At 40.9% G+C, this 72,089-nt stretch overlaps 2 protein-coding genes across 3 annotated transcripts in view; both read right to left on the bottom strand.

Annotated features, from left to right (window-relative positions):
* Window positions 1-11,572: 11,572 nt before the first annotated feature.
* dpysl2b (dihydropyrimidinase like 2b) lies at window positions 11,573-53,208 on the bottom strand. 2 transcript variants are annotated; one of them, XM_031277459.2, is made up of 14 exons: window positions 52,446-53,208; window positions 37,616-37,704; window positions 36,204-36,388; window positions 32,097-32,261; window positions 31,702-31,763; window positions 28,982-29,062; window positions 28,689-28,757; window positions 26,399-26,519; window positions 25,351-25,507; window positions 25,065-25,206; window positions 24,498-24,668; window positions 19,163-19,342; window positions 18,679-18,850; window positions 11,573-15,207 (listed from the first exon to the last, which is right to left on the bottom strand). In XM_031277459.2, exons 1-14 carry the CDS (start codon window positions 52,710-52,712, stop codon window positions 15,116-15,118), a joined length of 1,953 nt encoding a protein of 650 aa, XP_031133319.1. In that variant the 5' UTR covers window positions 52,713-53,208; the 3' UTR covers window positions 11,573-15,115. The 2 variants fall into 2 exon arrangements, with proteins under 2 accessions (XP_031133319.1, XP_031133321.1); XM_031277461.2 differs by lacking the exon at window positions 52,446-53,208 and adding an exon at window positions 48,724-49,041.
* Window positions 53,209-62,962: 9,754 nt separating this feature from the next.
* Window positions 62,963-72,089, bottom strand: part of bnip3lb (BCL2 interacting protein 3 like b) — a 16,540-nt gene continuing 7,413 nt past the window's right edge. Inside the window, exons 3-6 of the mRNA XM_031277392.2 lie at window positions 70,341-70,419; window positions 69,364-69,467; window positions 68,262-68,411; window positions 62,963-65,735 (exon numbers count right to left, since the gene is read on the bottom strand). Of these exons, the coding sequence (XP_031133252.1) occupies window positions 65,687-65,735; window positions 68,262-68,411; window positions 69,364-69,467; window positions 70,341-70,419 (382 nt within the window). The 3' untranslated portion in view covers window positions 62,963-65,686. The remainder of the gene's footprint in view (window positions 65,736-68,261; window positions 68,412-69,363; window positions 69,468-70,340; window positions 70,420-72,089) is intronic.

Below are 72,089 nucleotides of genomic sequence, written 5' to 3' on the forward strand. Positions count from 1 at the left end.
AATTCTATTGCTAAAGTGCCTGAATTTGAACTGGGCCCAAATGGCCGAATATGGCTCCCCGTTGAATTTTACAACTGATTCACATACTACAGATACTACACTTCCCATTGATGCCCAGCCTGTCCATATCTACCCTGGAGTTATGGAGAAAACCCAGCTCCAACCAAATCACGATTATTGACAATTCTATTGCTCTTATACAAGCCATCTTATACAAATTCCGATTTTGGACAATTCTGTTGGTAAAACTCCTGAATTTGCGCTGCACCCAAATGGCCAAATATGGATTCCCATTGAATTTGAAACCTGATTTGCATGCTACAGCTCCTCACCTTTCTAGGGATGCCCAACATGTCCATATCTACTGTGGAATTATTGAGAAAAGCCCGCTTATACAAATCCCAATTTTCAACAATTCTGTTGCTGAAACTCCTGACTTTGCGCTGCCCCCAAACGGCCAAATATGGTTTCCCGTTGAGTTTGAAACCTGATTCGCATACTACAGCTCCTTCCCGTTCTAGGGATGCCCAGCATGTCCACATCTCCTATGGAATTATGGAGAAAAGCCAGCTCAAACCAATCAATCATTTCGACAATTCTGCCGCTAAACACCCTGACTTTGCACTGGCCCCAAACGGCCAAATATGGTTTCCCGTTGAGTCTGAAAACTGACTTGCATACTACAGCTCCTCCCCGCTTCAGGGATGCCCAGCATGTCCACATCTACTGTGGAATTATGGAGAAAAGCCAGCTCAATCCAATCAATCATTTCCACAATTCTGCCATTAAACTCCCTGACTTTGCATTGGCCCCAAACAGCCAAATATGGTTTCCCGTTGAGTTTGAAACCTGATTCGCATACTAGAGCTCCTTCCCGTTCCAGGGATGCCCAGCATGTCCACATCTAGGTAGCACTTCAAATTACGGCCCGGTAATAGTGGGGTAACGGTGTGATAATAAAGAGGTAATAACATGTAACTCCTTCCCAAGTGTAGGACCAACAGACTCCTTTGTCCCTCATGCCATCATACTCTACAAGTGGAAATACCAGGAGGAAATAGGGTAAAGAGGACAGAACAGAACAGGAAGGAAGGGATGGAGTGGTAGCCACTCACTCATTCACTGTGCAATTTAATTAATAATCTACTCATATACATAACTGGACACTAACTGCTCTTAACTGCTAATTTATGCTGAATGTCATTTATTCACTGTATAATAACAATGCCATACACAGTCCTATATATTTATCTTTATTTATCTATAGTTTTTGTTTTACTGTTTGTTTATTTACTTTTTGTTTACTTCCTATTTTTACCTAAAAGTTTATTGTTATTCTTATAATTGTATTTTCTATACTGTATTTTTATACCTCTTTATTTTCTATACAAGTGTTTGTAAGCTGGAAATCCAATTTCCTTGCGGGAGTCATCCCAAAAGGATCAATAAAGAGAAATCTAAGTCTAATTACCAAAGTAATAACTGGGTAATATATCACAGTAATAAGATGTAATACTGGGGTAATAAGCAAATGCAATTACCAATGTAATAAGTAGGAAAGGGTTCGATAATAACCATATGTATATCTGGGTAATGGTAATATAGAGGTCTGTGAAGGTGGACAGTCCGACCAGCAAGGCAGCAATCCCGGCAGGCTGTCAGACTGTAGAGCTTCTGAACTGCGACACAGTCGGATCAAATCTGCAATTAGCCATCAAATTTCGTAAAACGGCCCATAGTTGATTTGTCGCATTAAAAAAGTCTCAGAAGTGAATTTAGTAATGACATAGCAGACAAACAATGTATAAAATTTCTGTGCAGTGTGTGTGACATGATGTGCACGGAGCGGCACGGAGGAGAGGGGCTGTGTGTGTGTGTGTGTGTGTGTGTGTGTGTGTGTGTGTGTGTGTGTGTGTGTGTGTCAACCAACCAATCAGTGCGCAGCTCATCTACATACTCATGAGCATACCTTAAAAGGGAGAAAACCTCTTTCATTCTAGGCCTTTTTCACAGGGCTGCATTAGGGCCCATAGAACAGCACCCGGGCCATTTTCAGCCCAACCAATGTTACATACCCTATTCGGAGACCTTAAGAAACAGTGTGAAATACCCTAAATAATCAGTCTATCACCCCTTTAAATACATTTAAAACCTTCTGAATTCCCTTATCACTTAAATGTCTTAACATGCTATAGCAAATTTCATCTTTACCAGGAGCAGAATTCTTACACTTATCCAATGCATTTCTTAACTCCCTCAGTGTGAATGGAACATTATATTTATCCTCTAATCTTTCTTTCTTTCTTTCTTTCTTTCTTTCTTTCTTTCTAATAACCTTGGCATATAGATTCCTTGTTTCTTCCCTACCTCTTCTTTACCTTACTCAGTGTGTTCACCATCATTTCTGCTTTCTCTAGATTTGATATAGCCAACTGTTCTCTATCTGAAAGGATTGGATAATTCCACTCTCTTCTATTACCTTCCATTTTCTTGATCATTCCCCATACAGCATTTATATTAACGCTAGATGGGAGAAATTCCCACACATTGGACCTTTAATGTCAAAGGGGACAGTCACAGTGATGAACTCGTAGAGACATATCATGTCACAAACCCACTGTGCAATATCCGCCCAGCACCAAACAGACAAAGTTAGCTGGTGTAGAAAGGGGAACACTAAGCAGCTAAAGGGCAATATATTTTTCTCAGTAGTGAAGACTAAAACTGAGCTAACATGATAATAAATATTGGACTTACATTATCAGGTGGACACAAACAGTCCAGTCCAAACTGCTGAATTTGTAATCCTGATGATAAGACGGTGTCCGTTAGCTTGGTTTGGACTTCTTCTATTAGCCATAAACCTCATGCAGCCTTGAAAGTAGCCTACAGGGAAATTAATGGGCATCAAGAAAAACAAATCCAAGACATACATCTGGCACATTCTGACTAGAATAAGATTAAAAACACGTTTTTTTCCCCAACACGTTTCGAGTTCTGCCTTCTTTAGGAAGTTGCAGGAAAGGTAGGCTATCCACCAGGGGTACGTTCAGCCCCAACAAAACGTAGCAACACTTTTATTCAAACTAAAACGGGGATGCGTTGAACACCTTGGCGCAAGGGCTCTGCCTTTTTATTACTAAGACATACAGACACGTCTCTGCTGATTAACACTAACACCCGTTTTATACAGTCTATGGGTATCACCTATGACAAGGCCACTAAACGATAGACACACCCATCACACGAGAGAAAACATATATCTCAAAGCCTGTTGCACAACGTTTCACATAGCTAAGCGGAAACCTGTCAGTTAACACGGAAACTGTAGCAAAACGTTTCGAGGTCGAACGTTCCCCTGTTGCACACCGTTTTACACTGCTCCGAGGAAAACATGTCCTTCAACACACCGTTTTGCTGTTGAACGTGCCCCTGGTGTGAGCAAATCAGCAGGTGCAGACATTTAGTAATCATGGTGAACCAATCTAAAACAGAGTTCACTTAGTCCATCCCAAATAATGAATGCAGTCAACAGGGGGGCAACCCCCACGAGTAAAAGGGTGACCTCTCAAGACAAAGAAAAATACATTAAAGCAATAGTAAAGAAAAAAAAACACTGCCATCAAGAACTGATCAAAGGGAAAGGCAAATGATTAAGATTTCATTCTAATTTGTAGACAAAATCATTTCAACTAAATTGAGGATTGCATTGAAACTTTGCATATTGACTTGTCAATTGCAAAATGCATATTCAAATTGCATAACATTGCAAATTTAATTGACAATTGCAAAATAGGTCCTTGTGGTTCTTACGGAAGAACAAATCCTGCAGCTGTAGTGAAGCAGACACTGAGTGCTCAGTGCCAGGACCGTAGTGACTGAACAGGAAAGCAAACACGTTTTCAGATCGATGTACTTCAGCGATGAAATTAAGTGATTTTATTGCAGATGTTTGAGAAAATGAAGCTGTTGCTTTCTTACATTTCTGTACTACTTCTGAGCAAATTAAAGCACACGAACAACAACACAAAATACACATTTGAATCAGTCCACACATTCACTGTATAAATGATTCAAATAATTTACCTCTTCCTAACACCTTTTCAGGGCTGCCATTTGGAATGATTGAAGCTCAATATGTGTGTGTGTACCTGGCCTTGAATGATGACAACCATGAATGAAAATGAATTAGAAAAGACTTAAAACCTCTGCATGTGAGAATATGCTAATTCCACGTAGGATGCATTTAATACTCATGTCACTAAACATTTGTTTAAATAGCAGTCAGCTGCCATCTGGTATATTGAGTTCTCTTTTCTTCTCGTTCATTCAAGTTGCTCTTTTACATTTCAGCTATTCACGCATTGTGCCTGGACATAAAATCTCAAATTTTGCAGCTGTCAAATTTTTAATAACATAATTTCACAGTAACTAAGCTGAGTGATGGACTTTTAGGTCTCAAGTTTTTTTCAGCAGAAAAGTAATGGTCCTGCCATAAAAGCTTAAAAAGAATGCTGTGGTCTGTATTGTAGCCGCAGTTTGACTCCGGGCAGCAAACAAGCACAAGCCATTTTTGTTTGGACTCGCTTCTAAAAGCCAGACTGAGCTTGAAAAGGTCAGTAAATTTGTCCGGTCATTGGCCCATCTCGTCTGATAGCACGCACAGAATCAGGACAGCTTAAGTGTTGCGGTTAGCTAAACACTGAGCTAATGGTACGGCAGCAGCTTTGTGTCTAAAGTTCATGGCAACCAGATATTTTCTTTCCTCAAAAAATCAGAGGGAGAAGCAGTAAACATTGTAAAATAACACACACTCGCACATAGTGGGATACTTTATGTAAAGAAAACAATGTTAAGGTTAAGGACTATGTGTAAGGCTTGGATTGATTTGTAGAAACTTTCCTCAGGTACATCTGTTATCAGGTCTTTTAGTATTTTAAAGCTTAACCTTGATTTCTATCAATCCATCCATCCATATCCATCATCTAGCCCAATGGATTGGGGCACCCCTTCTAGCCCCGCACGTGGAAATCCCTACAGCCCTACAGTCATGACAGTGGAAACAAAAGCATTTAGCCATATTTTGTTATGTGTCACTTTAGGAAAGTCTCTCTTTGAAGGGGTTCTTGATGTTGCACTTGGTTGAACTCATAAAGTGACAAAAATAGTTCATGTGAAAAACGAGTTTCTGTATAAAGCATTTCAGAGAGGGCTTTTCAGATGGGCTCAACTTAGACTTTAAACTGAGTTGTCACAACATAGTAGTGAATTTGAGTATGAATGGTTGGCTGTCTAAACGTGTCAGCCCTGTGATAGACCTGTCCTGTCGGACTGAACAGGGAGTATCACCACCTCTCGCCCAAATCTGTGATAGGCTAACACAGGGTAAGTGGGTATAGGAAATAAACGGATGGAAGCTATTCAAATGATAGTGAGATGAGAGAAACAGTCAATGTAAAAGAAAAGCTTTTACTTGCAACTTGTGGGCATCCTACTGTGTCATGGGCTCAATGGTGTTTTAATCCTCCAACGTTGCCTTCCAGGCAGCTAACCCTAACCTTAACCCTGAACATAACCATTGCCGCGTTGCCTGAAAGGCGACGTTGGGGGCTTAAAACACCAAACACCTTGTCATAGATCCCTGACTTGACATGAAGCAGCCACTAGAAGGCTCCGTATTGCGTTACTGTACACAAGAAGGATCACCATGGTGATACACTTCTGTGTAACACAAACGCACCTTTTGAAAATTGACATGTGGGCAGAGACCATGCCTGATGAACATCATAATATGCAGTATGTATTAAATCATTTAATGGATGAGAAATAAGGCTGATCTATCTTAATGAAAATACAGGTGAACTGGACTTTGGTTTTTAACATGTAAGACAGGATTAAACCCAAAGAGAAAAAAGAAAGAAAGCAAGAGAAAACATAAGATATAATTTTCATTTGAATCTCAAACGGTTCATTTATTCAGTGTATATTTTTTATCTCAAATTTTTTTGCCTCTTATGTCAAAAATGCTTTTATCTTGGTTAGAAATAGTTTCAAATCAGTGCAGAATATGGGGGATTTTCACTTTAATGCTCTTGGGAACAGGCCTGGCTGGTGGATAGTTGGTTACCACTTATTCCACATTTTAATTCCGGCTAATTTTGTATCAATCCAGCATGAATGTTACTGTAATTGATTAATATTGTATTATTTAGGCTAGTTAGTGAATGTCCTAACATGAACCCACAGACCATCCAACTACTGATATAATTTTCCAATCATGAGATGGAAAAAAAGGAAACCCACAAGACAGCGGCAGAGTAAGCAAGTGATGAGTGAACAAGATGACAGCACTGCCACCTAGTGTAGAAACATATAATGCATCCTCCTGGTAGTGGTTTACTGCATGCAGTAGGTAGTAACAAAGTTCATGTGATGTTATCAACCTGCTGAAGTGTTTTCAAGGCAGACATAGAGACTTTATTGGTTAGAATTACCTTTTTTTTGTGACCTGGTTGTCCTGTCCAGCTGGAGACTATCCCAGCATGCAGTGAGCAGGGGTAGACCCTGGTCTAGCACAGGACTAACAGACGTAAAGGCAAACACCTACATGCAATTGAGCCTTTCCTAACCTTTATGAGGCTGTCAAAGGAAACACACTTGAACACTGGAGGGACATTTAAACTGCACACAGAAACTGTCATCAGTGCTTATCGTTTCATTCAGTTCATTGCAAAAATAAAAGCCTCAGTATGCTTCAAACAAAGTGCTAAACAGTGTCTGAAAACCCCTCTCTGAATGCTTTACACAGCAATTCAGTCAGGTGTGTGGTGTGAAAAGAACTTTTTTTGAACTTCTCTCAAGTTCTATTTTTCATTTTTCACATTAACTATTTTTGTTTGGTATGTTCAACATCAAGAGTCCCATCAAATATAGAATTTCTTAGAGTGAGCACTGCTTGTAGTTGTTGTTAGCCTACTTGCACTATTTGCCAGTAAACTCGTCCCAAAACTTATTTAACGTAACTACAGTGATTGTGTGTTGGGCTATACTGTGCATGAGAGATTGTCCTCCCCCAAAAAACGGCCACATAAGTCGTTTGTTCAAGCAGCAATTACGACTCATATTTAGGGCCCGAGTGCCGACAGCGGCAAAGGCCCTATTGAAACTGAAGGAATTCTTCCTTTCCTTTCTTTCTTCCAGCAAATTAATCGCCTTTTTGAGGGGCTTGAAATACTCAAAAACTCACCAAAATTGGCAGTCACATCAAGCCTGGTGAAAATGTACGTATTTTAAGGGTTTCGGGAAGAGGCACACAAAAATGGCTCGCTAGCGCCCCCTAAAAAACTGGAAATTAGTGTGATTTTGGCCATTTCCACGTCGTACTTTAACGACCTCCTCCTAGAGATTTCATCTGATCGACTTCAAATTTGGTCTGTGCCATCTTAAGACCTTAGAGATGAAAAGTTATTAAAAGAATTGTAAAAGCACAACATGTTTTATAGAGAACCAACTTCCTGTAGGGGGCCATCGAAACAGGAAGTGGGTGTAACTTGAGTGTACATTGACCAATTGGCTCGAAACTGTTTAGGATTCATAATATATTTAAAAAAAGTCCAACCCTGAGGACATCTACAGGCTGATATTGACTCAAAGTTATAGCAACAAGAAGTAGGCCTAAAAGTAAAAGTGCTATACTTTAACAAACTCCTCCTACTGATTTAATCCGATCAATTTCAAATGTTTTGTGCCATCTCAAGACCTTAACGATGAAAAGTTATTAAAAGCTTGAGTTTTCGTCCAACGTGTGGGCGTGGCGGCCATTTTGAGCATTTATCGATGAACGAAGAAGTTGTTGTAACTTGAGTGTACGTTGTCCAATTTGGCCGAAATTTCTCACGATTGACAAGGGTCCAGGCCTGAGGACATCTATAGGCCAAAATTGCACCTTCCGCTGGCAACAGGAAAACAGTCTAATATGACAAACATCATCCAATTTACATCTAACTTATGTGTGGTCTACATGTCAAGGGGGTAAGCTTCTCCTCACAACGTGTACCTCCTATGGCGCCATTTTGATGCTAACAAGCACTCACCCCCCGTTAGCATCCCATTGACTGCCATTCATTTTGACGTCACTTTGACAGCGAATAACTTCACATCTTTTTTGTCCATTGTTTATTTGTAAAAAAACACAACAATGTATAAAAGGCTCCATTACCTTGTATCTCACGTTATGGCTCCGTAACAGACGTTTTTGTAAAAATAGGCTAACGATTGTGTCATAACCACAGGACTTACTGTCGCATAGTAGAGGAATTACCATACAGTACAGGAGAAGCTCGCAGGCAGTTTCGACCTACATTAGCTGTTTAAGTTTAATTACTAATGTTAACTAGCATTTTAGTTAGCAATAATTAGCCTGTGCCTATGTTATCTCCTTACATATACCTACGCTCTCCGTCTCTGCAATATTCAGAATGATTGAGATTTCTCTTGGCACAGCTACCAGAAGACTTCCAACTTTCAGACAGGTTGCTCACGTCACATTAACGTCGTCTCTCGCAGTTGGAAGCTGCGCAGTAATGCTTGGCGATCACCAGAAAAGTGCTTCTAATGGCCTTCATTGGTCTCCGTCCAGAGCAACGGGATCTGTTCTATATACAGTCTATGGTCATACTGAGCCGCCCCCTGTACTTTAACCACGCCCACTTACTCAGGCTATGCTCCCTTTCATACCATTTGAACCGTTTAAGGTAGAGTCTTGTGTGAGGTGTCATTGAACTCAGCAGAGTTCCTTCTTCATTGGTGATGGTTTGGCCCGCCCCCTATGCTTAAGCCACGCCCCCTTTAGTGTCTTATATGAGGTATCAATGAACTCAGCAGAGACTTCCTTTTTTATTGGTAAAGGTTTGCACTGACCCCTATGCTTTAGCCATGCCCCCCTTAACTAATGACCCATTTGATGTGGACTCTTGTGTGAGGTATCATTGAACTCTGTAGTGAGTTCCCTTTTCATTGGTGACCGTTTGCCCGCCCTCTGTAGTGAGTTCCCTTTTCATTGGTGACCGTTTGCCCACCCTCTCTACTTTGTTAATTTGCAATACATTTCCAACGCCGCACACTCCACTGTGTGCACTGTGTCTGACAGTTGCACAAATGCAGGGTCACGTGGAGCGGCGTCCGCCAGTTACCCCGACGTGCACGGAGGAGCGAAGGCCCGTCCAACGCTGCTTTAATTACATTCATAGTGGCGGCACCATCTATGGCCATAGTAATTATGAGGAGAGCAAAGCAGAAAGTAAGGTGACAAAGTATAAGAATGCTAAGTTCCACAAACCACCATCTTTTTCTAAACATAACCAAGTACTTTTTGTGCCTAAACTTAACCAAACTGCGACCATTTCACAACATTGACGGGTTTTCCTGCCACCACTATAGGGGCGCTAATGTATGAAACGCTCCTGTGGGTCGGATTAGAGAGTAGGAATAAACGACCTATATCATCGTACCGTTTGGAGGACTTGTTGGTGCATGAACAACGCGTCCTGTGTAAACACACTAGTAGGACTGAAGCTGCTGCTGCTCATGCTCTCCTGTATGCGTAGACAGGAGGCGTAGACAGACAGTGAGTGGTCACCACCCACCAACGTCAACGTTCTCTATTTTTAATTGGTGACAGCAGGGCCAAATGCTGCCACAGCGCTTGGCTACGTCCAATCCTACCAGTCTGTATGTCTGATGTTACATCGCAAGCTGCTGCTATCCACCTAATTGTCCTCACGCAGCTAAACCGTATCATAAACTTTATTGTCTCAGACCAGCTAATCTGACTGTGATGCTGATGTTGCTCCCAGACACTTTCTCCTCATTAATATGTCTGCTCTGTGCTGCTGAAGGGTTGTATCCATCAGGGAACTCACATTCCAGTAAAATCAGCTCCTGTTTTGTTTCCCTCTCTGGTTTCTGTTGTTGCCATGGTCACAGAACGAACCGCGGCTGCAGCTAACTGCTTGCTAAAGGCAGGCCTTTTGCCCTGCCTTGGAGTGTGGCCACTCAAAATAAGTTTGCCTTGACACATGGAAGCATACTAAGGCTTTAAAGGGGACCTATTATATAGCATTTTTAGGTTCATACTTTTTTTGTATTTTGTGATTCTACTAAACATGTTTACATGCTTTAATGTTCAAAAAACACTCTGATTCTTTGCTCTGTTGCAGACTGAGTATATAGCAGGACTTTCTACCGTGAAAAATCACCAATAAAGGCTTCTAAATAGGGCTGTCAAACGATTAGTTTCTTTTAATTGCTATAGTTAATTGTGATTAATCGCATGTTTTATCACATGATTAAAAATCTATTATTTTGCATTTCAGAACTGTTTTTAAGTACATATTAATAATGGAAAGCAATTCTTACCAGTGTATCTTGATTGGGAATCAAATAAATGCAAAGAGTGTCACTTTATAAATTTGAACTTGATTTTAAGATTTGTATTTGTTTATTATTTATTTACTGTAAACAAAAGAAAAATGTTTGAATCTAGTCACACATTTGAATCTAGAGTCAATATAGTGTGCAGTAACTTCTAAATAATTTTGATGAAGCTTTAGGTGAAACTAAATATTTAACTAATATGCACATTCAAAATGCATCTCGAAACATTTAGATTTAACATTTAGATTCAACATTTAGATTTAGATTTAACATTTAAATTTAGATTTAACATTTAGATTTAACATTTAAATTTAGATTTAACATTTAGATTTAGATTTAGCATTTAGGTGTAACATTTAATATTTGGATTTAACTATTTAAAATATCTCTAAGTTGACAAATATTGTTGTAAATGTGCAAAAAAGTGACCCTTTAAACATTGTTTGAAGCTAAATGTGACAAAATGTTGCTGTTATTTTCAGTGTGAGCTGCTTTACAAACGGCACCCCATACAGCCAAGAGTAGAAAAAAACTGTTTAAACCGAATGTGTTCAGAACAGTTGGGAATCTGAACGTTTTAGCTCACAGGGATTTCTCTGGAATATGTTTTTTTAAGTACCGTTTATGTTTAGTTTTGCAAACTCCTATGTGCTACAGAGTTATCCTATCATTCTGCATCACAGCTGAGTTGACGATGGCAGTCAATAGAAAGTAGAGCGTCACTACTCTTCTACTGATTCAGTCAGTAAAAATGATGATTCCATACTGAGAGCTTGGTGTTAAAAGATGTGTTTGTACATATACAGAACTCCTCTAAACTCTACTACATGACATTTTCTTCAACAAGAAAGTGGTCCAAACCGGTTATCATGTAACTGGACCCTCCGAAACCTTTGCCAAATGTCCTTTCAGTCTTCTTTGATACCATCTAGGAAAACCAAAATTTTTTTTTGCTTTAGGCAGTTCACTACAAATCCGCTTGCAAGTGTTGTCATGCTTTTATGTTTTGTCTGTGTGCTGGTTTCCTTTTGTCTGTATTTCATGGCTTACACACACCATCTAACATAAAAAGCCCGGAACAAAAGAAACAGAGATTGTATTCCTTTTTTTTCCCTCATTTTTTTAATTCTTTGAAGTCCTTATTTTTTGTTGTTGTTTTTTTTACATCACCATCCGTGGGATTTGACACTTTATCCATAATGAGCAAGCATCCCAGAAACCCCACAGCCACCAAGACAAATACCATCACACAGTTTCACTTTCACAAGGGGGAAAGGCTTACAGAGGGGGGACGAGAGGGTTCAGGGGGGCAAGGAGGTGTTCAACAGCATCAACAACCTCAGAACGGAAGGAAGCTCCTCTCAGCCTGCAGCACGTTGCGTACATACATATCACTCATATATCATTAGCATAATATGGCAGAGAAAAAGCATCCAAGCTGACAAGAGCATTAAAGGAGTACAAGTGTGTGTTTTAGTGTGTGTACATCGAGGAGGCATGGGACACGGTGAGGATGCCAGCGTTGAAAGCTGTTTTTTGTCAATTCTTCAGGCATGGGTGCTGCATCACAGCAACGGCTGTTTGATGCATGTGTGTGAAAGTGTGTGTGTGTGTGTGTGTTTCTTCTATAGTCTGTTGTGTGCGGTCAACTCTAATAATTCTTTTTAAGCAGCAGGGGATTCTGGATTCCACGCAATTTAGCACAGGATTATGTAGAAATGGTGCAGAGCTGTTACAGAATAATTATAAAAGTGTGTGTGTGTGTGTGTGCCAATAGCACCAGGTCAGGACGGGTTGCTATTAGTAACCTCCAATCTGACAAGCGTTGCCATGACAAACAAAAAAGCAGAACCCTGTGAGGGTGGAGAGGTCTGTCGCCTCGGCAACAGCCAGAAACAACAAAAGAGCCAGAGAGGGAGGGAGGGGAAGAATGAAAGAAAGAGAGAGAGGGGAATGAAAGGAAGAGGCAGATAAAGACAAACTGAAAGGAAGGAGTGACATGGAAAATACTAAAATGCAAGGAGCAAACTGTCTCAAGAGAGCTACGCTTGCTGCCAATTAGTATTCGTGTTTAGGACTTCACCTCCCATCTCTTCTACCACATACTTTCCCACCTGATGTAACAGGAGGGAGTCATACAGTGTAGAGTGTGTCTATAAGAAGAGAGGGCTACAAGTATCAATGCAATGTTAATAAGGATGGATAAAAAAAGGAAAAGAGGCAACAGTAGGCCACTGTGAATGGAAGAAACACTCGTCAGACACACAGGGTCAAATTCCTCACTGCTTTGTGTGATGTGCGCAAGTTGCTGTGGAGATGGAGTTTCCATTTCCCATTCCTATCTTGTCTCATCTTTGAATGTTTCAGACACATTTCATTCCCCCTGCTTTTGGATTCTTTAAATACATATACCATTCAGAACGGTGACAGACTTCTACATGCTTCCAGTTAGACCAGAGGAGAGAAAGCCTGAAAAACTGGAGTTTGAAAGCACAAACACAAAAGGTGATGTAGTTTGTATGTATCTACATTATATGTATGTGTGAGGGAGTCAGGGGCCAGTTGAATGAGCTTAAATGTCACAGCTAACTAAAGCTAACGCTAGCTCTTATGTGCTGCTACAGCAACAAGTAGGTAGGTAGGTAGGTGTTAATATGAATGCAGGATGGTCTACATTAGACTAGTCTAAATAATTGAAGACCAGTCTAAAGCATAGACTAGTCTTACTCTACACTTATGTAACTGGTCCTTATGTCAGGGTGAACTTGTTGCTCCGTGTTGAGTCATGGGGAAGGAAAAGGCTGCAGAGAGACGACTGGTGGCCAAGACCTCGTTGACATAACAACTAACACAGGAAATCAGTTGCTTGGCTTAATGAAAACCAGATCATGCAACAAAAAAAAAAAAAGTATGAGTGCTCAGCACAGCCCGGAGCAATGTCACGTCAACAACATTAAGGAGCGCTGTACAGGAGCCTGCTGTGCGTGTCCCATCCATCACATCAACACTGCACACTAGTCAGAAATACATTAGCTCATTTCTACTTTCAAGCGTAAATCAATAGTGCTGAGCCCTTAGGCACCTAGTTACAGAATGACACTAAAAAGCAGTTTGACAAGTTTAAAAACTCTAAAACATTAGAACATTTTTAAGATAATCAAGCATTTTCCGTCTTTACAGGGGCTCTACCGGCAGAATAGGCCCTATGAAAGCGCAAAATCTGGCACCTTTGAAATCGGTTTATCCTGGCTATTTTACATCTTCCTCTTTTTTATCTTACATCCTTCACTTACCTCAATAAGAATAACAAAACAAGAACAAACCAAACTATCAGTACAACTTCTGTGGGTTCAGGCACGTAAAGAGTAGAAAAGAAAGAGGGATTTTGATGAGTATAAAACAGTCACGTTTGGAGGAGGAGAAACATTCTGTATGTAAATGCACTGGTTGTTGATGGGACGGTTATCAGTTAACAGCTGTCAATCGAAAACCTTTATGGACCTTTATGATTCACAGGAATGCAAACAAAACCGGAAAAATATGTAGCTGCAGAGTGAATGGCACCTTCCCCGCACCTCTACAAGTTCTCTAATAGGACGGCATTAAGAGACAATAAGGCAAGGAAAGGGTGAGTTTGAAGTGACAGTGAGTACAACTTTCTCTTTCCTCCCTAAATCTTTCCTTCAACTCTCCCACTTAACAATGGCCTATCGCTCAGAGATGAGGCATTACACTCTATTTACTACCTGCCAAAGCTCCTTCTGCTAAACAAGCTCTAAGGCAGCTGCCAAATATGGAATATGGTTTTCAACTTATGTGCCTTACCAAAGCCACAGGTGGGAAAGCATGAGACAAGTGCCAGTGCAGCCAGAGTCGATAACCCTAATAAAAGATTGTGGCGTTTAATTTTTCAAACCTTAAGGCCGTCCTCATGGCGAATAATCAATTGTATATTGATTACAGCAGTGTGTGACGGATGGCGATGCACTGGAAAGTGAAGCAGTTGAAATGCAACATAATACAAATCACAGAGAGCTTGAAAGAAGTATTCTATTCTTGTCAGCTGAATAAACTGTAACACGGTTCAATTTCAAGCAACCTACAAATTGGCCTTTTTAAGAAAAGCAAGAAAAGAAGGTAACAAATGGTTTTGTACCCATGCGCCATTTAAACTACTCCCCAAAATGAAAAGGAAGAATGGAAATGCAATAGACATCCTGCATGAAAATGTTCCTCTTCTCTTAACTGTTAATTCAATTTAGTCCCACTTGACCGCTCTATTAAAACAGCAAAACAAACATCAAAAAGGATACATAGCAGGGAGAAAGTACGGTATAAAAAAAAATAATGCAGTCAAAAGTGCTCAAATAAGGAGTGTTTTCATTTTTTTTTCATTTTTTTTTTTTTTTTTTTTTTTTTTTAATCATATGAGGCAGACCCTTTTTTTCTTTTCTTTTTTTTCTAACTGTGTCCTCTAGGATGGGGTTTTGGGGAGGAGGAGAGTGGGCAGGTGAAAGGCGGCGAAGGAGGAGGTGAAAGACGGAGGCTGATGGATGGCCCGGTCAGGTGCTGCGAAGGGTTTCGGCTCCCAGTGTCGTGACGTGGTTTCTCCATCCTTCAGCTCCTGTTTGCCGTCCGTCCTCCGATCTTTGTTTCCTCCCTGGCGGCCGAGGGCGGAGCTCTAACCCAGGCTGGTGATGTTGGCCCTGCCGCCTGGCGGCGCCACGATGCGCTGGGTGTTCCGGCGAGGAATGTTGTCGTCAACCTGAGCGCCTGTGAGATCAAAAGGAAAGTTTGCTTTTCAAGGTTGTGTTGATACTTGGGCTGAGTTCCAAGTCGCATACGTTTTCTTTTTACTCTCAGTATGTACTGCAGCTGCCCCTTACAAAGTATGTACTGTTGCATGCAGTATGCATACAATTGGGACATACTACTTCTTCATATCATTCAATTCTCAATGTATGTTCCAAATGTTTAACACTATTCATTATAAAAAAGTGGATATTGTTAATTTGTTCATACAATTGAACTATCATTGGACGACTACTACTACTACTACTACTACTAAAGCTGTATCGTTAAAAAATAATCAATACCGATACCGATACCAATACCGATACCGTGACTTTGATACCGGTTCCTAAACAATGCTTTTTTCAATACCAATTTTATAAAAGAAGAAATTACAACATTAGACATGACGGCACAAATCTTTTATTTATTTTTCAGCTCCTACTACGTGAGCCCCGTCTCTCTGTGTAACGTAGAGTTTTTCCTGCGTGGTCTCTACGGTGTGTAACGTTAGACAGCCAATCACAAGCATTATTAGATCTTGGTAGAAGCATGCTGCCTGCTTATTGGCTCACTGACGATGAGATTTACTCCTTAGGTATTGAAATTGGGTATTGAGTGACGAGGCATTTTTCGATACACTTATGAGGCGGTGCCTAAAATGTATTGAATTCGGTACCCAGCCCTACTTTTAGCTACCTGTTTAAACTTCTGTGTTCAGGTGTTATAGCTGATAAATTTTTTAATAATCATCAATTTCATTTTATTTTTATAAATGAATTAAGCTGCTCCACAATCTTTCCACGTACACCCTGGCAACAGTAGAAGTACCCCCAGGGGGAATCACTGGGATAGACAATGAACATGTTCCAATGACTTCTATCACCAGCAGCTCAGCTTTTACAGATTATTATTACACAAATACCCTAATATATCGTATACCCCGGTGAAGTGACAGAAAAGTATTAAAAAAATAGGTCAAGCCTATGTGAGATGGGGCATGCCTTGGCAGAGGTCTGCGCTCTCCGAGTGCCCTTGTAGTTACTCTTTGTATTAATAATAACTTTCCCAGAGCCTTAAAAAGCATTTTGTTTTGTGTTTGACCTAATCTCAATGTAGTGTCTTGTGACCACACGGGCAGGGAAAGAGACAGTAACACACATGGAGTATGCACTGGGTGAACAGCTTTCATCGGAAAGGTACTGGATGAATATATAAAATCCGTTGTTAAAAACTGTTTGACTTGTGAAGTCACATTGTTGACCACTTGCAAAGTTCACCTAAATTGAACTCTGATTGCATTTCATGTTCAAATGGATTGAATTTGGTGCAAAATTTCACTCAGAAATGCTGGTGTGGCCGAGCCCTTTGGGCACATTTCATGAATGCTGCGCTTTATGTATCTGCGTGCAACTCGAAGACATGCTGAATGGTGACCTTAGCTCAATTTATGGATGTCTATGGCATCGAGAAGCAGCACTACTCAAGCGTGAATGAGGTTTGGTATTCCCTCGTGTTTTTTACAAATACATAAATTGCAACCTGTAGTTTATCAGCCATGTATATCTATAGATGCGTAAAAGTGTATTTGTCTATTTTTGAGAGGACATGTTACGTGATTCCACAAATTATCCAATAATCAACGATAATAAAAAATCCCTGTTCAGCAGACGTTCACACTGCATGCAGAGAGATTAAATAGGCCTTATACCATGGTCTGGGTGAATACTCGATTCTGATTGGCTGCAGGGTGTCCATAAAAAAGTGATATAGGACACCTACTAAAGGAGTTCCGGTGAAACTGACTGTTTACCGTTTGAAATTAATAAATAAATGTGCTGGCTACATCAGCTGTATAGCAGAATTAATTTGTTGTTGTTGTTTGATTAATTGTTGGACTTTGGCGGACTCCGGGCTGCGCGTCGGACGGTTCACGCCTCGATGTCGTCCATTAATACCTGACAATGGACACCTCGTCGGGCATTAATCCTTACATATCTGAGGAGCAATTAACCATAGTCCTCATAAATCCACCGGAGTTTAGAATTCCAACACAAAGAAAGCGGAAGGTAACGGACATCGGTGAAAAGACATGCATCCGGCGGAATTTCCTGCGGCACCAGAGCAATCCCGGAAGTGGAACGTTGAGGATATAGACTACTACTCTTTTAATACTTGATTCTGAAAATACATTAAATTGATTCTCTGCCCTTTATACACATAATTAAATAATCCCATTGAGTAATTAATTAATAGCCTCCGCCGAAGTCCATTAATATCTGACAATGGACACCTCGAAGGGCATTAACCCGCTTATACCATGGTCACTTGCCAAATAACATATTTTTAAAACATTAGTTCATATTTTAATTAGTTTTACAATCAAAATCTAAAGTTTATCCAAACAATAACTCCGTTTCCCTGGTTACGCCTGACGGTTTGACTAATACCTGGAACAATCATTCCCATCCATCAGGTTCTTATGCAATGCAAACGTTGTAGACTCCCCCAGGAATTAGGAAGGACCTTAGATACGACTTGCCTCTCTTAGCAACCGGAGATATTTATATAGTCCGCTCAGCTGATAGAACCCTTCAGTTTAGCTACGAGCCAGAAAGCTAACGTTATGCTAGCAAGATCCAAAGTCAATAACATTGTGTACAGTTGGCAATCAGTAAAAATAATTTGACAGTATGTTGAACAACAAGACAAGCTAGCTTTCCAGCCATGTCATTGTCCCCAAAACAATACCATTATACCATCATACCATTGTTCAAACAGTACGCTGAATGTGAATGCAGCTAGGCTATGTAGGTTATCTTATTTTTTTCATGTAGGCTAGGCTAGCCATGGGCGTCATACATTTACGTTTTATAACCTGTAATTAAAACCCACAGGTAGAGGCATAGTTATTTGTTTTTTTATTACACAGAAAACAATTAATCAAACAACAACAACAAATTAATTCTGCTATACAGCTGATGTAGCCAGCGCATTTATTTATTAATTTCAAACGGTAAACAGTCAGTTTCATCGGAACTCCTTTAGTAGGTGTCCTATATCACTTTTTTACGGACACCCTGCAGCCAATCAGAATCGAGTATTCACCCAGACCATGGTATAACTGCAGGTAAATCCAGACAGCTAGCTAGACTATCTGTCCAATCTGAGTTTTCTGTTGCACGACTAAAACAACCTTTGAACGTACACATGTTCCACCAAAACAAGTTCCTCCCGGGGCTATTTCGCAGCGGCTACGTGCAGAGTTTAGTGCAGCCCATGACGATTGTGATTGGTTTAAAGAAATGCCAATAAACCAGAGCACGTATTTCTCCCATCCCGGAATGCTGTGTGGACTAGCCAGACCCTCCTCTGCTCCGCAGCATGTGGATGGTCTGGCAAAGCGAGACTAAAGAGTAGTAACAATGATTATGGACTAATGTCTTCACTGACCGGATAAGCTGAAACCAGACTGATGCAGGTTACGGACAGGCTGGTTGGGCTGCTTGGCAGGTGAGGTCTTGGCAGAGGAGGCAGGGGTCATGGTTTTCGGGGTGACTGACACCGACACCTCGCAGACCGGGCCGTCATACAGTCCTCTGGGTACACCCCTCAGCTCAGCCAGCTACATTTAAAAAAAGGAAACAGACACAATTGTCATGGCAGTGAAAACGAACAAGGAAATTTACCATCCCCTAAGAGGGAGGCAGGTTTTGAACACATCTGTAACACGTTGCGTCATTCCTCCAGCTTTCCACAAAACAATCAATCATTATATAAAAAGGGCTAGGTGTGTGGAGCCTTCCTAACAACAGCAACAACTTCACTAGATAAAGTTTGTACAAAGTTGACAAGTGGCTGTTTAATGTATTGCCGATATCAAATCAGCTAAAATGCTTAAAACAGAGATACTAGCAGACAAAAAGCGGTATTGTACCCTGCTGCGAGCTTTTATCCTCTTGTAGACGTAGTCCGGGAAAGGTTTGCGGGCCACGTAGCGTCCCGAGCCCTCAGTGGTGTGGAGGGTCCCTTCCTCCAGGACGATCTTGCCCTGGCTGATCACCACCAGAGGCCCGCCGCGCACCTCTGTGCCTTCAAAGATGTTGTACTCCACAGTCTGTAGAGGAGAGCAATGATATAAAAGTAATTGAGAAGGAAGGCTCAGTATGAATAGTATGTCAATAACGTTTCAAGTCCAACATCCAATACATACACAGACAAATACACGTAATTGTTAATATCATTTCATGATGAAAAGGTGAGTAAATTCACTTTACGTGTGTTTATTATTCATCTTAGGTAGAGCTGGGAGATATGGAGAAAATCAAATATCACAATATTTTTGGCCATCTACATCAATGTCGATATTCCGGCGAATAGTAGGGTTGACTATTGGTGCTTTTACAAAATATTTAGAGAGTTTTGATAAATAATCACCAATAACATGGATACAATGACAATGAAAGTGGGTAAAGGCTAATCATAAAACAGCTAGTAAGTCTAGTAAGTTCAGAATATGACCACTTTACTGTAATGTAGCCTTTAAAACGCTCAATGGTGTGTTTTGCCTCCAACGGCGCCTTCCAGGCAGCTAACCCTAACCTTAACCCTAAACATAACCATTGCCATGTTATGTTTTTTGGCAAAAAACACCAAAGACTCTTTAAAACCAGGAAAAAGCAACACTTGTGTCATATCAAGAGATTACGTTATCCAAAATTTAAGACAATATCTAGCCTCCTATATCGATGTCGATATAATATTGATATATTGCCCAGCCCTAATCTCAGGTACACATTTCTGTTTCGGATTGCCATCTCCACCTGTAAACTCACTCAAGTTTAGTGCCTTATTTATTTTATTTCAGGTTTATTTATCAGGGACAATGCACACGAATAATACATACAAGTAAAATGTGCCAGAACTAGCCTGCTATTTTAGATCCGCTGTCCCTGGACTGGTGGAAAGAGGTCACCCTAAAAACAGAGTGACCTCTCATCAATTAGTAATTATTTTAAGCTGCATTTACACTAAATCAGGCGCTGCGGCGATAAGCGCAGGACTGTGTGTGGATGTGACCCTTAAATGATGCATTTGTGTCTTCTATGATGCTAGCATTTAGCCATTCTGCTAGTATGCCGGGTCTTAAAGCATAACTCTCGCCAAAATGCAACCTAGGGTCTTTTTGTGAATGTACCCGAGTCAAACTTTCATTTAAAAGCATATTTAGGACGGAAGCGTCACTTTTAAGATTTACCGTATTATCGTTTTTCGGTCAAATGGCTTTTTGAATGGGAGTCCTAGGGGCACTTTTATGCTAGCCTCAAAATAGCTATTTTTAAAACACTAAGAAGGCTCGACACAACATGAAACTTAGCTCGAAGTATCGCCAGGGGCTCTACACATAAACGCAAGCATTGAGAACATTGTTTGTGTACACAGAGTTTACTAAAAAGAAAGGTTTTGAGCAACTCACGTTAGCAGTTGTTGTTTACGCTATCTGCCATTTTCCCAGTCCTAAATAGGCGATCTCCGAATGCGAATGAACGGACTCCATAGGAGGAAATGTCATTCTTATATGAGGCTCCTTTTTAACTACAAGGTCAATATTGTGTTTCACTAATGACAAAACAACGAATTATCCGTGCATTTATATGGAACTAAGCTTTTGGAGCTTTCCATCTTTACTCTCCTCCCTCAACTATTTTTGACTGGCTCGATAGACGGCGACCGGAAGAACAACAGCTACAGTGAGTTGCTCAAAACCTTTCTTTCTAGTGAACTCCCATTCAAAAGGCCATTTAACCGAAATACGAGAATACGGTAAATCTTAAAAAGGGACGCTTCCGTACTAAATATGCTTTTAAATGAAAGTTTGACTCGGGTACAGTCACAAAAAAGACCCTAGGTTGCATTTTGGCGAGAGTTATGCTTTAACAGCGATTGTCTGTCCGCATCAATAGATTCAAAAAACACATTTACTTTCAATAACTAACCAGGATGCAAGGCCTAATATTACGGTGCGTTTTACACTAGTGAACAAGGCCAAATTGAGTGACAACATGTGAAACATAACATTGTGTTTTGTCTGATCGCCGGTTACATGATTGGCCACCTTCGGACATGACATTGCGTTTCTTCAAAAGTTGATTCTCTTTTAGTTGAACTTTTCGTCGAAGGGCCCCTGCATTTTTTTCCTGGCATCCCCTGCGACCCCCACCGCTGCCTGAGCAAACTACCCACATTTAAATGAATGTAAGGACTGAACCTTTATTTGGTGTGATTGCAGCCTAAGTAAGTCAGTTTTGTGTTCAAACAAATGTCTCACATAGAGAAAATCTCATGTCAAGTGTGTTCACACATCACAATTCATGTAGCTTTCCTGATCGATGTTTTATAGTCACCGTGGATGGCAGCCCTGCTGGATAACAGCAGTGAGTTGGGAGAGGAGGACAACAGAACAGAACAAAAGAGCTCTCTTCTCACACAGACTGCCTAATTATGGTTTTAAAATTCCTTTTGTTATTGAAAGAAAGTTTATTCTCTTAGCTGGATTTTTGGGAGCATGCCAACATTTTTCTCATTCTACTCTATCGGTCCCAGTGGTGGGACTGATAGGGGAGAATGTTAATGCTTAATTGAGGCTTACGTAAACTCATTTGTGGATCCCTGTGGACATATGAATATCTCTGGATCTTACAGGCAAAATCTGTTGTCAAACTTGGTTGTAAGCTCTTATTATTTGTTGTTACAGATGTCCAGGAAACATGAGTATGCATCAGAGTTTGGATGTGTCCCATTCTACTGCACTTAGAGGCTGTAAATACTTAACTAAGTAGTTGCTTTGTTTATTGATTGATGCTTTTGTAAATGACTCACATTCTGGTTCTACTTTATCAATTTCTGCCTGATTTATATATTGGTGACACGGCTGTTTTAAGCATAGTAGCTGCCAGTTCCACCAAAAACCTCACAGATTTCAATCATTAGCTGGATTATTGTTAAAATGCATTTAAGTGAACCTAAAGTCTACATGAATACAACCAAATAGCCCTGGTTATCCTGAAAAAATAAATATGCAACCCATCCATATTTGAAGCTAATAAAATAGTTTGAGAATCAGATAAATGCAAGCAGCATTTTGGGTTGGAGTTTTCCACTCAGTTAATCATATAATTATGTTGCACTCGCTAGGCTTTTCTAGGACATGTCTGAAAGTGATTTTTAGTTTGTGTTTTTAGATTCAAGGCAGGTTGAAGTTCGACAGCGGTGATGTTTTTACTACAGCTGCTTGTACCTCAAACAACCAATGCAGATACATCAAATCCTCCCAGAAATACCTTTAAAAGTAGCAGAGACACAATCTTCTCCAGCTGATTTTCTACCATCATAAAGATAATCTAACCTCATGCTGTATCTGGGAATGCTGCTGCTTTAATTCACACATCTCACTCAGTCTTTCTCTGGAAACTTGCCAAAGCCATGTTGATAAACTTCCAGTTTGTGTTCACACATGATGCCAGCATGTAAAATTGCCAGAATGTTTATGGATTAAAGTGCACTTGTGAAAGGAGCTTAACTGATTTACCTCGCACAGAGTTGAAAGCGTTCCCTCTGGCTTCTAATGCTAATAAAAGAGAGCAAAGTTAATCGTTGGGGTGGAGGGGCAGTGATGTGGCAGAGAGGCCTCAGTTCTCAGGCCAGAGGAGGAAGAAGAAGAAGAAGAAAAAGAAGAAGCGGGATAGTCAGAGTGCTTTGGGTGTTTGGGTGTGTGTGGACGGGGCGCTGGAGGTTGATGTGTGACGGATTTGGAAGCTATATGATTGCTCTCTCCTAAAAGCTACTGGAGCTGAGGTCATGGCAATATGGTGGACTGTTAAAGCCTGAAATGAGATCACCAGTAGGCTGGGCTATCGTGTGACACACACACACACACACACACACATACATACATACATTCCAAATGAGCGGTTTCTCCCATGAACATTAGTCATTTTTCTGACCAAGCGGAATAAAAAGAAACCAAAGAACATGACGGGATTGAGCAAACAGAGTACAAGAACATATACAGCAATAGTCTCTGTCTCTCACACACACACACACACACACACACACACACACACACACACACACACACACACACACACACACACACACACACACACTGTGTCTCACTATCTTTGTGGGGACCCGTCATTGACATAATGCATTCCCTAGCCCCTTACCCTGAACTTAACCATCACAACTAAATGCCTAACCTTAACCCTTACCCTAACCATAACTTAATTCTAACCCTAATCCTAAAACCAAGTCTTAACCCTCAAACAGCCCTTTAAAGTTGTGGGGTCCAGCATTTTGGCCCCACAAAGCTGTCCGGACCCCACAAGTATACTGTATTCCCGGTTTTTGGACCCCACAAATGTAGTTAAACAAGAACACACACACACACACACACACACACACACACACACACACACACACACACACACAGCTAACAATCAGAAACGATGTGTTCCAGTTCTCTGCAGATTTTAAGGATGACATCACTCCCTTGATGCTGCGTGAGGCCCACACCCTGAACTGTTCAACAGTCAGATGGCCATACAACAAGAAGTGGACTAATAAACCAGTTGCTCTGGCTGTCATCAATTACATTAGCTGAATTATTATCATTAATCATTATCACATAGTAGCATATTTTTTTATTAATAAGATTTATACATAGATGTATATCATGTAAAATCACTTGCTTAAATCTAACTTAATTTGGAGTAATGTTACCTTCCATGTTTACACTATATGACAAAAGTATGTGGACACCCCTGTTCACAGACTTTTGTACCTTGTGATCTGGGGCTGTTATTGATGGTTTGGGTCCCTTCGTTTGACACACAATGATTTTTAGAAAATAGTGTGATTCAAACTTCGCGGCAGCTCACAGTTTGAGGAAGACCCTTTCCTGTTTTAACGTAAACAATGCCCCCGTGCACAAAGCCAGGTCCATAAAGACGTTTTTGTCTTTAATTAAGTCCTTTTTTGTAGATTTGCAGTTGATTTCTTAACTTTTTTCAAGAATCAGTTATTTCTGTCAAAAAAATGGTTTCTAATGGGGGGAAACGACACGCAGCATAGGGCCGCAGGTCTGACTCGAACCCGCAGCCGCTGCGTCAAGGAGCGCCTGCTCTACCAACTGAGCTACCTGGGCGCCCGCGAGGCCTAAGTCTTATCAAGATGTAAATATTATCAGTTATGAAGTTGAGTGAAGTTGGTACCGAGTTGTGGCTCTTGGCAGAGATAATCTTCGTGACGTCTGGGTCCCACAGTACCAGGTCGGCGTCTGAACCGACAGCGATGCGACCCTTGCGCGGGTACAGGTTGAAGATCTTGGCGGCATTGGTGCTGGTCACTGCCACAAACTGGTTTTCGTCCATCTTACCGGTCACCTGAAATGAATCAGAGCTAGGATTGAGAATAGTACAGGGGTCACTTTCCTACTTTAGTTTGGACTCACTTGTCCTGGATCTTCTCTGTGCCTTTCCTTTTCTCGTATGTTTAGTCAATCATTCTTGCTCAGTGTGAAATATTGTGTGTTTTACAGTTACAATAATTTGCTTAGTCTATGTGTGTTATGATGGATGTGCATTTTTCTGCGTGCATGGTTTTAGCTACATTTTTTTCCACCCTCTGCCTGTGTTCGGTTAGTGGTGCACGTGTCATGTCAAGTTTCTATACTCCTGTATAAACACTAGCATTTATTCAAAGCTAAATGCTAATGATGAAATGTATCAATATATCCCGTCCCTAGCTCACCTAACGCTTCATTTGATAAATACACATACCACACACTTGTCCCAGATGATAGACATCCTCTCCTCAGTACCGTTGACGCCTTCAGGAATCAAGCTGAAGTCATCTTTGCCCACAGCACGCTGGGAAGTGTTGAAGGGACAATGTGCACTTCCTGTCACCTGCAGGTCCCCACTATATAGATGGTCAAGGTGTAGAAAGAAGAAGAATAGAAAGAAGTGATGTTGTGTTCATTGAAGAGAAAATAAAGTTGTAATATTTTGGCATTGGGATATTTTTCACTGTACATCCAGTTTAAATGTCTGGATCATCTCTTACCAGGAGAGCAGGGAGTTGAGATAGTCTGGTGTGGTTGGGTCGGGGCTCAGAGCAGGGGAGGTGACATAGGCAGCTGCCTTGGCCCAGTTCTTGCTCCAATAGTGAGAACCATCTGTTCCCAGGCTTGCAGTGATTGGCTCTCCGTAGACCACAGTGCCTGAAAGTCCAATCACAATTATAACCCCAGATAACAACGTGGTTCCTTGTGGTTTGGGGCCGTTATTGATGTTTGGGTCCCTACGTTTCACATATAATGATTTTTAGAAAATAGTGTGATTTGAACTTTGCGGCAGTTTGCGAAAGACCCTTTCCTGTTTCAACATAAATAATGTCCCCGTGCACAAAGCCAGGTCCATAAAGACATTTTTGTCTGTAATTGAGTCCTTTTTTGTTCAATAACCAGTCATTTTCTAACCTATTTTCAAGAATCAGACAGTAGTTTCTAATGGTTAAATTGTGTCACATGTTTCAATAAATAAAGTTTTTAGGACTCAAAAATGATTTGACAAGATGGATATTTTTTCATTTGACATTAAGAGGCCGAACTCTTATTGAGATGTAAATATGATCAGTTATGAAGTTATGAGAGAAGTTGGTACCGAGTTGTGGCTCTTGGCAGAGATCATCTTTGTGACGTCTGTGCCTGAAAGTCCAATCCCAATTATAACACCAGATAACTACAGTACGCTGCTGGACTTTGTTTCATGCATTGTCATGTTGCGCATTGCAACGTTTCCTGTTTGTACATGCTTGTGTCTGTTTTACAGTCCGTTTTCTGTTAAACCTACTGCATGAATACACTTGATTGGAACTGAGCATATAAAGTAATGTTCAGTCATTAGGGGTTTTCTAATCCAAAACCTAAATAGAATTGTGGAAACCCACAATTGAAATATATATGTCTGTGTTAGTGGGGTAGACTGAGGTTTTGTTTCAAGTCTCATCTCTGTGGTTTCTAGTTTCGGAAAAGAGACATTTAAATGCTAACAAACTGTGGAGGAAATGTTGATTTAATTAGCGCAAGATGACATGTATATTAGAGACTCACCCTTCTTCCTGGCCTGGGCGATGACATCAGCAGCACTCTTGCTCATCACCTTGGTGACATAGAGAGGGCAGTTGGTCTGATTAGCCACAGTCACCGAGCGGTTTACAGCCTCCGCCTCCACCTGGAGAAGACAAGGGACGATAGAAAGTAAAGGGATGACATTAGTTTGACCCCCCTTATGCTTTTCTCAACACTGACCACCACATGTCCATCATGTTAATTATTTTCCTACTAATATTACCTACACAGCTCTTCATGTTCTATCAGTTGTATATACAAAATAAAATAAAAAAATAAACATCACTTCCAGATTTTATATGATCATAAGATTTAAAACTTTGGGGATGGAGTTTTGAGTGATGACATAGAAGCCAATAGTCTCTCAGACTTTTTATAGATACAATAAATTATACACAGATAAAATGAGAAGATAATCAAAAGACAATCAAAGCGAGATAAACAAAATCAACTTTATCACAGCCCTTGGGAAATACTCTTAATAGAGTAGATTTATACTGAAATGGAATAGTTAAATCATTTTGGACAGTACACTTGTTTTCTTTCTTGCCAAAAATCTAATGAGAAAATTAATACCACTCATCTATTAAATATGAAGCAACCAGCAGCTGGTTAGCTTAGCATGAAAAAGCCTTCCCCACATGTCATTTTACACTTACAAAAAACAAGATATAATGTGTTATTTAATGAGCTTTAGATTCCAGTCTTTGTACTAAGCTAAGCAGCTACAGACAGCTGCTTCATATTTACGATACAGACATGAGTGGTTTCAATCTTCTCATCTACACTCGGCAAGAAAGCGAAGGAGCATATTTCACAAAATGTCAAACTATTCCTTTTGATTCGTTGATGCTTTAATGTCCTTAAGATGTGTTTTCCATCCATAGCAACAAAAACAAGGTAAAACACTTGAGAGAACCTTTGCAGCTTGAGAAGTGAGATGGCAGGATTGGGATATTTTAATGACTAACAATAACAAAATGTTCCAAAAAGAGAGAACACTGTCCATTCTTCATCCCGTCTTCAATTTGATTATTTTGCCTTTTTTCTTCCTTTTTCTCCCTTTCTTTTTGCCTGAGGTTTTTGATAACCATTCCATAAATCACTAAATAATAACAGTTTGGATTAAAATCAAGATTTGATTCATGAGAAATCATTCAGTATTTAACCTCACTGTAACTTATTAGAAGCGTGTAAACACCATAGAGAATGGGGGTCATGTCCCCCTCCAATATATATGAAAAATGGAAATTTGTATCATCATCATCAACTTCCTCCAAAAGCTAAAAGAAATGTAATTTTCTAAATTATTTTTTGTCTGCCCCTGCCTTAGGAAATAGATAAGAGAAACAAAGGCATTTCATAAAAAGGAGAAAAACAGAGGTTTTAGCAATAAATACAGCTGCCATAAGTCATACTTCCAATTTCATTCTCTACTTTGTTCCCACATCTGGATGTTCATGAGTAAGAACAATGATTTATTTAGAGGATGTGCTCTTATCTGTATGCCTCTGGGGTTCCCACATGAAACATATGAAGGTGAATCTGAAGAGGATGTTTATGTATTTGCAAAGGCAACGAGACACCCACAGCTTCAACGGAAAACCAACAGTTGAAAGGGTTGGAGAAGTCTAATCCCCTAAGCACAAAAAGGACTTCTGCAAATACAACTCTGAGATGAACTCACAAGCTGGACCATCTTCCCAAAGGCAGTTTTTGATTTTGGGAAGCTGGTCCAGCTTTTTACCTAAAACCCAAACAGGTCAGTCAGTCACTGTCCACATAGTCTATATCCACGACGTTCCACTTCCGGGATTGCTCCGTTGCCACAGGAAATTCCAGATGTCCCTCTTTTTGGCCGAATGTCCGTTTCCTTCCGCTTTCTTTGTGTTGGAATTTTAAAGTCTGATTGATTTATGAGGACTATGGTTAACTGCTCCTCAGATCTCTGCAGGGTAAATCCAGACAGCTAGCTAGACTATCTGTCCGATCTGAGTTTTCTGTCGCACGACTAAAACAACTTTTGAACATGCACATGTTCCACCAAAACAAGTTCCTTCCCGAGGCTATTTTGCAGCGGCACCGGGGCTCCGTCCGGCACTTAGCACCGCCCAAGACAATTGTGATTAGTTTAAAGAAATGCCAGTAAACCAGAGCACGTTTTGCTCCTATTCCGGAATGCTGTGTGGACTAGCCAGACCCTCCTCTGCAGTGCTGTGGAGGAAGGTCTGGCAATGTGAGATTAGTGTCCACAGTGCTGAAACTGTCTTACCTCCTCAGGACGGCTCAACACGTGTCCCTCAGGACCAGTGATCCCCTGCTCCAGCATCCTGTGCTGCTCCTACACACAGACACACAGACACATACAGACACACACAAACACAGGAGATGTTGAGGAACAGCCCTGGCAGTGAATGTGTGGCGACGATCAGCGCCTTAAGACACTCAAAGCTTAGGGCTTCAATTTACCATTTGATGCCAATTCTAAAAAGGAAACATCCAGCAGAAAATCATGTCTCTATTTCTATCAGATTTCGGCTCTTCTACTGGAGTGAAATGTCGTACCTCAGCTATGATGTCTCCGTTCTCAGCGTGCACCTGGGCGATGGCTCCCAGATCGCGGATCACACTGAACACCTCATACACCTGCAGCAAAAAGGGAGACAGAGACAGGTATAATCTCTGTCTGTCAACACAAATCTTGAATTCTACTCTTTACTGTCCAGTATCGCACTAGACTAAAGAAAACTTTGGATATCTGACATGTTATGAATAAGTGACGTAAGAAAAAAAACAATTTTTTAAGTGTGCTTGTAGTCAGTGGGCACATGAGTATGGCCCTTGGCTATTTCATGAGAAAGCATGTAAGGTGGTTACTTGACGGTGATTGTTTTCTCCCATCTTTTTTTTCTTTGAAAAGAATATTTTTACCAACTCTTTTTCTGAAGGACAAATACAGAATATGTTGACTGTGTCTTCCTTTGGTGCTAAAGCTGTCTTTCATCTAAAAAGGTTAAAAAAAAACATAAATATCATGGGTAAAAAAAATCTGTTTTAATCCCAAGAATCCAGTTAAACAAGTTTTTTAACAGATTTAACAGATGTCTTTGTCAAGCAAAAATGCTGTCACATCACTACACTGATGAATTGTTAAAGCTTATCTTGTTTATCTGCATTTTAAAACCATCCACAGAATTAAACATTACTTTCATAACCATCTCTTGTACACACTCCACTGTTCTTTGTCTCCGATTTAGTTGTCCAACTCTCAGATACGCTATCTAAACATTTCAGAATGTTATCAGCTCCAAGGCTGCAACTAACACTTATTTCTAATTCTTCTTCTCAAAAATACTTCTCATAATTACTTTTTTGATCCTAAAATGTCTAAAAAAAAAAAAAAAAGGGTAAAAACAAAACAAAACAGCCATTGCAATTTCATTGAACCAATGTGGCGTCTTCAATTTGCTTGTTTTGTTCGACCAACAGTCCAAAACCTACTTAAATGTACAGTGATATAAAACAGGAAGAAGCTGGAATCAGAGAAGGTTAGGCATTTTGGATGGTGAACACTGCAGTTATAATAATCAGACCATTTAACACAATAGATCAATTATATCACTATAACACGTACTGTCACAGATGAGAGGTTAAGCCTCAAATAATCCATAAAATCAACCAGACAATAATCATAACCCTCAGAATACTTTGTTGGTGAAATGAAGCATTAGACCCTGATTTTCACACAGTACGCGAGTTTTGTTTCTGAAGCTACGCGATAACCTCACAGACCGAAGGGCACGACATGTTGAGTGAGTCATCATCACCTCCCGGCTGCCAAACGCACAACAACAAAGAGCTGCCAAAGTTTGACATAAGAGAGAAACTCATTCCTCACACAGGTGCAAAAACACCAAAACAGATCTGTTTGAAACCAGCTTTCAAGTGGGATTAATGCGTTTTAACCATGAGTCAGAAAGAGAACTTGGACGGAGATGTGGCTTTCATTATCCATTCACTCTCCCAAGAGAAAACACACAGACGGTGGGTATGAAAAGACGCCAAGACAAACAGATTCACGCTGGAACTCTCACTGTGGGATGGAGGTCGTGATATGACTTCTGTGTTATTATAATGTCAGGCTTATTGTTGGCTACAAATCTCTCTGCTGCCGGTTTGTTGTCAGACAAAAACAGATACAAAACGTAATGTGGTGAACATCTTGGCAGACTGACAAAAATACATTAAATAAAGGTTTTTGTTTCACCATAATTGCTTTTCTGGCCGAGCTGTCAGTCTGGATGTCAGCAACAGTAAACAAGTTCTGATTTAGTTGTTATTTTGGTTAATCGAACTATTGCTTCTACAGTAAACAGCATCTTCTTTGTCTGTGTGCTGTCACTTCTCATATCCCATGTAACACTGATGTCCATTAGGCTCAATGCTATTAGGACAGATCAGATGGGGATTTATGTGCAGCATCAAGTGTCATGTTCAAGGAAAATGTATAGTTTAATTAGATTTAGTGTGGGAGAAGCTGCGTCTTAATATCAATATTTTCAATTAGTTTTTAATTTTATTTTCTTCTTTTCTATCTCATTTTAGTTTAGTTTTCGTTCGTTTTACAACTGTTACGACTGATTGTGCTAGTTTTTGTTTAGTTCCACATTTTCAGAAAAGTTTTAGTTTTTATATGGGTAGTATGTAGCTACATATACATAGAAAGCACATGGCTGGAGAATGGCCATGTTTAATGTTTAGTCTTTGCGTTACTTTAGCGTCCGATGTGAAGAAATTATGGCACAGCGCCATCTCATGTCAAGTCCGTGGTGGTTCAATGTCACGAGAGTGGAGGTAAATTCATGCAGTCTCCTTTGTATTTTCCAGGAGTTAAATATTATAGCTAAAAAACTAAAACTGAAACTATTTAAGTTCATTTTTATTATTTTTTTTATAAGTTATTTAACCTGGTAGTATAGTTTTTTTCTTGAAGGTTTTAGGTTCAATTTACTAGAAAATATTTTTCACTGCTTATTTTGGTTTTCGTTTTAGTTTACTATAATAACCCTGGTCTCTATAAGGCCAATCAGTGTCCTTGTTAACAGTAGAATACAGTGCCACAACCTCCAGGCCCCATCCAAATCTAAGACATTATATTTGATCTTTAATATAGCATTTATCATTATCATATCAAATTTTGCAACCAAATGAGAAAATGCATTCTTTCTCAGCAACCCATGGCATGACAAAGAATAAAGTGACAAGGAGAAGAGAAGAAGGCCCACCTGAGCGTCCGTAAGCTGGAAAACATCCTTATAAGCCAGGTAGACCAGAAAAGAGTTGACACCTAAAAACACAAGACGTCAGTGTGAAAACCACAGGGGAAAGGGAAGATTAAAACAGGAAAATACAACAGACCACTATGATCGAGAAAGTAATAACAAGAGTCACTTGTGAACACACTTAAATATATCACAATGAACCGAAAGAGGACACACTGGAAAACACATCCAGTTTATTAGAAGATGTTGAGTATTTAGCATTTTACATTTCTTTAAAGAAGAAAAAGTGTAATATTTGGTTAATTGTGTGGTGTGGGGAACAGTACATTACGCTCTTGACCCAATGCAAATTCTTCGAATTGTGTTGTTGAACACAAATGCTTTGGGCGTGGTCGTACCGTGATCCTTGACGAGCGCCTCCATGTCTTCCTGGATGCCTTTGTGCCACTCGGTGATGTCGACATGCAGCGAGTAGTCGCAGCACGACTTGCTGTCGGCCCATTCACGCCACTGCTCGAAGGCTGCGATGAGGCTGACGCCAGGCTCGGGAACCACGTGGTCAACTACAGAGACACACACACACGCAGTTATGATATCTGTTTTCAATGGCTGGACGAATAATCGAAAAGAATCGATATTCAGAACCTCTAACCGACGTAATTTTCCATGTCTGTTTTTTCGGTTTTTAAAATCGTTTAACACAGTGTCCGTCGCTTGGACACATTTTGACTTCAGTAAAGACGACACCTAAGTAGTACGTTTAGCCAACAAAAGGTGACTGAGTGGTGAAGGTGGCCGCTGCATTTGAGTTTAGCCGAGAAAAGTTGAACATAATGCGGCGACAACAGTTAGGTTTAGGCACCAAAACGACTATTGAAGATTAGAAAAAAAGATTGTGGCTTGGGTTTAAACACTGGTCCTCTTAAGTAGTACTCCCAGGACACGAACATCTGATCCCTGGGTGAAAGTCTTGTGTTAACTTTTCCGCTCCCCTGCTTGAAAGCCCTGCGTTTTACTTTTGACATGGCAATATTTAAAATGTATTTTGTTTGCATAGAATTGAAGTTTATTTATTTTATACTTTAGGAAACTTGCTTTTTACATTATAACTACCGTGTGTACAAGTTTTCATTACAAGCAATGTGTGCTTTAATTTCAATCGTTTTAAATATTCAATAAACCTTTAACAGTTGAGCATATTTACAGTACAGACCTCGTCAGTGAATTATGAGGGCAAAAACTAAATTATAATAATTGTTCATTAATCATATTGGTGGTAAAATGTTCAATTAATGGTGATTTTAATTTTAGCTCATATCGTCCAGATTTTAATGATTATGATGTTGTGGCTAGACCAAACCGAGACAGATGTAGTTCACACCTAGCCGCCAAATATGTTCCAGATTTGTCTCGAGTGGCTGCTTGTTATTGATCGTTGTACCAGATACACGACTCCTGTCTCTGTACGAACCAGAGCTTAAAATACAAACCATCATCTGCTCTATCTGCTCATGGGTTCCACCACTCAAAGACAAACTCACAGTAAATGGGCTCAAGATGTTACTTTTCAGACAAGTATGAGTGAATATAATGTCTCACATCTGCTGACGTGTGATCCTTCAGCACGGTCAGGAAAGAATGTGCCATCACATTAGGGCTGCAAATAACTGTTATTTTCATCCAATTCATCTCTCGACAAGTCTTTCAAATAAATTATTTATTGATAAGAAGGCAGCTGTTTGTGCCGCTACGCGTGGGTTATGGTTGTTACTCAGTTCTATTGTAACATGTACTAGTAATTTCTTCTTTTTTTTTAAAGATTCTTTTTTGGGCATTTTGGGCCTTTATATATATATTAAGTTGGGTACCGAAACCCGGTGCTAATACGGCACCGGTGCCTAAACGACCAGTATCTACCGGACCGAATTTCAACGCAGATTTCGGTGCCTCATTTCGGTGCCAATTAAATGCCTTTTGTGCTGCTCTCGGATGCTCTGAAACAGACGTTAGAGGAAACAGGAGCATCGCTGCACGTGACAAAGTTAACACTTCACTTGACAGCAGGTAACGTTAGCCTACCGTTAGCTAGCAGCTGGATTAAACACAGTTCAAAAGCTGACAGCTAAACGGTGTAAAGTGTGGCTGTACTTCACTGTAGAGGATTCCAACAGCGGGACGTTAAGCAGTCTACAGCTGCCGTAGTGCTGTTGTCGGAAAAACAACACAGATAAACTAGAATAAACTTCAAACTAGTAAGCCCAGTCGATGTTGGGCATTTTTCTTGACTTAAGAATAACATGACGAATAATAAATCACTTATCAAACTTTGTGTTGTTGTATTATGTTATACTACATGTGTACAAGTATTTCTAACTGCCTCTATGTGAAACGTGAGTCTTCATAATCAGACTAGCAGCTCACATCTGATTTCTGGCATATCTAGACTGGATTCAGATCCAGTAAATTAAAGTCCGGACCACACGGAACATGAGGGTTAATCTTCAACACTCATCTGTGGTTTGAATTTAGTTTGTGTCTGGCATCTGAAACAATCAGTCACATTCCATTTTAGGTGCACACATCTGTCCACTTGTGACCTACACGCCACTGACATTCCAGTCACCAGGCTTCTCTTTGCGTTACGTCTCAGTTCCAGACCTGCCTGAGCCTGCAGCAGTCAGCGTTTTGCCCGAGGTGACAACGACACGAGTCGCCAAGGAGTGTTTGTTCTACTGTGAGGGCGAGGAGAGGTCAGCTGCGGAGTCAGCACAGGGAGGGCCACAGTTTCATTTAACTATGTTATCTTTTCACGTTACATTAACTTTTTTATCTTTACATTCTTGTGTCTCTTCTAAATAACAAAACAAATAAATGAAGCCATAACAGCAAGTAACAAATTAATAATAGTTGTGAATTAAAATCCCTTTTTGTTTTACCAAATCTATTAAGGTTCCAGCTATTTTAAGTATATAACAAGTAGGATGGATCTGACTTTCAGAACCAAACCCCAGCAACTGTTGCGTGAAATAGTACAGGGACATAACAAAAAAGGGGCATTGAATATAAATCCAAAGTAGAAAAGGAAAACACCATGAACAGTCACCAGTTTAAGGGTAACTACCATTTTTTTTCAACCCTATTTTCCTATGTTTTTGTGTCTAAGTGACCGATGGGAACAACAATCTCTGACATTGGTCCAGTATTAAGCAAGATCGCTGCAGTCGGCAGTGGCGAAGCAACTACAATGTAAATTGTGCAGCTTGTATTTACTTTTACAAAAGTGCTAATATTGCCACTGACAGGCTCAGATTAATATTCTAAGTGTCTGACAACATTATGGAAAGGATCCCTACAGAGATTTTTACTTTATAACCCCTTCGAGACCTTTCCGTTTAACCAGAAACAGCTCTGAAGTCGCTAGCACTAAACCCACCAGACTCCAAAAAAGCAATACTTTTAGCGTGTATAGAGCCAACACATTTTCACATGTAAATCGGTACACTATGTGTTTATTTCAACCAAAACTAGAGTTGTGATAGTTGGAAAACTGGCTTTTCATAATTTAATTTTGTTTCTGTCGACTTTGAATTAAGTGTATTTTACGAGGCTAAAATGACTAAATGATTATTTACATGGAGTCTGGTAGGTTTAGCGAACGCAATTTTCGATTATGTTTTTATGTTTAAAAAAAGGATCTTACTCTTTAACAGAAAGGTCGACCTTCTTAGAAATCCTTTCCATAATGTTGTCAGACACTTGAAATATTAATCTGAGCCTGTCAATGGCAAAACGAGCACTTTTGTGAAGGTAAATACAAGCTGCACAATTGCCCTATTCACTTACATTGTAGCTTGTTTCGCCGCTGACGACTGCAGCAATCTCGCTTAATACTGGACCAATGTCAAAGATTGTTGTTCCCATCAGTCACTTAGACACAAAAACATAGGAAAATAGGATCCAGGTTGAAAAAAAACTGTAGTTATCCTTTAATATGCCAGCAGATGCTACGTTGTGCACTAATACTGATAATCCTGTATTAGGAGAAGAATTTAGAGTTTCCAGCATGACTTTGGACCGTAAGAGGAAACTCAAACAAACCCAGGGAGAACAAGTGGACTGTACACAGGGGGAAAAAAAACAGGACTGCGATTTATATAAAATATATTTTCCGATCAAAATAGAACTGCAAGAATAGGAAGCCTAAAAGAAAAGAAAAGCATCCATGCAGGGTGTGTAAAATGGAAAATGAACTGACTTCCTGGCCCAGTGTGAACAGCAGTCAGCTCCTTGTGGCTCTGAGTCCTCAGAGCAGATGGACGGTTTGATATTTTGGCTCGGTCATGAACAGGCCTGGCACCCGTCCTGCTCCCATTAAGCTATTTTCAATTAAAGCCAATCAGTGAATGAAGAACCAGTGCAGGGAAAGTGGTGAAGGAAACTGATATATGAAGTTGCCGATGAATCTTTAATCCCAACCAGGAGGATCTTTCTGCTGAGTCACTTACTGATCATGGTGCTGCCTCCGGCCAGAGCAGCCTTGGTGCCCTGGTAGAAGTCATCGGCAGACACCATGCCTCGATCGGGCATCTGGAAACGCGTGTGCACGTCGATGCCGCCCGGCATCAACATGCGGCCGTGCGCGTCGATGGTTTTCACCCCACCGGGCACGATGAGATTTTCCCCGATTTGTCTAAAGAAATGGACAAAAGAAATTAAAAACAATCCTAAGCAGAATAGATAAGCACATACGAAGCTAGGTCCGGACTAGTTTAATGATAGCCAGACAGATTCTTTTAAAAAGGATGGAAGAATGAAGGGGTGCCGTCAATCCAGTAGTGGGCTTGTGAGATGGCTAGGGTGGCGCATTTGAAAAAAATGTCATACAAACGGTTTTCCAGATTGGATGTCTATATGGGAAAGTACCTGAGCTTTCTGGAGGGCTCCTAGTGCTGACATTGCCATTGACGCTGTAAATGCGTAAATTACAAGGCTTATCAATATCACTGCCCCATCAGTCAGGCACAAGATTTGACCACAATTACACTTGTGCATTCCATAAACTTTCGTTGCTGTAGCCTATTCTTTTAGTTGCAACCCTGGCAGTGGTAAGCAATCCACTTCTGGGATAGCCCCGTTTCCACTGGAAATTCCGCCGAATGCCCTTTTTTTCCGACCAGATTTCCGTTACCTAACGCTTCCTTTGTGTTGGAATCCAAAATCCGGTGAATTTATGAGGACTATGGTTAACTGTTCCTCAGATCTCTGCAGGGTAAATCCAGACAGCTAGCTAGACTATCTGTCCAATCGGAGTTTTCTGTTGCATGACTAAAACAACTTTTGAACATACACATGTTCCACCAAAACGAGTTCCTTCCCGAGGCTATTCTCCAGCGGCACCGTGCAGAGCTTAGCACCGCCCAAGACAATTGTGATTGTTTTAAAGAAATGCCAATAAACCAGAGCACGTTTTTCTCCCATCCTGGAATGCTGTGTGGACTATCCAGACCCTCCTCCGCAGCGTTGTGGAGGAAGGTCTGGCAAAACGAGACTATACCCAGCCCTACTCAAGACACATGCGGAGACGCAATCTAATGCCAGTTGTTAACTGACGTACCGAGAGATGTCCACTTGTGATCAGATTACCTAAGATGCCTGCTAATGCAAGGTCTGAACCACTGTTTTGCCTAATTGTTACAGAGTGAAATAAATTCCAATTTCAATGTGTCTGTAGGGCAGAATGGCAGCATGTCTAAGGTGCAGACTGATATACTGTTTTTAGTGTTAAATTTTCACTGTTACCATTTTTTTGTATTTGCAATAAAAAAAGAGAGACAAGTGAGACACGTTTAGGACTTTGTAAACATGATGAAATCTGGGTTTTACTGTCTGAAGCTTGAGGAAAAACCAGTAAACTCACTTGATGACTCCATCCTCCATATAGATGTCAGCACAGAAGGACTGGTCATCGTTCACGATCTTCCCTCCTTTGATCAGGAGACGATCACTCTGAAAAACAATAAAGATGATGATGATTAGTCGCTGCACATTTAAACACTACATTAAATATTTCATCAGGAAAAGCTGGTGTAAAACTGTAGGAACAAGACACTGGTCTGGGGTTTTATAGACACTAGGGATGTCACGAGAACCGATACTTGTGATACCTTCCGGTTCTAAAATGACAAAACACCGTAGGCACCGTTAGCGACGATGCCAGTGTTAGCACCATCGGTGCTGCGCCTCTTCCGAAACTGATGGGGGCAGTATACGCTTTAGAGTGTTCTAGTCGATACATTCAGAAGTAGGAGGTCACACAACAAGTGGCCGAAGTCATGCTCTTCTACTTCCGGTACATATCTTTCGAAAAACTACGAACAGAGTCAACGGAGATAGATTCTACCATAGACTGTATATAAGAATGGACCAACAGATCCCGTTGCTCTGGACGGAGACCAGTGAAGGCCTTTAGAAGCACTTTTCCGGTGAGCGCTGAGCGTTACTGCGCAGCCTCCAACTGAGAGAAACGACGTAAATGTGACGTGAGCAACGTGTCTGAAAGTTGGAAGTCTTCTGGTAGCTGTGCCAAGAGAAATCTCAATCATTCCCAATCTTGCAGAGACAGAGAGTGTAGGTATATAGATAACATGGACACAGGCTAATTATTGCTAACTAAAATGCTAGTTAACATTAGTAATTAAACTTAAACAGCTAATGTAAGTCTAAACTGCCTGCGAGCTTTTCCTGTACTATACGGTAATTCCTCTACTATGCGACAGTAAGTCGCGTGGTTATGACACAATCGTTAGCCTATTTTTACAAAAACGTCTGCTACGGAGCCATAACGTGAGGTACAAGGTAATGGAGCCTTTTATACATTGTCGTGTTTCTTTAGAAATAAACAATGGACAAATAGAGTCTTTAAACGCTTCAGATGTAAAGTTATTCACTGTCAAAGTGACGCCAAAATGAATGGCAGTCAATGGAATGCTAACGGGGGGGGTGATCGCTTTGTAGCATCAAAATGGCGCCATAGGAGATTCGAGCTCTGAAGCGAAGCTTACCCCCTTGGATTCTACCGACCTAAAAAACAGCATGTATGTGATAAGTTAGCCTGAAGCTAATGCTTAGCTACCTGTTTAGGAGGAAATTAGCCAAATAGCCAGAAATGTCACATAAAAGAGTGAATTGGCACTCGCAACTAAGAATAAATACACCAAACCTGCTGGATTTACATAGCAGCCTCTGCTTGGCCTCTTTAGGATGCATTCTAAAGAGGAACCCATGGCTGTCCAATGTCTTTCAACTGATATTGGCTTTCTTCATCTTCACACAAACACACAGATACTCACAAAGTACACTCCTAATATTAATCGGATGCATGGTTGAAGGGGGAAACAGGTGACGACACAGACAACAGAGAGCTGTGTTGTTTGGATCAGAACCAGGTTTCTGTGCAGATGTTTTAACAATGACACACATTGTAATGTGATGGGGGGTGGGGGGGTAGAGAAAGTGATTGATAAGAAAAAACATGTAGCGGGAGAATATAAAAGGCGAGGGAAAGGGAGGTAAGGAGTTGAATAAAACCTGCCGTTGGATCTGAGGACGAGTCGGCATGCTATATATATATATATATATATATATATATATATATATACACACACATACATATCTACCTACCTACCTATCCATCTATCTTTGGAAAGAAGTTTGTGTGAGTGATTTGTCAAGTGTGTGTGAAGAAATATATTTTCATTTTTAAACTTTTATTCATGTAACCTGGAAGACCCCTTAAAAAAAAAAAATGATTGGCGGTAGGGAAAATGGTCACAAAAGTGTGTATTGGTTAGTAGGTGCAGCAGTTCAGTTGTGCCCTTCTTCAGTGCAGCAACAGTAACTGTTCCTCACTGCTCCCCTTTTTTTATTCCAGCTCTGCTTGAACAACAAAATGAGGGGTAAAGTATTCACTGTTGCAACAATGAAGGCAGGAGTCCGCCTCCAGACACACCCCTCCGCCCTCTTCATGTGGTTGAGTTGTCACAGGAACGGACATGAGAGAACCAATCAGAGCACAGACTGTGTAATCAATCATCCATGCCTGTTGCTGTGCCACTTGTCTCTGTGAGGGAGAAGAGGGGGGGGGGGGTCTGCCACCTCCACAGCCTCCCACCCTGAGCCTCTCACCTCCCACCACCCCATCCCTCCATCAAGTCACCCCGCCGGCTTGGGTCCTCTGTCCAAAAAGGGAGTGGCAGTGCTGGTCACAAGGACTCCAGCATCCACGGCTAACAAAGGCTGCTCTGTTCGAGGCGCTGCCGCTCGCTGCAGCCCGGCCAGCAGCTCTGGCTCCAGACACAACTGCTGCTGCTCTGCAAAGGCTCGCAGTCAGAGCCCCGCCCCGAATCTGAACCAGCACATACACAGCTGAGGCACTGCAGAGTCCACTTTTTCAAATATTACATACTTTTTTTTCCTCCATTTTCTTTATCTTTCATGCCACAGATTTCTCAGCCACAGATCAAACCTAATATATGTTTGCATGAACAAGGAGCACCAGGAGCAGGTGGAATTTTTTTTTTTTAAATAAATAGAAAAACATGCAAAGGGTTTAAAGTGGGATCTGGCAGGTGGGGTAACCCTAAGATCCGTGGGGGGGGGGTAAAATAATAGAGCACACAAGGCCAAATTGCCTCCTAAATTACCATATGACCGGTTACAGACAAGCATTTCCGTCACAGCCACACCACATTAAAAAAAACACACCAGGGCTACATTCACTTCCAGCTAACTTAACAGAACAGCATCATTAATCTCTTTTAACCAAATATTCTCTGTCTAGCTAAAGACACTGGATCTGCAGCACGTTACCGCATCGTTCACTACCGAGCCTGTTTCGTAACCGGTAGGCTACCGGCAACGTGATCTTCACCTGTTCGACTGACTTCACCAGATAGTATGCGACTGTCCTTCTGTTTTTACAGACATGTGAACTCACCACAGACACTTGCCTCATTCATGTACTCACAGTGCACGCTGCTGAGAATGAATAGAAACACTGGAATGGCTTTGGATTAATATACTTGTTAATCCAAGGTGCCGGACGCCGTCTGAATCGTTCCGGCCCACTTTAACCCCTGTGCACATGGAATATCTTTGAGTTTTGTAATGTTGATCGACAAAAGAAGCAGTTGCAGAAGTCATTTTGGGCTTTGGGAAATTGTCATTTGTCACTAGTTTCTGACATTTTTTAGACTAAATGATAATAGACAGATTCGTCAATAATGAAAATAATGTTTTGTTGCAAAAGTAATCTTAGAGTACTCCACTGATTTAGCATTGCACACTTATAACATTTTTTTTTTCCCCTCTTGTCAAAACCTGGGGCCTACATTGCCCACAATGCAATGTGATCGCCAACAGTTTAGTCTGAGATTTGGGTGCATTATGCTAGTAGAGGCTGATGTAGCATTGAGCCACTAGCCTCAAGCGGAGATATACAGGAACGACATACAGGAAAGTGCCGCAGGTCGGAATCAAACCCGCAACCCCATATATGAGGACTGAGCCACCAGTTGCTTGCTTTACCAGTAGGACACCCAGGCAGAAATTTCTCACACACACACACACACACACACACACACACACACACACACACACACACACACTCTTCTGCTGACTGCAGCAGGTCTGGAAAATGCTTTGCAGTTGTCATCTGAAAGGTGTGGCGAGTCGACGCTCTGACAGCACTGATGGAAGTAATGTGAATAGATCATGTGGTAATCTTCGATCTATGCTCTGGTGGAGTGCCTGGCCTCGCTCCAGCCCAGTGCTGGCCTGCTTTCATCCAAACAACTGCTTAGAAATATGCCGTTACATCATGTGCCTCATCATGGCTGTCATCATCACAGTGCTCACTGGAGTTTGCCAAGAGACTTTGGTTCTCAAGTCAACGCTCATATTTTCACAGGCCCAAAGGCAAAATTATCTTTTCAGAAACAATTACTCATTTTTGATCCATAAAGAGGGGCTAGTTTTTGGGTTACTTAGTGTGGGTGAGGCAGATGGTTTGTAAAACGTCTCACTAAAAAGGTGCTTTTTGTCTGAAAGGGTTCCGTTTTTTAGCTTCAGATGCAGAACAAATTAGCAGAACAATTACTTGCCCTGAATCCAGACTGTATAATCCTCCAATTGTTTTGGAGCTCACAGGGGTTGGAGAGAGAGTGTATGATTGTACTGGCTCAGAGCCAAACATGACAGTGACCTTTCCTTCATGGGAACCTCTCACAGGCTCACAAACAGGATGTGGACAAAGCTCAATGGGCTCACTGTTACTGAACTTACGTGTTTTCATTCCAGACTACAATGCGTAACCCCGCTAATGTAACTGCAGAGAATTTCTAATAAGGGGAGAACTTCCACTCTCTGGAAACTTCCGGCTTCTGAACTGATTGCAGTTCCACTCTGGTTCCATATGAGGGCGCTCACAGGCGAGTGCAGAATGAATGGAGGTCTATGGAGCTATATCCCTCAAAATCCACTTTTCTGCATGAACACGAAGAAAAATGTGGAGTGGAAATAAAGCTGAATGAACTTGTTTTATGTTGGAACAATAATAAAAAAAAAAAAAAAAAAGTCTGCTGCTTTCAAGCTAGCAAGGCTAGCACGATTCAGGTTAGCATGATTTATCTAGACATATAAACAGATGGATCACTAACAGGTCAACAAGAGTCTTCTCTGCTTCCCCTTTAGCTTGATAAATAGAATTCAATTCAGCTTTTTTGTTGCTAACTGCATGCTTGAAAAAATAGCTGGTTTAAAGGAAGGTTGGAGGCAAAATTTGAAGAACCACTGCTGTAATCTTTAAAACTGCATTGACTGATTGTTTTGGCCACTTGGGGACAGCACAACAAGCTCTATACAAAACACCGACATGTTATGACCTAATGGCTAACATGCTAGCAAACAGTCGCGTATCTACACATCCAGCAGACGAGGAGCAACATTAGCATTCATTTGGAGTTGTGTTTCAGGTGACCTGGCGGATATAATTCCAATGTTCGCTCAGCTTTTAGAGGTTCTACTCTCCCACCAACTCCTGAACAGAATATCTGATTCTTTAGCTGCTAAATGCTCCACTTTCTTCACCAGCTAGTCGCTAGTTTGGTCTTTCTGCCGTTTGGTGCTGGGTAGACCACCAACAGTGGGTTTATCAGAGCTTTTTCGCTGAAAAAAGCTGCCTTCTGCATCTGAAAACAGCGCTGATGAGAGCGGTGAGAGTCACCCAAAACAGCAAAGTTGTTGGCTGTAAAAACCAAAACAATGATCTCAAATCCCACATTTCGACTGCATGGTAAGGTTTGGCACAGCTCATCTCAACGCGTTACTTCCAAAATGTTTCCTTTTTTGGTTTTCCATTAGCAAAAGTTGTGGATCTAGTACTTTTTTTGGTAACATCTCGGTCGAGGTTCCAAATGAGCTGAGCTGACACTAGAAGGTAAGGTTAAAATGCTGCATTGGTCAGAGAGAATCGGCACTTGTGTGACACGAGACATCCTGCACAAACCCGCCATTTCTTAATAGCCAAGCTACCGTCTGAGACGGCAATTTTATTATATATATTTAATTTTATATACCCAGATTTTTTTATTTATTTTTTTTTTTTTTTAAAATGGCACTCCCACAAAACTACGCCGTACAACTGACAAAGCGCAGACCTTCTTCTGTTCGGTTGCCGATAAAAGTATTCACCGCAGTTTTGCGCAGCATCGCTATGGATATCAGCTGAGAATCCCGCCTACACAGTGGGGGTACCATCTGCAGTGGAAAAGAAATAGAGAGAAGGACCTGGTACCTGGTACCAAAACTGAGTTGAGTCGAGCCGAACCATGCCGTGAAAATAAGGCACTAGACTCTCCGCTGACCTGAGGAGAGCTGCAGATTCAGGTGGTAATTCTGTGGGCTCGCACTTTCACATTACAGTCATATGACGCATACAATTATTGATAAAAGCAGCTTAAAACAAACATTTTAATAAGTCTTTCTAATGCAAAAGGCTGCAGAGTATAAAATAGACTACGGATGATGGACTCTGGGAATATTGATTACTTCTGTTACAGCCAGTCAGATGAATCCTGTAAGCTATGATGATTAATTACATATTTTGTAAAAACAAAGCCATGCAGGTGAAAACTAAAACGCTCAGCAGAGGAAAAAGTCTTATGAAATCAGGACGAAATCCATTTGGGCGCTATGAAAACGCCTGCCAGTGTCGGACGTAACCCAGCAACGTAGTGTGTTGTTCTCCAAATGGAAAATACCCTGGGAACATTTGTGAAGTCAGGTGGAGAATGCTGCCAGGTCAGACTTTCAGCACAATGATTTATGTGTGTCCTGGATTATTGAAAAACCAGCCTGCTACTAAAATCATCTCCCTACATGTTCAGGCAACTGCTTTAAAAACACATGTTCCCTATTTATTTATATTTTAAATCTAAAACAGAACACTTGCTCTTTTAACATAACCAGCTAAACAGAAATTAAGCTAATCTTAACACCTTGGTTTGCAAAAAACTGTACAAACTATAGATAAAAAAATATGTTAACAGTGATTTTTGTGCATTTATTAAACTGATATTGGGCAATTAAGATACAGTGTGACCCATAGAAGAGTAATCCATAGGTTGAGGATTCAGATATGACTTTTCATTCAAACTTGATTCATTCGATCTCCCTCTGACTGAAAAATTCACTTAAATGAACTCTTTGTCTATGAAAACATGTTGTGAATTCTCTTTGTTACATTGACATATGCCCTTAAATGCACTCTTTAACTTAAGAATACCCCATAAATTCTCTCTTTGACAATAAAAAAAAAAAAAAATAATCACTTAAATCCGCACTTCAACTGAACCCCCCTCCCCCAAATTCTTTAACTGTGAAAAACAATTCTTATTGACCTCTTTCTGTAGTTCATTGAGGATATAGTGCAGCTGAAGGCAAAACAATCCTGTTACAGATTTTACTCAACACTAATCTCCTTTGTTCAGGTGCTGATTAATAAAAAAAAAAAAGTTGACTTTCTCTAAACACAAACACACACTAACACATTGCGTATTCTCTCAGACTTCTGGCTTTATGAATGGGGGAATTCAGGATCATTTTGAGCATGAAAGAAAACGAGGCGGAGCCGGTGGGTGGGTGATTTGGAGAAGTGTGTGTGTGTGTGTGTGTGTGTGTGTGTGTGTGTGTGTGTGTGTGTGTGTGTGTGCAGACAGTGCCCCGGGCTACTGTGCACTGTGAGATAACAGCATGAACACACTAAAACCACACACACACACTGAGCTGCCACAGGGGACAACTACTGTACTCCAGGTATACTAGCAGACTGCCTAATGATCTCTCATCCCCTGGGGATTGTAGTCTTTAATCCAGGACAGTCTTATTATAGCCTCTGTCTATTTTTACCTTCCTTTAACATGGACGTTAGAGCTGCATTTACTCAAACATTAGCTTTGCTTTTTACTTTGCTGCTTTCATCTGTATTTATATCCTTATCTGTCAAGACACACTTCTCTCGTTTGGGGCATATTTATTTTGGCTTGACAACAGTTTTGATAAAACATTCATCTTTTAGATTATTTATCAAGAGAAAAATGCCAAACATACTCTGTTTCAGCTTCGCCAAAGTGAAGATTTGCTGGTTTTCTCCGTTTAATATCATTTAGGGCTGCAACTAATCATTTTTTTCATCTGTTGATTAGTTCTGATTAGTTGCTTAGGTATTTCGTTTTTGAAATGTCAAAAAATAGCGCAAATGCCCATCACAAGTTTCCAGAGTCCAATGTGAAATCTTTAAATAAGTTGTTCTGTCCAACCGACAGTCCAAAACCCAAAGATATCTAATATACTGTACAGTGAAGTAAAACTAAAACATGTGAATCTGGGAAAGTCATCAGGGCTTAAATACCTTATCAATTCAACTGAAAACTGAATGTATGAATGGAATGTCAGACAAAACAAGTCATTTAAAGAGGTCACCTTGGACTCTGGGAACTAGTGAAGGGCTTTTTTTTAACATTTTAAAAACCAAACCATTAATCACAATAAACACATTAGCTGCAGCCCTACTTGACTCTATATTTCACTTCGATCGCACACCTTTTAACTCGGCTCTGGTTTAGCTGTATGCATCGGAGATTTGGAGAGCACAGAAGCTCCTAACCCAGGTGGTGAACTTGTGAGGGTTCATTCATATTTGATGAGACCTGCCTTAAGTACATCCCTGCCTGTGCAGCTGACCCGACTCCATCTGTCCAACACAAACCAGTCAGCTCTACTGTTCTACAGACTCTAAGCACTCCACCCCTAATGACCGGGGATGGATGGATGGATGGATGGATGAATGGATGGATACATTTGAATTCCGCATTTACAATCCAAACTCAAAATTCGATTGGCTTGTTATGCAGAGAGAAATGGAACACACAGGGTTCCTTTGTCCCTGCTGCGCCTCTCCTGTTAAGTTTTTATTCAATTTAACCTCATTCATTTCCTCTCCAGCCTCTGTTTGGTTTAATAAGCTCATCTACTCTTCACCCGGACGCCTGTTCAGTGAAGAAGCCCAGTGGTTACAGAGGTAGTTCTCTTAAAAAAATTATATCCACAAAGTCACAGAGACATTCAGCTATTCTGCAGCTACAGTGTCATGCAACACATTCATCATGCTCAGTTCTTATGAAAAAACATTTCAAATTCTGTCCCTGACCCCCCTTTTTTTGTTCAAGAATAGGCAGTCGATCCATTTAGGTCCAACTTAATCACTGGTGGGACTACAACCCCTGCTAATCCTCTGATCTCCCCACCAACCGGCTACTGCGCCTCAAACACTCTGCAGAGAGGCCAGGGGGAAATGATTCACCTGAGAGGCTGCCTGTTTTCACCAGAGACACCATGATATTAATCGGTCATCATATCATAAATGACTTGACTTTATAAAACAATCAAAATATGCAATCTTAAAATCTTAAATAAAACTAGCCAGTGGGACATAAATGTGAGACCTTTCTCTCCCTGACTGGTTTTCTCCACTTGCAATAAGACGTTTTTTTGGGTATTATTACTGGATTTGTCTGCCTAAGAGTCCCAAACTTAAAGATATTCAATTTACAATGGTTTAGAACAAAGACATATAGCAAATCCTCCAGAAATTAGAATGTTTGGATTCTTTGTTTGACCAAACAATTATCACAATTTTTATCAACAATTTTTCCATCAAGGCTGGAACGTGTATGCCCAGGACCCACACATAAGCAAACATGCCCAGATGTTGTTGGGACACCTTTTCGGATATAAAGTGGTGTGTTTTTGTTTTTTTACATTTCACCTTCTGACAGAAATAGTGCGATATGCAAGGCTGCAGTACACATTTTTGGGATTCGGGAGGTGTGCACATCAGCTCCTCTGCGAGTCTCTGAGGCCTACAGTTACCCATAACACCCCTCTCGGCGTAGATCCACAGAGACGATCACACATATATCTTTGCAGAACTATGATTCCAACTTAGGACGCCTGCATGAGCATGGACACTGTGGTGCCAAAACCTGTGTCATTGGCCACTTTGGCTGCACTGTCTGACTTCCATCAGGTGCAGAATGGATGAAGGCTTAGGCTTCTTCTAATACAGTAGAAATAAGAATGAATGGATTTATAGGTGATGGGCCCCCCAGACGCAGATGTCTAAAAAGTCCCCTTGTCCTTACTAGCAGCCGCCACCCCACCCACATCACGTCATCGCACTAATTATAGTTCATTATAGTAAGTGAATTAGATTTTTTCAGAAGGACTGAACCAACTGAAAAATCAGGCACCTAACATGGAGGCTATGGCTTAGGGGCCACCTGAGAACCTTTGCACCCCTTGGCTTGTCCCTGGTAGGCCTGCTAGACACTCATTATAAGCCAAAAGATTCATTACAGTAATGCATCTTTCTATCTGCATAAAACATTGACTCCAATTTTTATTGAGAGCCCAAAATATGACTCGCAGGCAGCTCCCTCCATATGACTTTTGATCTGCATGTTCTGAGCCATCTTTGACAATTTAACCCAATTACTTCCCTTCACTCACCAACATCAGCATGGGGGTACAGTGACCTCCTTCCTATGCATCTTCCCTTCATTACACAGCTGAGAGAGAAACATGGTAGGAAATAGGACCCACCGTCCCCTCCCTCCCTCCCTCCCTCCCTTCCTTCCCCCGGCTCCCCTCCCTATTCGCTACTTTCCATTGAACCACCACCATCACCAATGCAGCTCCGCTATAAATTCAGGGAAATAATCTGCCCCACGCTAACATCACAATGTGCCCTTAGATACTCCTGCAACTCTAAAAGATATAGGAATCAAAAAGCCAGCTTCTCCAAAGTGAAAGGAGAGCTTGAAAAAGAAAATAACCCCAGCCGGGTACTGGGTGTTACAGCGGATGCAGGGAAGCATTTGCCCCACCAGTTGGTGTGCAGTGATACCCGGACTCCCAGACACACCGTGTAACAAAGACCACCGGCGTGAAATCTCAACTGTCATGCATACCATGCACAAAGAATGGCAGACTGAGTGTGAATCTGTAGCAGACATTAATCTTCGAAAGGTTAAGTGGTCGGTGGATGAGCACTTGTCGCAAAGATGCTGCAAAAAAAAAAAAAAAAAATCACATTTGTTTCAGCCTCAGCACACTATGGGCGGCCACATAGATTTATCGATGCTAACGAGCGGGTAGTCTCCCGTTAAGCAGATTTGACAATAAAACCGATATGCACGTGTGAAATATATTTCAGAAAGCAAACGTGCGGTCATATCCTTCAGCTCCGAGCTCAGATTTAGTCGGAGAGGGCAGCGACACAGGCACCATGCCGCCCCGGTGACATCCTGCACCCACACCCGCAGGCCCACCCGCCCAGACCCCGGCAGACACCCGCCTGCTTATAGCCTATTCTCTGCTAGGTCACCAGTAAAACAGCCCAACACTCACTGTGATGCGGGGGATGTTCTTCTTGCCCTGATAGCCAGACATCTTCACCGGTGGTTCGTCTTGCTCTGCGCCGTGGACCGCAATCAATGCGACGGGATACTCGGATTACCGCTGCTCGCTCGCCGGGGGTTGGAACAAGGATGCCGATGAAGGAGAAGCTCGCAGCTGATCCTCACGAGGCCACAAATGTCAAGAATCAAACTAGCTCTCAACTCCGGATCCAGTCCTGGTAGCCTCCAGGTCTCCAAGCCTGCATGCACCAAAGCTTTCCTTCCCAGACGGAGTCAAACAAGAAGGGGAGGGGAGGGACCGCTCGCGAGCCTCTTCCCATAAAAAAGAACCACACGGAGCATGCGCAGAGCCTCGCCCTGCTCCACTGACAAGGAAAGAGTCACTAATGCCATCAATTGCTCTCCTTGGATTAGTGAGAGGCAGAGAGTGCACCAAGTGAACAAATGAAGAAACACCGAGCAGCCATCTTAACTCTACTTCATCTATTGTATCTCAAAATCTGAAATGTATTAGAATAAATGAAATCTCAGCCAGTCCACTCACCTGTTCCCAGCTCTAATGAACTTGTTTCTGCACTTTTCTTAAATCACTTTTTATTGGTGGTTTAAACAGTCCCAAGATAGTTTCAAGGTGTGACTAGAAACAGGAAGTGCCACTTGTTGGGATCAGGCTAGACAGCATGTAGGAGAAGACCTTTTATATACAGTCTATGGAGACAACATGGGATTTATCTTTTCCCCTGCAGAAGCCTATTTAGAAGCATATATTTGGTCTGTGTTGAATAACAGGGTGGATGCCCCAATTTATAATCACAAGAGACAGAATAAAATCAGATTGACAATAGTTCAGTGTAAAATGACATTCAGTATCCGAATGCTTCATGGACTCCATCTTTCCTCCAATCGTTAATTATGGACAACTGACTTTTTCATTTAAAGTGAGAAATATACTCTGCTTACTTCTTCTTATACTTACAGTACACAAGTAGAGAAGAGTCATAAAGCCAGGAAACGGACTCAGTAATGTCAGTTACAGAGCGACAGAAAGTTTGCTAATATTAGCTAACCACTAGACCTGGTTACTCGGTCATAGACCAACAAAAGCTGTGACTGCAAAACTATTGAGCATATTAAATTGAGAAAGTGCATTTTTATTTCTTATGTATTCAACTTTTCATGTATAAGCAGAAGCATGTGTTGTTCTTTAAATAACCTGACTAACCTGATGCTTCATAGGTCTGTAGGAGGCAAGAGATTGTTATCCAAAATTTAACCTTTAATTATCGTCGCATCCATGTGTAAAGATGGGGATCATTTTAATGACCTAAATGTCCCATATAGTCTTTTTTATAATATAGCAGGTCGAGGTGCTATATAAATACTGTGAAAGTATCAAAACGCTCAATCCACAGAGCAATGCACATAGCCCGTATTCAGAAACTGTGTCTTTAAATGAGCCGTCAGGACTTCTGTACGGTTGTGATGTCACAACTATACTATTGGCGCGTTCATGCCACCTCGGAATAACAGGGACCGCCCCCGTGATTACGTTGTTTTTCCGACTACCAGCGTTCATATGGTTAGGATGGTCGGGATGCGTGTTCTTCTTCTTCTGTTATATTGGCGTTTGGCATAACAACTTGTTGCATGACTGCCACCAAATGTTGGGCGTAGCCTAGAGCATCAGGTGTGTGAAAACCTGGTGAAAACATGGAGGCTACAATAATTTGCTGCTGTTTTCTTATGCGAGCATACAAACAGCACATTGTCAGGTGTTTGTGTTATCTGCAGGACAACGAACAGCAAAGGACACGGATAACGTGTTGTTGTTTTTTTATACATAGGCCTATTTATGAATAATTTGAAACATGTTATGTCTGTGTATGTTTCTCAGCAGAGGCATTTGTCCACAATAAACAGTTTATTGTCATTGAAATATGTTCAGTGAACCAAAATCGCCTCCATCAAACGTCAGTTGTCAACAACGCGTCACCAACTGGGAAACTCGGTTAGCAAAATCTGGCCCGAGTTTCCCACCTCTGATTCTGACAGGAAGGGACGTGAATGATGATGTTTTCACTCGGAAAAAGGTTTTTCCGATGTCCATGAACGCACGGTATATATAGGTAGAAGGTGTCATTAAAGTGCAGGTACAGTCATTCCCCGGCTGCATTGACGGTGCAGAAACTGAGTGCTCAATTGCGGAAGACCAATCAGAGCAGATTGACGCTAAAATGGAACGTTTCAGACAGAGGGTGAATACAGGTATATTCAGACAGACAGTATATGAAAAATAATGTGTTTTTTGAACATTAAAGCATGTAAACATGTTCTAGTAGAAACCCAAAATACAATCATGAACCTGAAAATAAACATGATATGTCCCCTTTAATCTACTGCTGGGCAGCTTGAGAATTTTCCCACAGAGATAAAAAAAAGTCTTATTTCATAATAATGTATTTATAATTTTATTTGTTGATTATATTTTGTATTATGAATCTGAATCTGCAAAATAACTAGTAATTTATTAAATAAATGTAGTGAAGTAAAAAAGTACAATATTTGCTTCTGAAATGTAGCAGAGTAGAAGTATGAAGTAGCATACAGTGAAAATACTTAAGTAAATTACAAATTAATTTAACTACAGTACTTTGCGTAAATTTACTCAGTTACTTTCCAGCACTGCAGTCTGCTAATGTGATGACCAAGCATGATCCTAAGATGTAGGCTAGCTTTTAAACATCCCATCATTTGATTTGATCCCTCTTTGTATTAATATACAAGAACAACTCCATTCATGTCAAATGTATATTCTTTTATCAGACGAGGTAAAGTACTCTACATGTAAGACTTGAATAGATATAAGAAAGAGATAAGAAGGAGTAGGTAAAGAGCAGATTGTGTGGCTAATGCAATCAATATGTAACATGATGCCCAGCTCCCCTACACAAAGCTTTTAACAACATCCTAAGTGCCTAAATATTAAGTAAAGGAAGCGTGAATACTGTTAGTGTCACCATTTACCAACCAGCTGTGAAACCTGGATGGAGAGTTTGAAACAACAGCAGAAAAGTTGTCAGATTTTCCTGCAAGTCATGCAAGTCAGAACTGCCATCTCTTGTCCATCAGCTCCACACCCAGAATTCTGCTGTTAGAGAACCTAAACACACGGGCACAACAATGCAGCAGCCATGCATCACATCATGTGTGTGTCCCATTTAGAACCCGGTTAACCTTTTTGCTGTTTTTTCCCCCCCATTCAGACCTGTTAAAACTGCAAATGTTTTGCTCAAGGACACTTCAGCGATTCAGTTGATGAGCACACACTCTAGAGTGTCTTATGTACTATCAGCTGTATTGTGCAGCAGACGGGCTAAAATGAACACTAATGTAAGCTCCAACTACACAGGAGCCACTCCCTCTGGCAGCTCTGCATGGTGGCCCTCTCCTTCTACTCTGTTACATCACACTGCTTTCTGGGAAGTGTAGTCAAGACAAGTTGCCTGGTGTACATTGTCTGTAAGCTTAGACAAACTCAAATGAGTGGCAGAGGCTGGAATTGGAACACTTTTAGGTGAAAATGGTGCATTTTTTTTTTGCACAGATCTGAATGTCGGATGACAGAAATGAGAGTTGGAGAGAAAGACGACAAAAAGATACGTGGGTTGAAAAACATACACAATATACGCATGCAAAACACAAGGAAATTACCTTTTTATCATCCAGGTTCTGCAGAGCTTCTTTCCCTGTGCTCTCCCGTATCTCCACCTTCCTCGGCTGGGAGATGTCAGTCTGCCGGTCAATGACTCGCCCGTCACTCTTGCTCCTGCACGCCGAGAGCGCATCAAAGTCCAGCGTCTTGCTGTCCGAGGAGCCTTCCACCGGGCAGAACATGCCACAGAATTTCTGCCTCGGCCTGGCGGGGCTGTCAGAGCCCATGCTCTTGAAGAAGGCTGGTACTTCCCCGGCGGTCGACATGCCTTGCAGGCGGGGGGCTGTTAGGTTTCTGGGGGAGTAGCTGCGCACAGATGCTCAGAGTCTCAGCTTCTTGTATCTTTTTTTTTTTTTTTTTTTCAGCTCCGCACGCCTGGACAGCCACCGCCTTTGCCGGTTTTCAAGCGCAGGTGGTCGCACTGTGACAAAAGATCTGTTGGGCTAATGCTGCACGAAAACACTCCCACTGTAGAGAGAGAAATGCACCATAAAGCTGCGTAATATTATGAGATATTAGGGAAGGATGAGAGAAGATCTTCCGCTGTTCTCCCAGTCTATAATCCCCCTTCAGATCAGCAAACAGTTTTGATATGCTTACTCATGAGTCTATGTTAGCGTCTAGCCTCCAGCCAATGTCCCTTTGCGATTTCACGAGTCACAAGTCAGCATATGAGGGAGAGACCTACTGTCTAGCTATGTCAAAAATAAAGATCCAATAGGCTAAGGAGGAGGATGTTTCCCGATAAGGGATTACCTGTAGCCTCTGTAAACCCGTTTAGAGACTAGCGGTGTCAGGAGCGCATCACATCTGACTGTCCGGAAGTGATCGGTCCTTTCTTGTCCAAAGTAAAGACTTGATCTACAAAACTCTAATCCATCAGGGGTGACATGCCTGTCAGTGAGTTTAAAAGCTGTGTAATATAATAGGTGAAGCATGCCATGCAGTGGTGTCTGTGTGTGTGTGTGTGTGTGTGTGACTCAGAAATAGTTTTCTGGCAGAAAGTGTGAGGTCAAGAAGCGATCAGCACCATGGAGAGTTCCCCAAAGTCACACCCAGTCAAACATTGAAGGGCGCTGTCCCTTCAGCACCACGCGGCCAGATGTCTCAGCAGTCATACAGCACACATGTGCTACAGGACAGGTGTAGAAAATGTTGAATCATAAACAGATTATATCTAGAAGTAGTGACATGTTGGTATAATGGACAGAAAGCTGTGTGCAAAATAGCAAGTGGCACATTCTAAAAAAAAGTATCTTAGAGGAAAGATTGAACCAAGATATTTCACAGAAACTTGTTGTGGTTCCCAAACTTTTTCACGTAAAGGGCCCCTAAACTGACACAAATAAGACCACAGACCACCATTTGATTAGATTTTGTCCCAGGGTCCCCCATTTGATAGGAATTTTGCTTTTAGATGTTTTATTACAGAAAGTGTATGAAACCAAAGACCAAAATAGTCATACATTCTGTCATTGTGTTATTTATGGATGGAATTATAGTGGAAACTTAAAACAGTTCCCTTTTTGCTGGGGACCCCCTGCAACCCCCTCAAGGACCCCTGGGGGTTCCCGGCCCCCACTTTGGGAACCACTGGTCAAGTTGAAGTTTGTCGGCCCTAATGACGTCATCAGGGGTATTTGTGTTTGAGATAATAATAAAATCTAAAAGTCTGCAGTAGTAACGGGGACATGGAGTTTGAAAGAGGAACATAGCCGGTAGGGACAGTCAGATTACATGATGCCTCAGGTTGCATTATGGGCAATAGTGGAAGAAGTATTCAGATGATCTTTTACTTCAGTTAAAGCAGTAACATTGTAAAAATACTCTGTTTGAAGTAAAAGTCCTTCAAAATCTTGTGAAAAGTACAAAAGTATTAGTATCATCAACAAAAAAATCCAACAGTAATATGCAGAATGGCCAATTTCAGAATCATATATATATATATATATATATATATATATAATTAGATTATAATTATTGAGGCATTAATGTGTTCATAACCTTAATGTTGTAGCTGGTAAAGGTGGAGCTTATTTTAATTTGGTTACTTTATATACTGCTGGGTAGCTTGTAAATGTCACCAAGGAGATAAATGTATTCTTATCTTTATCTATAATATCACAGCATCATTTATTAGTTGATTTATACATTTTTATTATTAATCTCAATCTGCAAAGTAACTCAAGGTATTAAATGCATTTAGTAGGGTAAAAAGTGCAATATTTACCTCTGAGATGTAGTGGAGTAGAAGTATAAAGTAGCAGAAAGAAATTCTCTACTATCTCAATATCTCATATACAGTATATATATATGTATTCATCTGCAACCACATGGTATACCACACTGCAGTTACAGTTTACCAAATGCTGAATGTATTCAGTGTAGAGTGAGATATATATTCCCCTGCCCCTGTATTTCTTTCAATTTTAACTATGAGAAAAACACATTCAACTCCATCAATATGTCAGCGACAAGAGTGACAAATTACGGAACATTTAATGTATTTGGTGTTTGTGAAAGTCTCTTCATTTTTCAATCAGTTCCTGCTCTGCATCCGAGAAAGTAAAAGACAAGATCACTGACCTACTGACACAATATCACTACAGAAAATCTGTATAGTTACAAAAAGTGATACCCTATGTTACAGTGTGTGGCATGTGTCCTGTATTAGTCCTTCGTACAAATTCTCAAACACATGTATTAAAAGTATGCCAGAGGCTCATCATTTCTGCACACAACTCTGTATTTTCAACCATAAATCAATCTGGTCATTCTTGCTGTGACTGTAACACTTCTTTAATCATTGTTTTTAATGCCCTTCAAGTCATCAAGCATGCATTGTGAGCACATTATAAATGATAGCTGGATCAGAGAATATTATAATATACTGTATAAACACACATCATAAATCTGATGTGGAAAGGTTGTGTGACTGTAACTGGAGTCTTCTTATTGTATTAATTTGCATCAACACATTATAATAACATCATAAGGACATCAGAACATTTTCTCATAAGCAATAACGTTTTATTTTTTTAAATATAACTTTTATTTAACAAAGAAAAGGTCTGGCCAAGACAGCAACATAAAAAATGTAACTATAAAACAAAAACAGACCATGGATATTATCATGCAGCACACAACCGCATGAGCCAGGTGTGATGAAACAAGAGACTGTCCTGCCCTGAAAAACGTTTTCATAGGCTGTTTCTTCAAGCAGCAATTACGACTCATGTTTATTTTTATAGTGGCGGTGCCCTCTAGTGGCTGTAGTAGATATGACGGGCGCAAAGCACAAAGTACAACTGACGGGGTTTGTGTCCTATTTGAAAATGGCACGAGCGCGAGTTTTTTGTCTTTACGGAACAAACGGAACTAGTGTGAAGTAGTCTCACATTGCCAGACCTATCTCCACTGTGCTGTGGAGTAAGGTCTGGCCCTCCACAGATACATTTCAGGATAGGAGAAAAAAAAAACTGCTCTGGGTTGTTTGCATTTCTTTAAACCAATCACTTGGGCGGAGTTAAGCTCCGGACGCAGCGACGGTACCTCTGCAAAATAGTCTCGGTAAGGAACTTGTTTAGGTGGAACATTTGCACCCCGCAAAAAACGCCACATACAGTATTAAATAGATTGTATTTATATAGCGCTTTTCTAGTTTTAACAACTACTCAAAGTGCTTTTACATAGTACAGGAACCATTCCCCATTCACACACATTCATACACTGTGGCCAAGGCTGCCGTTCAAGGTGCCACCTGCTCATCAGATAAACATTCACACACACCGATGGCGCAGCATTGTTCAGTGTCTTGCCCAAGGACACTTTGACATGGGACTGCAGGGCCAGGGATCGAATCACCAACCTCCTGATTGGCAGGCGACCGATCTACCACCTGAGTGTACAACCGCCTAGTGAAGTTAACTGTCCACACAATACAGTAACATAAGCTGTTTAAATAAGCTGGATCCATGGTTAAACATAATTTGCTCTTCCCAATGTATCGCCGTGTGTACTTCATCCATAACAATATCCAACAATTGGTCCCAAAACGTTTCAGTTAGATAGCAAGGGCCGTAAAAATATTCTTTGTAAATCTTTACAATCATTCCCCAAAAGAACCAAGCAGGCCTGCCTTGTTGCACGATTAAATTTTTTTTTAAAAACTTGCCATTACACGTAGCTTGCTAGCTCGAAGTTTGTTGTTGTTTCCCGAAGCGAACAGATTTTATGAATGGCAACACACAGAGAGCGGAAGGTTAGACACATCCCGTGGCACCGTTTTACAATGTTAAGACCTGTTTAAAACCATGACCGTCACCGCCTCTGGTTTAGGAAAATGCTCCTGTGGGTTGTATTTCCTGCCACCGCTAGGGGTGCTGGTTTATGAAACGGTCTTCCAAATTTGTTGGGTGATGAGGTTATCAAGACAAGTCTTGTATTAACCACTGGGACCTGTGCATTTCATTATCGTAGCAGAGATTTTATGCATATCATTAGTTAGTAGCAATTCAAGTAGGCTAATACATGAACTCACCATGTAGTCATGTGAAAAGTGCCATAGCAACTACTCATATCCTACATATGTAGATCTACTTTCATCAACTTACCATGTTGCTCACAGGAAAGATAGCCTTTTGAAGAATACTTTTCTGCATTAATTATGGATTGTAATGGACGTTTGTCCATTTGTAGTTGAGCCTCACGGAAAATAGATGGCTGTGAGGTATAAATAAATCAGTGGTGCATGGTGATCAATAAGAGGCAGCAACAGCTTACTCTAACACACAATGTTCATTCCTGACTCGGGTTGTAACAGACAAAACCTCTCCTGCACAAGTGTCCATGGGAAACATTTCAGCACCAAGTCCATTCCGACTCAGTTTCCATAACAACGTGGTGGGCAGCAAATGGCTTTGCTGCTACTATTTCCTCTCCCAGAGGGCTGTGTGTGTGTGTGTGTGTGTGTGTGTGTGTGTGTGTGTGTGTGTGTGTGTGTGTGTGTGTGTGTGTGTGTGTGTGTGTGTGGTCATCTCTGCAGGAGAGGCCAATAGTCTGAATGTCAGAGGTGGATTCTGAAAAGTGAAAATGTTGAAGGTGCAGCCACACCCAAAGGCTGAGACAGCGCTCTAGCTGTCGTTCCACACAACAACAAAAAAAGTCCCCCGCTAAGAGCGGGGGGGCTGGTGTTAGATAATTAGAGGGGAAAGTTGGCAGCATGCCCAATAAACAGTTGGAAGAGGCAGAGAGAGTCTGGTCTCTCCGGACAGGAAGGGCACGGTCCTGGCATCCAGAACAGATGTAGGACATGTAGTGAGATCAGCAGCAATAGTGGACTCTGTAATGGACTGCTCCTCATAAAAACATGGTGGAACTGCTTATTAGATTATATTACTGGCTCTGTTCAGTTCAGTTTACACAGCTATCTGTATGAAGCCAATTGAATGTTTGCTGGATTAAGCAGGAATACAGATCCAAACCTGGAAGAAATAGACATGAATCAGCATGCATCATGAAGCCGGTGCTAGTGTTTCGAAAGAGGCCAAAACCAAGAATAGTAAGAAAAGTTGCACCTTCGTTTGGCTTCACTCATACAGTCTATGCATCAACCCCCTGCTTCACAAATGTTGGTAAACTCGCATTAGCACTAACATTACAAGCTAAACATCAGCATGTCAGCATTGTCATTGCAGCAGTGCACACAGTATGCTAGCATGTTGATGTTAGCATACCTCACAATGCTGCTAGCATGGCCGCAGACTTTCTCCTAGTTTCACGCCTGTTTACACCTGCTGTCTGTCTGTAACCCCGTCCTTCTTTTCATATGGCCAGTCAAATAATTTCATTTTGTGTGAAGTAACTAAGCAACATCGCTGCTGTGTCACCGGCTGACTTCTTTTAGGTGGATGAAGTGATTTGAGTGGGAACATTTGTTCCTTGTAGACAAGTGGAAGTAAGTGAGAAGAGGAAAAACAAACAGGACAAACCCGCCTGCCAACAGGGAAAGACATTTCTGTTACACACGTTATGCCACTGACATTGTTTCATAAATAAATATAAATGACTAGAAGTAGTTTTTCTATATTTTATGGCTCCATGTGTCTGCAATTTGTGTTAGCCGTTTGATCAGCTGACTTTATAAATAAAGCATGAACACAGCTGATGTTTCACATTTACAACAGCTGTTTCGATTTGCAAACACAGCATCCAAAGAAGCTAACCTGGCACATGAGCACTCTGAATTATTACTAATTATTGATAGAGTGTCAGGATTGTGATTTCTTCGTCTCACTTGATCACACAGTGTGCCTTTATCCGGCAGTGAAAGCTGCTGCATTGGAGTGGAGACGGGGAGGAAAGTCTCCTCACCAGAGGGATGGAGATGGAGCTGGCCACCACCCTGTAACCCATGGTAACGCCATCAGCTGCAGTGGGAGGAGCTACGTGTCTCACTGTGTCTGGATTGGCTGGGAACAGGTGTCCTGAGGTTCCATATAGGGAAGATGGAGGAGGAGTGGAGGAGGCATTGTTGAGGAGGAAGCAGGACTCAGGAGTGTGAGTGTGAGTGTGTGTGTGTGTGTGTGTGTGTGTGTGTGTATGTCACTGCACACACATGAGTTATGTCACTGTGTGCCACACAATGACATAACTCATTGATCTATTATTTACAGCTTTATCTGTTTTGTTTTTTTAAAACTTAGATTATGTGAACTTTTGACATTTAAATTTATTGTATTAATTAGGTGAACTGAAATGGCCATTTGGATTATGCATATATCGTAGTCACATCAACCTGAATCAATTTAACATAAAGTGGGGTTTTGAGATTTTCTAGATGATTTCTTCCATTCAGACTGAATATTTGACTCAATGCTCTGTCTCAATATCGTTGTCTTACTGTTTTATCTGCATGTGTGTTCGAATGAGAATACCAAGGAGCTTCACCTGCCTCTGGATCTGTTTAATAAAGAACACTGATCAGTTTAATTCAGCCTCTTTGCACAACTAAAAAGTATAATTCAAAATCTTAAAGGAAAAGTTCAACATTTTGGGAAATATTTCAGTTTCTTGTTGAGAGTTAGATGAGAGGACAGATACCACTCTCATGTCTGTATGGTTAATATGTAGCTGGAGCCAGCAGCTAGTTAAGTTAGCTTAGCATAAAGACCGGAAGCAGGAGGAAACTGTTAGCCTGGCTCTGTCAGGAGGTAAATCTCTCAGAACCTCTAAAGCTGCATGCTTGCCTTCTCTGCCCACATTTGCCTGGCTTTTAGCCTGGTTGTCAGATTGCTTCCTTTCTGTTTTTTTTTCTCCTAGAAAATTGAATGTGGTTTTAGGTTGTCATCTTTTAACTGCTTGTGCTGATTGTCTGCTTAACATCGCTGTGTATTAATTGCCTGTGTTTTACATGTCCTACTTTGCATGATGCTCGCCTTTCTCCCCTTACAGAGCGGTGTCAATCTCTCATTTGACTCTCGGCAAGAAAGCTAGTAAGCACGTTTCCCAAATGTCAAACAAAGACATGCCTGTAAACGATCTTTCTTCTGCCTGATGCTTTGTCGGAATTTTATTCTCTCGTCCTGTGCATGTTTTTACAGCACCAGCAAGCACAAAAACAATTTTTTTTACTGTATAAGCAATTCATAAGCTCAGGATATGTTTTGTATGCTATCTGTGAAATAACTAGTCATCAAAGAAATGTTGTGGGATATAAAGTGCACCAATTCTCTCTCAATGTGGAGGACCAGATCAGAAATGACAGCACGATGTGCAGATGCTTGATTTTAATAAATCTACTTTGGACTATGGCAAGTAAAATCTAATGGCTATTATTTATTCAGAGAGGAATTATAGATGGGGGTCTTAACCCTTAGCTGGGAGGATCAGCCGAATCAGGAAAGCTTGCAAACAAATCCCAGTGTAACCACTAAGACATTAAGCTCCATTATGGTGATGAAAGAAGAATTATACTTAAAGCTTCATAAAGCAGCAGAAAAGGAAAAAAGCACATAAACTAAGTAGATGTTCTTCATATGGCAGCACTAAAGTCAGTTTCTGGAGGACCTATGGGTGTAGAGCGTGCATTATTGTGAGAAAGAAATATCTAAAAAGCATGGGATGGAGTTCTATCATGCTCCAGGCCCTAATCCAAATGTATACCACCAGAATTCTTCACACTAATAATACTATTTAAACACGGACGTGGAGGAAGATGGCTTCCTACATGACTTAGTGTTTTAATGATGATGCATGGCACTGACATTTTTGCAACATCAATATGTGCAAGCAAATATGGGAGAAAAACGAAGTTCATGTTAATTGTGGGGAAACATTTTTAAGGAAATAAGAGAAGGCACCAGTGACAGTCAGCACTGCAGAGTGTCTGCCACTGGAGTGCAGTGCTTCCCCCGGACAGCTCTGTACAGCAGATGTACTGTTGGGAGAGACAGAGACGCTGCGTGTGGCCTTATTGAGCAGCTTCAAATACTGTAGTTAGTGTAGTCAGTGCTGACGTGGTGTCTCCCTGCTCTGGTTTCAAGCAGCTAAAACATCCAGGTCTAGGTTAAAGGGTTAATGGGGGAGATTATGCGAAGAAAACTTGACACTTCTAGAAGTTTTGTATTTGACAGGAGAAGCTTTGAACAAACAAGGTTTGCTACAGCAGGGCGACGGAGGACCCATAAGAGACGACAATCTCACACCCAACAAATGCGGCCCTTTTTAAGAGCCATTACAATGCATCATTTGTAAAGATTGCAACCTAAATGTAATTGATTTAAGCTATCCATTGTCTAATAAATACTTTTAATATTAAAAGGCAAACTCAGCGTCTCTTCACCCCAGCTGCAAAATGTCCTGAGTGTCTTCATACTGCAAGTGTCAAGCAGAGCTCGTAGGAATTTCCAGCCAGTTCAGAAAACGTCTTGGGATTACCTGAGAGGCCCGATTATGCGTCAGGTCTCAGCTATGTGTTTCTGCTGCTGTGGACTTCAATCCTGGCCAGAAGAACGGTTGGGACGTGTGGCAGCTGCTGAGGGCGACAGGGTGTGGAACCAAGGAGACGGAAAAAAACACTTCATTCAAGACATGTTTTTACAATTAACACTTGAAATATTGAAAAGGCACTTGCAAATGATGATGGTTATACAAAATGAAAACCATGTTTGGGCATTACATTTGTACCTGTTTACATAAACTCTTCCTCAGCAGATGGAGTTTGCCAGTCGTAAATTATAAAATGTTAATATTTCCATTTTTCTGTCCACTTTAAGGTCTTCTGTGGCAATACTTATTCGATAAGTTTGAGATTTGGTTGCTTCTAACAGTTTCATATCATAGCAAATTGAGTACTGTAGATATTTCTTGGCCTGCTGGTCAAATGAAACAAACATTTATAATTTATTTTATAGATTAATCATAGAATAATCAGTTTAAGGCCTTAAGGATTACACATTGTCATGTTTCGTCCCTGTCTGTTTTTTAGTTTGTTTCATATTTTCTGTTTTATTTTGTAGGTTCTGTTCTTTGTTTTACTTCCTGTTGTACATTTTCCCACCTGTGTGATTACCTGTCCCCGCCCTAATGTGTTGCACCTGTCTCAATTGTCTCCCCTGTCTTGTGTATTTAAGTTGTCTTCCCCTTGCCCCAGTGCGAGATTGTCTGCTTCCCTGTGTTCAGCCTTCAAGCAGTTTTCCCTGTGTCCAGTTATCCTGAGTTCCTGTATTCCCTTGGATTTTGACCATTTCCTGTTTTCCCGGGTTTCCCTTTTGCCTGCTGTTTACTGGACACTGTTGCCTTGCTTTATTAGCTTGCTACTAAAACATTGTATTTTACGTACCTGAGTTGTGCATTTGTGGGTCCATTCTGTGTGCGTCATACATTTTTGCATCAACAAAAAAGGTAAAATTGATTTCAAGGTAATTCAATTTCAAAAATTGCATTTAGCAAAACATTTTTCTTTTTACAGTTTTTACATACCCAGTGATTTACTAGAATGATTAAATTCCCCATTGTGTTACTAATCATATTAAGCTATTCAGTAATAATAATGGCTCTTTAAATGACTGAAGTATTAAACACACAGTGAAAAGCTTCATTCAGGTAATCTTTAATGACAAAATGTTTTATCAATTATTCCAATGTAATGGGAAAAAGAAAATCAAAGTAAATGCATTATTACAAATAACTACTGTTAGACCATCACAGCCTGAGGAAAGTCTCTTTCCACACTTCACTCTCCTATATTCACATCAGGTCCTGCCATCAACAATAGAGGTTCTATTTTCACACTTTTAAACTTGACTTCGCTCTGTGCGTTCACAATCTTTCTGCAACATCACGGGGGGGAAAACTTAAAAACAGACTACTTGAAACAAACCAAACAGGAAAGAATATTCCAAAATACCGCTGTCAAACAGGAAAGAACAATCCAAAATGCCGCTGTCAAACACCGCATGTACAAACACAGGCACCTCTGTGGCTGAAATAGAGACAAAACCCCAGTCATTGTTGGTAGTTAATGAGTCGTACGAGGGAAAACAAAAAGGTAACGCGTCCTGAGTCGACCTGCTGGGTCAAATAGCATTTGCAGCTTTTATTTATTTAAAAAAAATATATATTTCAAAGAGAGGCTAATTCTACTTTAACTTCAAGTAGTATTTTTTCAGATACTTTCACATCTATGCCTTCAAGTGGGGGTCGACGAACGCTAAACTAAAATCTTCCTCCTAGTTATGACGTTATGATTGATTTTAAAAACTATCAGCACTCATAGAAGTTGCTTCTTTCAAGTTTTTTTTTTTTTGTCTTCTCTTTTTCTTTCTCCAGGAAATGTAACACTGAAATGGAAGTTATCATAAAATAATTTTTTGAAAAGGCAAAAAAGTAACATCAGGCGGTATAATGCTCACCTTTAAAACTGAAACTCAATGTGTCATCCTATAAGTAAAAACCTGTACATCTGTCAAAGTAGTTAGCAACAAGAAAAAAAAAAAAAAAAAAAAGCAGAAAAAAAAACACTTCTAAATCAAATATTACTTGACCCAGGACTGGCTGTGGAAGGTCCACTTGGGACAAAACTGACCACTGACCACAGTCCACCCCCCCTGATGTCTGAGATCAAGCTTTTTAATCATGCTGTGGACCTTACTGAACATGCTAGCCAAGTACCTGTGTTTACACCTAAAGCAGAGCCTTGTTAGGTAAAAACAAACCTCCCTTCAGTCGATTAGAAGTCGCTGCACATCTGCAAATGTCAAACTGAGGACCACCTTTTGCCTGTCAAAACCCTGGAATCAGTTCCCTTCATCTGCAGCTTGATGAAGTCATTTCTGTGGACATTTTGGTAAACGTGTTGGAGTGTTAAAGAGAGCAGGGCTGGCTATCACTGGACATTTTTTTTAACAAAGAGTGGCGTTAAAAACAATTCTCCTGATCCAACCAATATCTTTAAAGTCTTATCTTTCATAAAATAGTTTTAAAAAAAAAAAAAAAAGAAAAAAAAAAAAAAGAAAAAAAGGTATATAAGCAGCATTTTCCTAAAAAACTATTTATGGACTAATACACAAATAATCTCTCTCAATCATTACTTATGACCTACTAGAAGTGTGTAGCGGTGTCTGTATCTGCCCTTTCTTCTTATTTTGCTGTGTGTGGGATGTTTCTGGGCATCAACCACAGTCTTTGGGCCCCACGTGGGTGTGTAACCCCCAGCTAATAACAGCATGCAAAGTGTGCAGCCCGGTCACCTCGCTGTCGCTGTGTTTGTGCTGTTCGACTGACACAAGCTCTGCATTCACACAAACCTTCCCGCTGAGGTGTGCAGAGGTGCAGGTGTGTTTATTTGCGCTTTAGAATGTAATCGCCGTGAAACAATCAGAAAATAACGAGTTATTCGTCCGTTTCACGGCTTTGTTCTCGCTGGTGCCATTCCCTCTCTCCATTCACTCTCTAGCTTGCGCGCCCGCCGCTGCTTTCTCTCTCTCCCCTAGAGGAGGGGCCAACTTTGAACGCTGTCTCCACAAACCGACCAACCGACAAATCCTGCTTAGTATACCTTAACTTTTAAATAAATTTACTCAAACATCCTTGAAACAAATGTCAATAAAGCAAGTTCTCTTTATTTCAAATCTCACGTTTAAGCTTTTTGGTCGGAAGCCTTTTGAATATGACCACAGTGGCGTGTCATATCCAGCCCAATCTGGAGTAAAAGTAAGTGGGACCTGAGCCGTCAGGACCAAACCAGCTCTACAATATGTTGCAAACAAACCAGGAAGCTCACTAGAAGAACAACGTGGACAATGAACATTTCTGGACCGTACAGTGGCGTTACCCAAGGCCCAACCACAAAATACTGTTAGTGTACACGCTGAGAAGGACGCGCTGCCTGCCTGCACAGCACACATCTACACTCTGGTTTCTAGTTATTGTCACTTTGCAAAATATTCATTTGGATGCAGAATTGAATAGATTTTCACATCTAGTTTCCATCACAAAAACGTCACAGAAATCTCTCTTTATAAGCCGGAGACTTCCCCAGTGCAAATCAGAAGCGTTTGTGATTTAGGATGGCCACTATGGTAACCCCTTTCATCGTTGCACCTTCTCAATAAACCACAGTTGTAAAATAAAAATAAAAACTATATTAAAGAAAATTTACAAAATGGCTACTTTCAAAAAGGCATGACTACAATTCCAGTTTGCGAAGCCGACTCTGAATTTGGTCGAATCCTCTTAGAGATCCGACTGTTGGGCTACTCATGTAGGTGGCACAATCTGTGGTCATTTCTAAAACTGGACAGTCCTCCCTTGTTGTCAGATGATCAAGGGGTAGTGTGTAGTAGAAGAGTTTGGTTTGATGCTGCAACCCTCCCTGAAAACCCACCCGTTATAAACATTAAACCCAAAGCGCTGGGGAAAAGGAAATATGGGACCTTATTCATTTTTTGAAAAGCTTACATAAATGAGTGAAGGATATAAGGCAGGAGGAGAGGGGGAGAGGGGTGGGGGGGTATCTACAGAGTCAGAGGAACAGTCGATCAAGAAATAAAGGGTGGGGAAGGAGGGGAGAGAGAGAGGAAAGATGCATTTCTCCTGAGAACATGTCATATCTCAGGAAGGGAAGCGGGGGGCAGGCGGGACAGAGGGAGAAGACATGGGCGTTTTTTCTTCTCACGACAGCAAAACTTTCTTCAACAATTCATGGCCACTTCTCAGGCACTTTTCTTCCGTTTCAGGCTCAGAAGGAGCTGGCGGGTGGCGTGGTCAGCCTCTTACCGATGTAGACTCTGTTGAGAAGAATGTACACAGACACACATATCACCATCCAACAAACCATCCTCATTGCAGCATGGGACTGTGACTGGCAAAACTCTATCACTGTGAAAAACATCCAACTGCAGCGGTGTATTTACTAGACCTGACATGCGAGGTATTTCCTCGTCGACGGCTAAGAACGTCTCCAGAAAAGCGTAACCTCTTGTCTATACGCTGCACCCATGTAGCAGCAGAGAGAGTAATCGACTATTGTGTGTCTCTCTCTCTCACACACACACACACACACACACACACACACCTCTTCTGCTAACAGTGCGAGTCAGTCAGTTGTGCGACGCTGCTTGCTGCATGAGTTAATATAATACACACACAACTTTACATTCTTGTAAGCAGATACTGATTCATAAATAGGTTTGTATAAATAAATAGGAAAGAGAAATTAGGGCTGCATGATATGAGGAAAATATGCGATTTGTGATAACAGATATTAAAGAACTTCCATTACATTTTAAAGTGCTGTTTTCTGCTGATATTTTCTTTGAACTAACACAAAAAAGTGTATTTTGCGATATGTTGCAGCCTTTCCCGATATGTCTGTTGCGCAAGTTCATATTGCGATGACGATTTAAAAAAAAAAAAAAAAAAAAAAAAATATATATATATATATATATATATATATATATATATATATAGTACAGTCCTAATAGAAATACATAGTTTTAGGTAGATATTAAATAGATAACTCTATACTATATGTGAACATGCCTCTAAACATGTGAGATGCAGTGGCTGCAAATCATTTTCAGTTGGATTTTAATTTGTACAAAAAAAAATAAGCTCTGTCCAGTAACCTGGAGCCCTTTTCTTATTTAGAGATTTGTATGTGTGAGAGAAGGTGCTGTAACCTGGGGCATTAAAGAAAAGTTTCAAAAATGTTTGGATATGCTGTTAATCATTAGTTCTTAAGAAGAAAGACAGTTAAAAAAAAAAACGGAATCGGCAGGCCAGAATTTAAAACAAATCTGAATCGGCCAAGAAAATTGCAATCGGTGCATCTCAGTCCCTTTTCACTGCATTTTGACTTGTCCTTCACGGGTGTAACGAATAACGTCAATTGCTTCATTGCAATAATGGTGCAACAGAGCCATCATTAATAGCCTCTTTCCGACCAAGTAGTTCACGAACGTAGTTATAGGAACAGTCCACTTCTAAACAGTTCTACTAACTACTCTCCCCCAAAACCGGTTTTGCCATTTGCATTCACACTGGCCAAGTGGCCATAGGAACTGGTAGGAGGGGTAAGGGAGTGACGCAAGCACGGCAATGGTCTTTAGCGTCGTCACTTGACTTTAGCGCCACATACAAATATTAAAGACTAGGCTGTAGTACTTAACAGAGAAACATAGAAGATGAAGGCTCCAGCTTAATATGATCCTAATTAATATGATGGAAGAAGATAGAAGAGCAGAGCGCAACAGGCAAACAAAATGACGGGTAAGTTTAACTAGCATTAACAATTAGCTGGTTAGCATACGTAGGCGAATTGCAACAGACAGTGAAGAATATGTACTGTTTGTGTTTCAGACGTTGCTAGGTCACTAAGGGTTCCTATGCGGAAAAGGGAAAAGACCCTGCCCTGAAGTAGGAGCTGAAAGAATTACAGGAACTGCGGCCAGAGGAACTTAATAATCCCCAAATTGGTCCAGTCGGAACACGAGAAAAAAAGTATTAGTTCAACTTTTTCTTTTCCTGCTATAGACACGTCACAATAGCCAAGTTTTGCACATTTTAAACACATTTCTAGAAAATGTGGGAATATTATAAGCAAAACCCAGCATCGCAGACTAACCGGTAACTTTAAAGCTCATATATGGAGGACTGTGAGGGATTAAAATGAACAGAAATACCAATAATAAAACTATTAGCACCTTTTCTCATAAACTTCTTCACAAACAGAGTTCAGTGAGAGCACTGCAGTGACTACTTATGTAACTGTATAAACTCCAGAATGGCCAACAGAGACGCTGTGATGATGACGACAGGTTTGTTAATGACACCCATTGCGTAGTATACCACATCACGTACATGAAAAGCCTGCTCTCGGAGGTATCTTTGATGTAACATTATCTTATTGAGGAGCCAGGATTATTTTAACACGTGTTATTGTGAGCAGAAAGTGCTGCTGGGAGTGTCGGGGCTCACGGAGACATAGCAGGTGTGCAGCCTCTCAGCCAGCAGCTGCTCTGCCAGTTTGGCACGCAGATACAAAGGCAGGGAGGACACGGCTGACTCGTGTCTGCGGCCATACAGCTCCCCCTAGTGGGGTTTATGTACAATTAAAACTGTTTATGAATATAAAAAGGTGAAGAGCTTGTAAAAAAAAATGATGGAAAAAAAAAAACAAAAAAACAAAAAAAACAAAAAAAACAAAAATCTACATGAAACCCATGGTGATCGTTCACTGATAAGCCTAAACTACTGCCAGGCTTAATGTTCACTCGGTGATCAGAAAGGTTATCTGTGGTGTTTTTTCTTACCCCACCCCCAGAGCGAGGATGTGCGATAGTAGCAACGAGGGGATGAAGACTTTGAGGAAGTCGGCAGAGAAGATTCCTCCTTTCTTCATGACCCCGGTCTTCCTCATGCTGAGTGTTACTGAGCGTCGAGGGTGACGGAAATGAAACTCCCTGCAAAGATCACAGTCATTTTAGACACAGCACAGTTGTCATGGTAGATATGTCCCCCAGACATCTATTTTTTGTTTTTATTTTTGAGAGGGGGGGTGAGCTTTAATTTGAAGTCATACTTTAGGAATCATTAGAGGAGCTATATCTTTAGATGACTTCAGTAATCAGTTATGGTGGCTGCTGCTTGAGCAGATGGAAGAGGAGGAGCCTGTTCTTATTCCTGGTCTCATCCCATATTATTTATGTTTGAGCCTTTGGCTGCACAGAGGGCTGCTGATTATGTTGGCAATATTGTTGCAAACTGACAAACAGAGACACCCACCTAGTCCATGTTATTGCTGCTAGCCCTTTGTTGACTGGCTATGAAAAAAGCTATAGGTTTTATGTTTGAAGAATTAGGCTGGATCGTCCCGAAATCTATGACATCATTTTATTGTTTTTTTTTGTGTATTTGTGTATACAAGTGTGTGCAGCAAAAGGACTTCTGACATTTATGATGCATATACAATTATATCTGAAAGAATAGACACACCCAGGGCATAATTGATGTCTGGATGACCAGAAACGGTGAATCAACAGGTTATATGGTTGTGCACCAGCAGAAATCGTGGCTGTGAGGCATTAAAGAAACATTTATTAAGGGGTAAAAAATAATGATGATTTCAAATCAGAGATGGTCTTCACGAGACAAAATATGAATAGCTTAGATTTTTGAGGGGGAAAAAAAGACTTTGAAGAAGATTTGTAGATTTAAAGCAATTAAGCTTTAACTCTTCAAAGGCTGTCAGCCTCAGAGTTTCATGCACAATTTCTGGCAGCTGGTTTTACATGTGTGCTTTTAACCAACTTTATTACAATAATAACTAACCACCATTCTCTGGACAAACAAGCAGCTGTGTGTGTTCAGTTGCCATGGAAACATCGCGCTGATGTTTGCCGAGTTAAGACTTACTTGGGGGGGATGTTTTCCGGTCTACTAGACCAGTCAGCAACCCAGTCTGCATCCTTCATCAGGATGTCCATATCCCTCTCCTTGTCCAAGACGTCCTCTTCTGACTATACACACACACACACACACACACACACACACACACACACACACACACACACACACACACACACACACACACACACACACACACACACACACACACACACACACACACACACACACACACACACACACACACTTTAAAGACTGTGTGTCATGGACACAGGGATTCATTTTCAAATCAGTACAGAAAACGTTTTCACAAAAGTTCTGTTTGCAGAGTGCTCTGCCTGAGATCAAACGAGACAAAGAGTGAAGAAGAAGAGTGACAGTAATAGTGACTGTCACTACCCGATGTGAGTCGAGCGCAGATGTGAGTTGCGCATGCGTCACTTTGCGACAATGACAGATTTCACTCAGATCTGTTTTGCGGTTACATTACATAGCAGTAATTTATTATTTAGCGTAAGGCATCACATTTTCACGGCATGATCCCTGATGTCAGTTCTAGATTAGAGGCTGAAGTAGCCTACAAGAACCTGCTAACGAGAGACTTCTGTAATGTCAATACAATAAAAATGGACCTACATAACGAAGTTCGTTCACTGCTGGCTACAAGTTAGCAATCACTCAATGGCGTTTTGAGCTAACGTTAGCAATCAAACAACCATAGATAGCTAAGATGTTTGCCGGATCCGGATCCCTTGGCGTTACGCCGTAAACCGTTTAAATCTGAGCATGCGCAACTCACATCTGCACTCGACTCACATCGGGTAGTGACAGTGACAACAATTGCTGTGCCAAAGAAACCATCTCCATGGAAACTAAAGGCAGACAGCAGTTGTCATTATCATGTACACACACCACTTCAGGGCCAGTGGTTGAGGTTGCCATGACAACAGACTGATGGAGAACCTGAGGGGCACACAAGCTCTTACTAGACTGTCTCTCCTGCCGCTCACGTCCACGTCAAAGATGATCTGTCCGTCAGCCTGGGGACTGTGGGGCCGCGGGGGGCTGTGGGCAGAGTCAGAAACCACAAATCAGAGCAAAACCATGGCTTCTTTATATTATATTTGTTTCTGATTGACTGGCGGGTAACTAGGGCTGGGTAACGGTACCGATACAAATACCGTGACTTTGATACCGGTTCCTAAACGATACATTTTTATCTATACCAATTTTATAAAACAAAAAGAAATTACAACATTACACATAACAGCACAAATCTTTTATTTATTTTTCAGCTCCTACTACGTGAGCCCCGTCTCTCTGTGTAACGTAGAGTTTTTCCTGCGTGGTCTCTGCGATGTGTAACGTTAGACAGCCTGTCACCGGCGTTATTAGATCTTGGTAGAAGCATGCTGCCTGCTTATTGGCTCACTGACGCTGATGAGATTTAAAAGGTATTGAAATTAGGTATTTAATGACGAGGCATTTTTCGATACTCTATACTTATGAGGCGGTGCCTAAAAAGTATTGAATTCGGTACCCAGCCCTACAGGTAATTGATTCAATCGTGTGGCAGAACACTCAAACAAACTCAAACAGTGTTGTGAATATGTTACGTTCCATTGTGTAAAAGCCTCTCTCGACTGTTTTAATTGTAACACTGTTTTCTTCCCTGAAGATTTATCTGTGTGAACCAACCTTGAGACAATCCTTCTGTCCTTTCTTATCTCACTACACGTCATATAAGTGAATGGAGTGATTGTGATTGTGAAAATGTGTATATCCCTGTGTGTCTCATTAAACCTTTAGAACATTGTGAACTGAACCCTGCTTTGTGTCACTTTGTTCTCTGAGCGCTCGCCGCTGCTTTCAGTCAAGCCAGGAGAGGATGGGATACGAACCACAAAAACAATCGTGATCTGATTGTTTCATAACACATAGTTTAGGTCATGATGATGAGCCATTCCAAATCAGGGCACAAAAGATATTAAACAACAAGCGACCTCAGCAAGTGCTTTGAATAACCATAAGTCAACTGACTAACCAAAACGCATTAAGTCCAAGCAATAACAGGTCAAAGGAAGAACACTCATTTTCCTACATAGTCTCAAGATGTTAGAAACCAAGAAGACAGCCAAGAACATATAACATGAAATTAAACTATTTTTAATTCCCAATATTTGTACTTATTAATACTTCTGGCCAAATTATTTACTTGAGAAACTTGCCTACTGGCTTTGGTGTAATAGCTAGGGCCAATCACTTAATTAATTAACATAAAATCAATCAACTATTCTAATGATCAAATAATTGATTAAAAAAGGGACAGTTTAGCCCCAAAATCAAAAATACTCATCTTCCCTCCGACCTGTACTGCTATTTAATCAGTCTAGATTGTTTTGGTGCAAGTTGCCCAGCGTTGGAGATGTCGGGCCTTCTCTCCAGTATAATGGAACTACAACAGGCTCGCCACAGCGCAAGATGTGAACATTAATGGTGTCTTCCTTGGCTGAGCTGTAACATTTGCTAGCTCAGATGAGCTAGCGGTATCGGTTAGCTATAGTTACAGCTCAGAGCCATGAGCACGCTTCCTTCTGTGTGGGGATACGGTTGGTAGGTATAGTTCAGTAGAAAGAAAATAGTTCCTACATTGCACTTTGAGCTCCACAAGTGGAGTGGAGTGGAGAGAAACCAAGACTATCTACACTGATAAATAGCACTACAGGTAGGAGGAG

This window comes from Sander lucioperca, chromosome 14 (genome assembly GCF_008315115.2).
Source record: "Sander lucioperca isolate FBNREF2018 chromosome 14, SLUC_FBN_1.2, whole genome shotgun sequence".
NCBI classification, from domain to species: Eukaryota; Metazoa; Chordata; class Actinopteri; order Perciformes; family Percidae; genus Sander; species Sander lucioperca.

Bases quoted from the DNA above. Each gene is read 5' to 3' on its own strand.
- dpysl2b (XM_031277459.2), bottom strand. From the start codon at position 52,712: ATGTCGACCGCCGGGGAAGTACCAGCCTTCTTCAAGAGCATGGGCTCT. The intron at 36,389-37,615 runs GTGAGTTTACTG...CCATTTCTTTAG, and splicing joins ATGGAGGATGGAGTCATCAA to ACAAATCGGGGAAAATCTCA. The intron at 28,758-28,981 runs GTACGACATTTC...GTCTGTGTGTAG, and splicing joins ACGGAGACATCATAGCTGAG to GAGCAGCACAGGATGCTGGA.